The 60,818-nt window shown below is 35.6% G+C and overlaps 1 protein-coding gene across 2 annotated transcripts; it reads left to right on the top strand.

Annotated features, from left to right (window-relative positions):
• The first annotated feature begins 2,757 nt into the window (after nucleotides 1-2,757).
• On the top strand, nucleotides 2,758-60,310 carry Mnd1 (meiotic nuclear divisions 1). 2 transcript variants are annotated; one of them, XM_071614868.1, is made up of 8 exons: nucleotides 2,758-2,796; nucleotides 6,538-6,603; nucleotides 10,785-10,842; nucleotides 14,738-14,886; nucleotides 42,202-42,276; nucleotides 45,365-45,479; nucleotides 54,626-54,670; nucleotides 59,972-60,310. In XM_071614868.1, the coding sequence occupies exons 1-8, from the start codon at nucleotides 2,794-2,796 to the stop codon at nucleotides 60,076-60,078; spliced, it is 618 nt and encodes a 205-aa protein (XP_071470969.1). In that variant the 5' UTR covers nucleotides 2,758-2,793; the 3' UTR covers nucleotides 60,079-60,310. The 2 variants fall into 2 exon arrangements, with proteins under 2 accessions (XP_071470969.1, XP_027782596.1); XM_027926795.2 differs by lacking the exon at nucleotides 2,758-2,796 and adding an exon at nucleotides 3,940-3,957.
• Nucleotides 60,311-60,818: the final 508 nt, after the last annotated feature.

Here is a 60,818-nt window from a genome sequence, read left to right as displayed (position 1 = left end):
TCTGATTCATATTTACTGTGACAGAATGAACACTAAAATTCATCTAAGTTTGAGATTAAATTTAAGTATCCTTTGTGAACAATGAAGGATTTTTTGTTTTCTTGAGGGTTCAAAAACATTCAGAATTGATTGGAACTCTGAAAGAGGAAACCTAAGTTAGAAGGAGAGATGAAACAACAGAAATTAGAAAAAGATCCCACATGACACCATTGACTACTGACTGTGAATATTAATATTATTGAATCCTACTTCTATTCTTCACTTATTTTTTTCTTTACCTACGGAGGTACCCTTACCATTGTGCCCCCTTGGAGTCTTTTAGACTCAGCAGGAGTGGGGGGTTCAGCATATTTCAGATGGCCCATTTGGGACACATTTCACATAAAGCCAAATACATCTCTCTGACGAGAAGAGTTCATTTAAGCTACAGGTTGCTACTGCCCAAATTAGGAGACAGGCAGGGCAAATAGACATTCAGTCCTCTATTCATCCTACTGGTTTTGTTGTTGTTGTTGTTACCATGGTCGCTGAACAATTGTCTAAGCACTTATACACCAGATTTTCAGCTAAGTGTAAGGGATACAAAGATGAAAAATGAAGACTGTACCATCCAAAAGCTTACAGTCTGGTTGGTGAAACAGATCAGATACTTACAATACTATAATCTGCTTTTTAAATATTTATAAAATATTTTAGCAATATTTGCTAATATATATCATTAGCCAATATTTATTGAGCAGAGTATGTTCAATATTTCAGAGGAAATAGCAGTAAGTAAGAGTCCCTGCTGGTAACGTAGCTCAGGGGTAGAATATTTGTCTAGCATGCATGTGGCCCTAGGTCCAATTCCTAGAACTCTAAAGGAAAAAAAGAAGTCCCTGTTCTCATGGAGCCTTATTCTACTGAGTCAATAAATGAATGTAAATGGGGCCCACTACATAATTTGTGGGGCCTAATGTAAAACATAATCATGGGATCCATTGTTTAAAAAGCATGGAAAAGGCTTTTCCCTTTCTTCTGGTGTCTCTCTAACTGATCATGGTATTTTTCTTTTGCATTTTAATGTCACACTCCCTTGGCATGGGGACACTTGCTGTTTGAATGTAGTTTCACTGGCACTGGGTGCCACAACTTGCAACTCAGATGTGTCCCACACTCAAGCTCAATGAGTTGGAGAGAGGATGGGTTGTCCAGGGAAGAACAAATAGTTGAACATGGCAAGATCACAGAAAGCTCAAGAAGAGGCCAGGTGTGGTGGCACATGCCTGTAATCCTAGTGGCTCAGGGAGCTCAAGCAGTAGGATTTCAAGTTCAAAGCCAGCCTCAGCAACTTTGTGAAGCCCTAAGCAACTTAATGAGACTCTTCTCTAAATAAAATATGAAAAAAAGGGCTGGGGATGTGGTTGAGTGCCCCTGAGTTCAATCCCTGGTACCAAAAAACAAGAAGAAAGCTCAAGAAGAAATGATGAGCAATGAGGCAATTTTACCATCATTCATTCAATATATATATCACCAGTTACTTCATATCTTTCTTATATCTCCTTTATTTTTTTAACTATCACAGTACCTACTCTAACCATATCATGACCAATACATGAGAAAGATAGGATATGTTAATTACATTTTTTCTAGTACATATTAAAACATTTATTACTTGGATACCCATTTACTATTTTCAAATTATGTCCTGTATCATATAAGGCACTTTAAGAAAAACTGAATTAATGAAACTGCAGTTCAATGTACCCCTTCTCCTGCTTTCATAAGAAGCAACAAGGACTACAAATTCTTATTTTAGAGGTCATTAAGTCTTTAGTAAAATTGTTATGCTTTATAATAATTCAAAAATCCATATAGATTTAAAAATACTTGAACTTTTGGCAAACATATATATTTTTTTAGTGTTTTTCAGGAGAAAGGATCCAGGCATTTGCTCTGAATCTGCATCTACTACCATAAGGTACCATTATTTTTGATCCATTTTGATTTTAAATTCATTGGATTTTTTTAAATATCTTTATTTATTTTTTATGTGGTGCTGAGGATGGAACTCAGTGCCTCACACTTGCAAGGCAAGCGTTCTACCACTGAGCTACAGCCTCAGCCCCAAACTTATTGGGTTTTACTTTTTTAAAAACCTAAGGGAAAAACAAGAATACAAACTGGTTTTTAATTTTACTTTTAGTTTTTTGACAGCACAGGGGTACTCAACCACTGAGCTACTTCACCAGCTCTTTTTGTTTTGAGATAGTCTCCCTGTGTTGCTCAGGCTAGCCCCAAACTTGCCGTCCTCCTGCCTCAGCCTCCAGAGTAGCTGGAATTGTAGGTGTGTGCCAACGCACTCCAAAATCGCCTCTTTTTTTAAGCCAAATTAAGGTCGGACTGCCACTGCAGAAAAATGCAAGTAAAAACAACGACTCAAAACTTTCTCTCAAAAAAGAAGAAAAAAAGGCACACACAACACAGAAAAAAAAAAGGAGAAAACAACTCGGTGACTCCACTCCCGGGCCCCGCCCTCCTCCCGGGCCCCGCCCTCCTCCCGGGCCCCGCCCTCCTCCCGGGCCCCGCCCTCCTCCCGGGCCCCGCCCTCCTCCCGGGCCCCGCCCTCCTCCTAGTCGGCCGCGCGGTGGAGCCGCCAGGGGTCGCTGTGCGCCGTGCGGAAGAGGGTCAATCGCCTCCCGGAACTTTCCCCTTCGCTGCTCCGCCCCCTGTGCTTGTTGGCGCCAAAAACAAACCTGCCCTCCCCTGACGCGCCCCGCCCCTCAGCCCGCGTGCCGGCCCTGCTACCGCACCATGGTAAGAGCTGAGGCCACTGTTCCGGATCGCCTTTCTCCTCAGTGTCTGGGCTTCGGAGCCCGGGAAGACGCGGGATCCTCCTACCCAGACGGAGGCGCCCGTCAGGTTGACGCCGCGGCCCCCGCGCGCTCCCCGGCGGGCACCCGCCTGTGCCGGGGCGCGGCGGCCGGGTTGGGTAGAACGCTGGCGGCCTTGGCGAACGTGACCCGAGAATCCCGTCTACTCGGGGGTTTGTCCTACAGGCCGAGAGGCGCCACGGAATCGGTGGCCTGGACGCCTCCGGCTTCGGCCTGAACCGCGAAGGAAAGTGCGGGCGGGCGCGGTGGCGCCAGCGCCACGGGTCCCAAAGGCGCGCTCCCGCGTGCTCCCGAGGGCGCGGTGGCTGTGTGGCCCGGTGCCGCGCACACTCCCGATCTGCTTGAGATCCCAAAAGTACCCAGCGGGTCTTCCCTTCACCCCGGTTCACTCGTGAAAATCCCCCGGGTCTTAGCAAACGGCAGGGATCACGCTCTATGCGTGGCCGCTGCGGGCCCGGGCGGGTGTCGCCTGTCAGTGCGGATCCGCGCCCGGGTCGTTGGGTTTCCCCTGTGAGCCGGGAGGGTTACCCGCCAGGAAGGTTCCAAACCAGCTTTCCCTGTGAGCTTCGTGTCCTCATTTTCATAAACCTTCAAAGTTTCGTGCGATTTTTTTTTTTTTCTGCTTGTGTTGGCAGAGAATTAACGTCTAATCAGATGAATCTTAAGATTTTAATATCTTAATTTAGTTAAGTGGCCGTTATTTTGCCGCACCAATGATGGACAAGGATCGAGTTGTAGGGTATTTGAACATACTTGCCCAGCTGTAATTAAGTGATAACGGCTTCTTTGTGGTTTAACTAACAACCCAGGCACCTGGGCATAAAATGGACCCAGAAGCCACAGGAGCAGACTTAAAAGAAATCTGTGAACAGTGCTTTGTGTTATCACATTTCTCTTTGTAGAGTTGCTGGTCTAGTATAACCCACTACCGACCCCTGTGCAGCACAGACGCATCAACTTTGCCTTAATCTCTCTATCCATTATAAGTCACCTTCTAATATAAATAATTTAATGTGCTGTTAATTCTTTTCAGATGCTTACTTCTGATCATGGAAAACCATGAAACAGAACTTTTTATAAATAGGTACTTGCTATTTTTTTAAAAAATATATGATAAATAATTTGGTGTTATCTTGGTCAAAGATAAATTTTTGCCCTCTTTCCCCATTGTGAATTAATAACTCTTCCAATCTGGTTGAGTTTATTGAGTAAACAATTACAAGGCTGGGTACATTTTTTAAATTGGAGAAGTACAGCTCTGAGGAAAGCAGATAGCACCTATTTTTAAGTTGTTAAGAGATTTTTGCTAATTGATCAACAGGGTCCATTTCAGGAATTCTGTAAATCCTAATTTGAGAAGGCTACTGGGACACAGGTTTTTTTTAAGTGGTTTACAATATTTTGGTCAACTAGAAAGCAGCATAGTCCTCAGGCCAAGTTTTGAATCTCCTTCTTACTAATTTGAATGCATCTTTAAATTACACATCACTAGATTTTTTCCTAGTCCAAGTATTAAATGAGTCCTAATTGGAGGGAGAGGTTTCCTAACACAGGCATTAATATGGCATCCTTTTATAAAAGTCATTTTAATTCTGACCATGCTAACTCTCCTATTGCGTTAATAACAAAAATTATTTCGAGTCATAAAAGAGATTGATTCTGCCTGAAAACAATGGAAATGTATATACAGTTCATCCACTTTTCTTGAATAACTTATAGCTGTAGAGAACTTTTCTAAAACCATGTCCCAGGACATTCAGTTCTTACTGCCTGAGGGTGTGTGTGTGCCTGGGTTGTGTGTGTATATACACACACACAAGTGTACAAAGTGTACACACAGGTCCACAAGTGTACAAAGGCTTTCCAGGAGCTGTTTATAATGCCAAACTGCTAGGGACCCTTCCTATAACTTTGAGATCTGTTTTCTGCTCATGCACCCACAGACTAAAGTCCTAAAGAGATTTTTCTTGCTCCAACATAGCCTCTGATGTCCTTTAGATTCTGGGATAAGAAAAATAAGGTTCCCAAATCTGGGCACAGTTAAAATACCTAGAGAGAGCTTTTTAAATATGCATACCTGGGGCCCATCTCAAAGAGTGATTCAGTTCATACGGGATGTGCCTGTGCATCAGTATTTTTTTTGTGGTACTAGAGATTAAACCCAGGGCTTGGCATTTGGCTAGGCAAGTGCTACATCCCCAGCCCTGGGCATCAGTATTTTGAAAGCTGAGATGATCCCAATGTCTGGCAGTTTGAGACCCACTGGAAGGAACCAAGAAGTGAGCTGAAGAGCCTTCTAACTGGGTGTGAATTTCATGCTTGATTGATTCAGATACTGCAGGAAGCCAGTGTGAAGTGAGACATATAAAAAATCTTGGACTCCAGCTCCTCAGCCCTGCGTTTAGTGAACAGATTTATCTGGTTTCCTGGAGCTTGCCTACCTGAGATTTGTAGGATTTCTCTTTGCAAGCAAGATAATAGTTATCCCAGAATTCCTTATTAACTCACTCTGCATCATATGTTGGGAATATTGTGGGTGTTGTGAGGTTTGGAAGCCTATACAGCCTTAAATGTTAGAGTTGGGGGCTTTAGATATGTCGAAATTCAGTGCTGGTCCTTACCTCTGTTCTCTAACCTGGTTTACAAAACACTGGGAAAGTGAAAGCGGTTCATGCTTTGAAGTTTTTCAGTCTGCTGAGAGAGACAAGTAAACACATCTCTTCAGTGTGGTAAATGATTTGATGAAAGTGAGTCCTGGGAACACATGCTTGGCCTGTGAGCTCAGGGAAATTCTGGACAGAATTGGGAGACATTTTGGAGTTTTTGATTTGGCAAGAGGAAAGGTGTTTTAGGTAAAGGAATTTTTTTTTTCAAAGGCACAGAAACGAGAGCATGCTTGGAGTAGAGAATTATAAGTGACTTTGGTATTACAACCCAAACTGATTGTCTCTCCATGTTGTTACGGTAAAACTTTAGGTGGGGAGTGACTATGAAAGGGGTAGGTTGGGGTCTGGTGATAAAGACCTTATATATCATACTAGGGGTTCTAGGATCTCTCTGATAGCTAGGAGCCACTAAAAGATTTTAAGCAAGGGAAAGGCATAGTCGGATTTTCTTTTTCACAATGTAGAATGTGACCTTAGAGGGTGAGACAATGTAATTAGGTGGCTGGAGGTAGATAATGAAAGCCGGAACTGAGGTAGTGATGTTAGGTATGAAGCAGGCAGGACAGGTTAGAGAAATACTTAAATGCCAAAATTAGCAGAACTTGGCCATGGTTGGATGTGGGGTAAGAGATGATGGCCCCTAGGATAACTGCTAATCCACTGGCATGGGTAACAAAGTAGTCTCTAACTTAAACTAGAATAACAGGTTTGGGAGTAGGTATGGGAAAGGAAGAATTCAGCGTGTACCACCTGAGTTTAAAGTCTTTCTGGCAGGCAGGTAAGTACATAAGATTGATGTAAAGTTTTGAGGTCTCAGTATTCGTGGTAAAACCATGAAAGAGATAAGATCAAAGAAGAGGTGTGAAGAGCTGAGGGCATCAATAGCCCAACACTAGGGGACTGCAGTATTTGAGAGTAGATCAAGGAAAAAGATCAGATTATGTTTTACACTAAGTTTTTAAAAACTTAGTGTTTACTTTTTTACTTTTGTGCTTTAGTCAAAGAAGAAAGGATTGAGTGCAGAAGAAAAGAGAACCCGCATGATGGAAATATTTTTTGAGACAGTAAGTTGTTTTCATTAAAATTTGTAGTATTTTATGTAATTTTCACATTAAGTTTATTTTCACAGTATATTGTGTATTTTTACATTAATTAATTCACTGTTAGCCACTGCTGCTTTGTTAGAGATCCATACTGTCCAATTTCTTGAAAGATGGATAAAATTTTGCAAACATTTGTCTTCCCATGAACTACAGAGTATGGAAGAATCATGTCCCACTGTTGGTAGAGTCTCATTCACCAGAATTATCTTTCTGATACATATATTTGATTGTGTGTTCTTTCTGCCTGAAAGTAATTCATGTTTACTTAGTGATACTGAGGTGCCAATCACTGTTCCAAGCATTTATCAGAGATTATCTGATTTCTCCATATATCAACCCTATGAGGTATTGCTATCATCACTGTTTTACAGATGAGGACTTTTGAGATGCAGAGTGTCTATAAGAAGCCTATCCTGGATCCCAAAAATAGAAGTGACAATACCAGTATTCAAACAAAGGAGATCATCTGATTTTAGAAGGAGTGCCTCTTTGTATTTATTTATCAATCTATCATATGTATTATATGATGCATATATGATCGTTCACAGTCCTCCCTAATTTGCTCCAGATGTTTATGCTTGCCATTAACAGGAAATATGTTTAAAATTTCAACTTTTAAGTAGCAGAGACAGAATTCAAACCCAGCCACCTGGCTCTAGAGCCTGTTCTTATTCTCTTCACCATGTTGCTGTACAGTGGCCTTTCTTTGCCTCCAGGTTCAAGTCCAAATAGGCCTTTTACCTTAATCTACATTAACTTCATGTGGCTTGGCAGAAACTTTAACCTACTGACCCCAACTACTGGCTATTTTCATCATATACAGACATGAAGAAGATGGGGGAAAGTGTTCAAGCAGAATATTAAATTGATAAAATTCCTTTTCATTTTGATAATGTAGATTCTCAATAAAATGAGCAAAATATTCTGGGAATTTAAAAAGCATGTATTTCTTCTGTGAGTGTAACTTTTACTGTTTCTAAAAGTCATTTGCAATTCAGAATAGTATATCATATTAATAATGATGATATCATTAAGAAGATAAATTGATAAAGTTTGCATATGAAAATTATGACAATTATTTTGCTGAGATGAAATATTTTTCCTATAGTCTTAGAGCAAGAAAAATCGATTTAATTCCTACCAGACAGTGGAAAGCTGGGGAAAGTAGTCAGTGAAATTATTTTGTCCTTTGTAGTATTGTTAATTATCCCATATATAAAAATTGGCTATTTCTGATTGAGAAATGTTTAACTTTCCCCCTCAATAACATTAAGATACTAAAGACTGATACTAATGAATATTAGCAGCTTAAAGAAGTTTAGTTATCAGTGAGGTTTTGGGGAAAACTAGGAATTAATTCTGTTCATTGGTTTCATTTCATACATGCCTGTTCCTTTTCCACCTTACATCCTAGTTATTTGCTGCTCATTTATGTAGTTCATCAGTTTTTAACAGAATTAAAAAGTATAACAGACTTGAGAAAAGTAATGGAGACCATTTCATTTATTGTCTCATGAACAGGATATGATATATCCAGGATCCAGATTGATGTCAAATGTTGACAAATATTAGTTACAAACCCTTCATCAATTTGAAACAAAGCAACAATATGGTACACAGGGAAAAGCATGGATTCTAGAATTCAGATTCTGGAATCTTTATTCCAGTTCCATTGTTGGAATTGGCAAGTGAAAATTCCAACAAAATCAAATATGGCTGCACTAGCTTTAGTTACAGAATATGACTTTAGATGTGAATAGTAACCTCATTTTAGACTGATGTCAAGGAGAACTGCTCATGATGTAGAAAGTAAAAAAAAAAAAAGTATATAAAAATATTGCAATATGATCACAGATATTAACAGTGGTAAGATGATAGGTGGATTTTGTTTTAAGTCTCTTCTCATTTACTTATAGCGAACATATATCACCTTTTGAATAAAATTAGAAAACCAATCAACAAAGCACCACATACTTTGGTGCCTCTAATCATAAGTGGTTCATTTGCAAAGGTTTAGAAATCTTTTTAAAACACAGTCTTCAGTAATCCTGACAGTTCATGAAGGGATAAGAACCTTCTTATCCCTTCATGAACCATTTTGTATGTTGAGGTACAAATAGGCTTCCAATAAACTTTTGTTGAATTTTTCTTAAAATTATCTCAGCAAAGACTTAAATGAATAGCTCTCCATTGGCACACTTATACCCAGAGAATTTTACATAAATCTATAAATAGAATGAGACAGACATATCATATATATATATATACATACACACACACATATATATATGGATCTGTTGCATATTTGAAGCTTCCAATGTAATAAAAAAATTCTTTGCCTGTTGCACTTAGGAAGAACATGGGCACAGGATAGCTGTGATTTTGAACTTGAACTTGGAATCTGTTTTACTTAATATTGGTATAACATTAAGAAAGTTCCTTGACTTCTCTGTTTCTCAGGTTCTTCATCTGTTAAAGAGAACAGATGCACCAACCTCACAGTGTTGGTATGAGAATTAAATGAAATAATTTATGTAAAACATTACAAACTCTGAGTCATAAATAATTAATCTAGTGTTAAACCATATTTATTCCATGGAATCTTACATGTAGTTTTTTTGGAGGGAAGGGGAACTAACTAGATCTATTATGTTCATTTCCTTTATCATCTGTGCTTAATGCTAGGGAGACTAAGAACTAAGATTCACTTGAGATTATTTGTTCAGTCCATTTGGGTTGTGAGACTCTTTGTATAAGCCCGTTTATTTACCCAACAGTCTCATAAGGTTGGCCAGTGTGTCTGGGGCTCTCTGGTGACCACATATAAGCAGATCTCTCAATGAATTCATGTTCTTTTTCCAGGCACTATGAAGTATTTGCAAAGAGATCGAAAGGATTTGTCTAGTGCATTAGAAACCTATAACCAATAATTTATTATATGTTCTCTAAGATTCTAAATTGTCACCTTTAATTCCCAATTCTAAATTGTCACCTTTAATTCTCAATTGTGCAAAATGGATTGATCTTATACTCTAATGAGTTAGTATTCTCTTTTCACTAAATCTTAGGTGTAATGAGATGAAATTTTTTCAAACATTTTATTTAAAAAAGTTCAAACATATAACAAAAACAAAAGAATTTTACAGTGAATACACATATTTCTACTACTCAGATTCTACCATTAACATCTGACTTTACTCACTTTATCATGTATGTATTCATCTATCCACTTCTTTATTCATTCATCAATTTTTAAAATATACTTTAAAGGAATTCATATATAAATAGCCTGGGTACCAGGCCTTTACCAAATATGTGTTTTTTGAATATGTTCTTCTAGGTGGTATTTGTTTTTTCAATTTCTTAGCAGTGTCCATTGGGATGGGCAGAAGTTTTTAATTTTTTTTAAGTTTTGTTTCCATCCAATTAAAGTTGCCTTTTCAAGTTTATTTTGGAAGAAATGAATCCCAGATTTCCATAACAATAATAATAGTATTTCTGTTATAATTACTGAATACTTTAGTCTTTTGAGACAGTTTTGTTTTATTATCCAAGTTCTTTTTACCACTTAAACCAAAGCTTATTACAAGTAGAAAAAAGTAGTCAACATTTTTTATGACCATCAGATTAAATATCCTACATGCTTATTTTCCCTCTGTGTTTTACTTTGCATATGGTGGGCATGCAACGTGTATAGATGAATGATTGAGAGATGACTATGGATTGTATAATTTTCTATATTTAGGTGTAACTGCTTCATGAAACCTTAAATGTAAACAAATCTTGACAGTTGTCTGTTGTTTTGATTAGAACTGCTAAATCTGCAGAGTGTAATTTATGCTAAATAAGGCAATATTTTTTATTTGTTTTTCTAGTTCAGCAGGAAGTTGTTCTTTGTTTTGATCTCTACTTGTATTGTATGCTCAGAATTGTATGCTCAGGCTGAAGTCTATCTGTTTTAAGTTATATGGAGGGTATTGAAGGAGATAATCACAAAGTTTTTTATAGTTCTAAAATGCTTAATTCTATTGCACTCTTTGTTTTCATTCATACTTTTTAATACAATATTTTATGAATATAATTACATAAATGTATAGTAGAAAATAAATGTGTTTTTCATATTTTCTACTCCTTTTAAACAGAAAGATGTGTTTCAATTGAAAGACTTGGAGAAGATTGCTCCCAAAGAGAAAGGCATTAGTAAGTATTAAAGATATGCTGGGATACTTTGGGAAATATCAGTCATATTTTCTGCAATAATATTTCTTTTTATGAAAAACAAATTTCTAGAGATGAAGAATGTTTGTAAAAGTTCCTATGTAATGTCTGTTGGCCATCAGTTCTTGTGTTTGGATTATATGCTGTAGAAGAATTAAAATGGAATACATGTATATACTCACACATGCATATACATATACAATATACACCCTTATTTTTTAATGTAGTTAATTTCAAAAGAAATGAACATTGTTCTTATGTTCTAGTATTTGGTAAACGTGATTTTGTGTCTTTACATCATGTATTAGTTTCCTAGGGCTGCCCTAACAAATTCCTATACATATATTGGCTTAAAGCAGCAGTAATTTATTTTCTCACAGTTCTGGGGGCCAGAAGTTTGAAATTAATGGGTGGGCAGTTCTGGCTCCTTTGGGAGGCTCCAAAGGAGAATCCATTTCTTTCTTCTTTTCCTAGCTTCTAATGGTTGCTAACAGGATTCTAATCCCTGGCTCTGTCTTCACACAGCCTTATCCTTTGCATCTGTGTTTTTCTTTTCTTCTCTCTTTCATAAAAACATATGTCATATCTCCTTAACTTAATTTTTAATTACATCTACAAAGACCGTTTTCCCAAACAAGCTGATATTCACAGGTTCCAGGAGGTTAGGACTTTGAATGTATTTGGGGGCTAGGGGAACTACTACGTCCACTACACATGACATGTTTCTTTTTAAGCCTTTCTGATTATGTAAACTATGCGTATGTAAACTATGCATGTTAGTTTATTTTAACAAATTTGGAACTATAAAAACTATAAGGAAGAAGGTGAAATTTTTTCATAATCCTATTCTGAGGTCACCACTGTTAACATTTGGAAGTTTCTCTGTGTGTGTGTATATTTTTGTCCATCTCTCTGATAGGGAACCATGCTGTGTATGCAGTTTTGTGTTTGTGGGTTTTTTGGGGAGTTGGTATTTGAACCTCAGGCCTCATGCTTGCTAGGCAAGTGCTCTACCACTGAGCTAAACCCTCAGCTATGTATTTTTATATAACATTTTATCATCTACATTTACATCACTTGTTTTAAAAATGATTTTTGACAACTCCATCTCCTAAAATTTCATTTTGTGATCATCCACAATACCATAACTTGGCTTAGATGGTCACTTATTGAACATTTAAATTGTTTCCAAATATTGCTGCTAGAAATAATATGTCATTAACATACAATATGCTCTGGACTGAATTATTTTCCCCCATTTTTTGTTCGTCTGTTTGATACTGGGGATTAAACTCAGGGGCATTTGACCATTGAGCCAATTCCCCAGCCCTTTTTTTGTATTTTATTTAGAGACAGGGTCTCACTGAGTTGCTTGGCACATACAATAGAAAATAGATATCTGTGTCCTTTTTTAGCCTTTTTAATATGTAATCTCACACTGCCTTCAGGGAAGGTAATTTAGTCAAATTTTCCACTGCTGTGTCTAAAACACCTAATAAGAACAATTGGAGGAAGAGAAGTTTATTTGGGGGCTCATAGCATCAAAGGTCTTAGTTCATAGATGACTGACTCCTTTTCTCCAGGCCTGAGATGAAGCAGAACATCATTGTGAAAGTGTGTGGTAGAGGAAAGCAGCTGGGCACATGCACCAAGAAGCAGAGAGAGAGAGATCTCTGTTCAACCAGAACAAAATATATACCCAAAGGCACATCCCCAAGGACTCACGTCCTCTAGCCACACCCTACCTGCCTACAGTTACCACACAGTTAATCCCTGTCAGGGATTAATATGCACTGATTAGGTTAATGCTCTCATAATCCAATCATTTCACCTCTAAACTTTCTTGAATTGTCTCACACATGGGTGTGAGTTCTTTTTTATATATACATTTGTTTTATTTATTTTCATGTGGTGCTGAGGTTCTAATCCAGTGCCTCATACATTACTACAACTGAGCCACAATCCCAGCCCACACAAGAGCTTTTGAAGAATACCTAATATCTAAAGCATTACAGAAGCGTATATCAATTTATGTTCCCACTAATTTTTTTATTTTTTGCAATGCTGTACCCAGGGCCCTGTACCTGCTAAGCAAGCACTGTATACTGAACCTCACTCTCAACTCTCATTTCTTGAAACAGTTTTCATTTTTTGAATTCTTGGACATTTCAGTTTGTACTGCTTTAAAAATGGGGTTGAGGTTGCATGTTTTGTACATTTGGTATTGAGTTTATTTATTTATTAAATCTTTAAATTTGGGGTTTGTTTTTTAGGATCTCCCCCACTTTCTGTGCTGGTAGTAGTGATGGAACCCAGGGGTACTCTACCACTGAGCTACTTCCCCAGCACTTTTTATATTTTATTTTGAGACAGAGTCTGGCTAAGTTACTGAGACTGGCCACTAACATGTAATTTTTCTTCCTCAGCCTCACAAGTAGTTGGTATGCCACTGACCTAGCAAATCTTTAAATTTTTAAATAATTTTTATTATACTGGGGAATCTAAGAAAAATTAAAATGAGAACTAAAATATAGATAAATTTCTTGGTACAACAAAGTAAGAATTATTGCCTGGTGAGGTGACACACACCTGTAATCCTTGCTACTTGGGAGGCTAAGAAGAAGGGTAGCAAGTTTGCAAGTATAAGGATGGCCTAGGCAACTTCTTGAGACTCTGTCTCAAAAAAATAAAAAGGGCTAGGAATGTAGCTCAGAGGTAGAGTACTTGCCTGGCAATATGCAAGGCCCTGGGTTCAATCCCTACCACCTCAAAAAAACCAACACGTAAGGATTATTAATGGATTTCAGACACTTGTGATATTTGACTTTGTATCTTTACGTGGTATTTTTAAAACTTTTTCTGATCTTTAATCTTAACCTTAACTATAGCACCCAAATATCCTTTATTCCTTAATTTTTCATAATAGTTTTGTTTTAGTTTTCTTAGCAAAGGGTAACACATGTTAATTGTTGGAAGGGGGAAGAAATAAGCAAAAGTAAGGAACTAAAAATCATGTGTTACCTATTATCCAAAGATAATCACTGTCAGATTAGTGCTTACGGTCCTTTATTTTTCTATGAAGACATTTTGAAAATATATTCATATCATTAAATATTCTTAAATAGGCTTTTGTAACAAATGATTGCATAGTAATTTTTAAAAATTCAGCTCTTGGACTGTTTTTTAAAATTTTTGCTATTGAAAACAATGCTTCCATAAAGCTCCTTAAGCATACATCATTATTCTCTGTGGCTAATTTATAAAAAGCAAAATTTCTCCATAAAAGATATGCATAAAGCTGAAGTTTTAAATACATACTACCATATTTCTTCACCATGTTGAGAGTATCCGTTTCCTTAAATCCTTTATTTTTTGACATTTTTCATTTGTTAGTCAAGAAAGTATATATCAGTGCTTTATTTTGCATCTCTTCAAGTAGGGATGGGGTCAAGCCAGGAACAGTGGTGCACGCCTGTAATCCCAACAGCTGAGGAGGCTGAGGAGAAATATCACAAATTCAAAGCCAGCCTTAGCAACTTAGTGACGCTTTAAGCAATTTGGTGAGCCCTATCTCAAAATAAAAAGGGCTGGGGATGTGGCTCAGTGGTTAACTGTCCCTGAATTCAATCCCCAGTACCAATAAAAAAGAGAATGGGGTTGGATATTTTTTACATATGTTGGCCATGAATATTTTATATATTCCTATCAATATACTGTTTTTTGATCTTTGTGTTATTTTTAAGAGATTTTTATTAACTATTATCTTTATGTTTAATATTTTTCAGATTTTTTTATTTTTTCAGATTTTTCAGTTATTTGTTTTTAATTTTATTAATAGTATTTCTTAATATAGTCTTTGAAAAAATCTCTTTCTTAGCTGCTATGTCAGTAAAAGAAGTCCTTCAAAGCTTAGTTGATGATGGTATGGTTGACTGTGAGAGGATCGGAACTTCTAATTACTATTGGGCTTTTCCAAGTAAAGCTCTTCATGCAAGAAAACGTAAGTTGGAGATTCTGGAATCTCAGGTAAGCTGCCAGAATTAAAAATAATGGATTTGAAGCTAATTTTAACTCTGTGCCTATTATACGCAAGGCCTTGGGTTCAGTCTTCAGCAGTGAAAAATAAATAATAGATTTGCTTTGTAACACAGAGATTTGTCTTAATCCTTTTTCATTAAGTGGTTTCCTTTAAATTTTTAGAATCCATTGTTTGGCTTAATGTATAAAGATAATCAACTTCTCTATTTTACTCCTGAACCATAGGGCTGGTAACCAGGCCTGGTGGTGCTCACCTGTAATCCCAGCTACTTAGGAGGCTGAGGCAAAATGATCACAAGTTTGAAACCGGCCTTAGCAACTGAGCAAGACTCCGTCTCAAAAAATAAAAAAAAAACTGGTGATGTAGCATAGTGGTAGAGTACCCTGGGTCCAATCTCTGGTACCACAGAAAGTAAGCAAGCAAACAAAAAATCGCAATAAGGTCAGCAGTAGAGCACTTGCCTATCATATATGAGGTCCTGAGGTCCTCGATTCAGTCCCCAGGACTGAAAAACAAATAAAACACAATGCAATGACCTTAGAATGTTTTAACTTTCATTTTCCCACATCATGATATTATTTTCTATTATTTTAGTACACAAATAGTTTTTAATATGTTCATAGGTATATATACAATCACCACTACAGTGTTCATCACTTCAAAAAGAAATCCTGGGGCTGGGGTTTAGGCTCAGTGGTAGAGCGCTCACCTAGCATGCGCGAGGCCTTGGGTTTGATCCTCAGCACCACATAAAAATAAATGAAATAAAGGCATTGTGTCCAACTACAACTAAAAAATAAATATTAAAAAAAAAAAAAAAGAAAGAAATCCTGGACCTTTAGCTTCAGCCTACCTCTCGCACTCAACCATAAGCAACCATTAATCTACCTTCTGTCTGTGTAAATTCCTTTCTCTGGACATTTTATATAAATGGAATCATAATGTATAGTCATTCGTAACTGACTTCTTTCTCTAAGATTCATTCATGGTGTAATATGTATCAGTACTCCATTTTTGTTTGTTTGTTTTGTGGTGCTGGGGATTGAACCCAGGGCCTTGTGTATGCAAGGCAAGCACTCTACCAACTGAGCTATATCCCCAGTCCTCAGTACTCCATTTTTATGGCCAAATAGCACTTCATTATATGGAGATAACCACATTTTGCATTCAAGTCTATTGGTGGACATCTGGGTTGTTTCTACTTTTTGGCTATTCTTAATGATGATACAGCAGTAGCATTGCTAGATCATATGGTAACTCTGTTTAACTGCCAGACTGTTTTCTAAAGCAGCTGTACCATTTTATAGTCCCACCATCAGTGTATGAAGGTTCCAGTTTATCAGTATCCTCCCTTCCAAAATTTATTACCTGACTTTTTCATTCTGACTTCTATTGGGTATGAAGTAGTATCTCATTGTGGGTTTGTTTTTCATTTCCCTGATAATTAAGGATGTTGGACATCTTTTCATGTGCCTCTTGGCCATTTCTGTGTTCTCCTTGGAGAAATATTTGTTATTTATTCATATCCTTGGCTCATATTTTAACCTTTTTTTTTTGGTACTGGGATTGAACCCAGGGGCACTCAACCACTGAGCCACATCCCCAGCCCTATTTTGTATTTTATTTAGAGATAGGGTCTTAGTGAGTTGCTGAGTGCCTCAGCCTCTTGAGCTGCTGGGATTATAGCTGTGAGCCACTACACCCAGCTATCTTAACTCTTAAACATGATGAAATGTGATGTGGCACTTTTCTGTCCTACTAGGGAATAACATGCCTATTTATCAGTCAGCAATTTTTAAAAGTTATACAATTAGAAACTTTATACAGAGTATTAATCAGCTTCCATTACTGTATGACATATCTGAGGTAACTAACTTAGAAAAGGTTCGTTTTGGCTCATTGTTTAAGAGGTTCCAGTCAATGAGCAATTGGCCCATTGCTTTGGGCCTGTAGTAAAGAACACATCATGGCAAGAGCAGAGAGTGGAGTAAAACTTCTTATATCACAGGTAGGAGAGCAAAGAGAAAGAGAAGGACAGATCCCACAGTCCCCTTTGAGGGCATGCCTTCAGTGTCCTAACTTCTTTTCACTAGGCCCCACCTCTTAAAGGTTCTACCACCTCCTAATAAAGCCACCCTGGGGACCAAGCTTTTAACACAAGGGCTTTAGAGGACATTCAAAATCCAAACTATAACACAGGATAATTTACTTTTAAGTCTTTTCAAGTTCCCATAACTTACATGTTCTGTCCTTCTCTAAATCCAGCATATTGTTTAGGGCTGGCTCCCTGTTTTCATAAACATTGTTCTCTTCCTTACTAACAAAGCACCTTTTTGTTGTTGTTTTTTATTGTACTGGGGATTGAACTGAGGGGTACTCTACTACTGAGTTATATCCCCAGCCCTTGTTATTTTGAGACAGGATCTTACTGAGTTGCCCAAGTAGGGTGGAACTTGGTGATCCTCCTGCCTCAACTTGTATAGTAGCAGGGATTATAGTCATGCACCACAGCTCCCAGCTCAAAGCACTTGTTGAGGAAGCCGTGTCCAAAAGATGTTCATCTTCCTAGATTCCCTTGTAGCTAAGTTTTGATAAATGAAATTTAAGTGGAAGAATAGATTTGAATTTCCTGGGAAACTTTCCTTTATCCTTATAAAGGCCAAGCTTCTTCCTTTTTTTTCTGTGATATGGTCATATTACAACCCAGAGTAACAAGCATAAGGCTGAAGACAATTCCCAAGGAATGGTATAGCCTAGATGAAAAGATCTGGGTTCTCTGTGGCACTTTGAAATACTGTATTAGACTTGGACTGCCTTACCTCTGTACTTACTACTTGAGCAAATTAAGTCTTCGTTTAATACAGTCTTGGATAAGTATTCTCTTATTTGTGGCTGTATTCTAAATGAATAGTTGCTTTGTAGACTTTCTTATAAATATGATTTAGATATTATATTAGTTATCTGTTGCTGTGTAAAAAAAAAAAAAAAAGAAAGAAAAACTGCATACCCCAGAGTGACTTCAAGAAACAAACATTGATGTTGTACCTTTTCTGTATATCTGAAATCCTGGCAAGATTTAGCTGGGTACCTCTGGCTGAAGGTCTTGCCTGAGGCTGTACTGTTGGCTAGGACTGCATTCTCATCTGGGAGAGAATATACTTCTAAGTTAAGTCCTGCTGTTACTGCATTTAGTTCTTGCAGGCTTTTGGACTCAGAGTCTCAATTACAGATAGCTTTTGGCCAGAGCCCCCTCTCAGTTGCCTACCACGTTGGTTTTTCAGTAGGACAGCTAACAACATGGCAGCTGGCTTCCCTTAGAGCCAGTGCATGTGAGAGAGTCCAAGACAGAAGAAACAACAGATTTTTTTGTATTTTTTTTTTAATTGTAGATGGACACAATACCGTTATTTTACTTATTTATTTTTATATGGTGCTGAGAATCAAACCCAGTGCTGCTTCACATGTGCTAGGCAAGTGTTCTATTACTGGTTTTTTGTATCTTAATCTTGGAAGTGACATCCCATTGTTTTTACCTCATTGTATTCCTTAGAAATAAGTCATTAAATTTAGCTCCTACTTGAGAGATTATATATGGGCACAAATACCAGGAAGCAAGGATCATTTGGGTCATAGCATACTTACCACAGATTTTTAAATTCTTAATTTTTTACATGTATATGTCTCATCTTCTCAATTTTTTTTTATTTTAAAAAATGCTTTATTGAGGAATAACTGGCATATAAAAACTGTTCATATTTAACATAATTTGATAAGCTTTGACATACATGTAAGTACATAAAACCATCACAATCAAAAAAATTGAACATAATCATAACATCTGAAAGTTTTTCATTCCCTTTGTATCTTAATTTTTTTTTTTAGTTGTAGATGGACACAATACCTTTATTTTGTTTTATTTTTTAAAATATCTTTAAAAAAAAAAAAACATTTATTTTTTAGGTGTAGATGGACACAACACAATGCCTTTATTTTTATGTGGTGCTGAGGATCGAACCCGGATCCCACCCGTGCTAGGGGAGCACTCTAATGCTGAGCCACAATCCCAGCCCCCCTTTATTTTATTTGTTTATTTTTTTTGTGGTGCCAGGGATCAAACCCAGTGCCTCATACATGCTAGGCAAGCACTCTACCACTGAGCCACAGCCCCGGCCCTTTTCATGACTTTTAAGCAGTTGTCCCTTGGTGTTGACAGGAAATTGTTTTAGTAACACAAGGCTACAAAAATCTGCTGAGGGCTGGGGATGTGTGCTCGCCTGGCACGCATGGGGCGCTGGGTTAGATCCTCAGCACCACATAAAAATGAAATAAAGATGTTGTGTCCACTGAAAACTAAAAAGTAAATATTAAAAAAAAAATCTGATACTTAAGTCTCTTTTATAAAATGGTATAGTATCTTCATATGACTATACACATTCTTTTGTACACTTTGTCACGTCTAGGTTATTTACAATACCTAATGCAATGTAAATGTTGTTATACATAATGTTGGGACATAAATAGTTGTTATATTCTATTGTTTAGAGAACAGTGAGTAGGATTTTTAAATTCATACATGCCAGATGTTGTGGCACATACCTGTAATCCCGGCTGCTTGAGGCCTGAGACAAGAAGATCACAAATTTGAGACCAACCTGGGCAACGTAGCAAGATCCTATCTCAAAATTTAAAAAGGGTTTGGAATATAGCTGAGGGATAGAGTGCTTATCTAGCAAGTATGAGGCCCTGGATTCAACCCCTACTGCTGCAATCAAAAAAAAAAAAGTCTGTCATATTCAGTACTGGTGCACATTTTTTCCCTGAATTTTTCAATCCGTGGTTGACTGAATCAATGTTGGTAGAACCCACATGTACAACTGTATATGAACTCTTTCTTTTGATTAAGATTAATGTGTGGGCTGGGATTATGGCTCAGTGGCAGAGTGCTTGCCTCACACATATAAGACAGTTCAATCCTCAGCACCACATGAAAATAAATGATTAAAATAAAGATATTATGTTCATCTATACCTAAAAATTTTTTTTAAAAAAGATCAACATGGTGTATCTTTTTCTGTTTACTTTTAATCTTTTCTTGTGTTTTCTACTTAAAGAATGTTTTCTATAAGGAACATATAGTTGGGTCTTTGTTATAATCTGATAATTTCTGACTTTTAATTATAGTGTTCAGATCATTTATATTTAATGTGATTATCAATGTAGTAGTTATAGTAAGTCTGCCATCTTATTACAAGTCATTTTTAGGTTATTTGAGGACAAGGATTATATTTACTTTGAACAAATAGTGATTATTTGAGTACTTAACATTCCTGATAGTGATTATTTGTCCCTAAAATTAGGCATAATGAGTTCTTATTGTACTTTTCTTAGTTGACTTCAGTAAGCCAGAGAATTCTTTACCTTTGAGGGAAAAGGCCAAAGAAACCATTTTTATTTTTTCACTTCTGGGTTTACTATAATCTCTATTTAGAAAGTGGGGATACCTGGCAAATCTTAATAAAGCAAGATTATTGTTGTACTCTGAATTTAACTATTTAAAAATTGAACTTGAATGACTAGAGAATAGGGTGTTCTAATTTCTACTGCTCTGTGTTTCTGGGAACATGCTTGTGTAAGTAAGAGGTTGACAACCTAAGCCAAATTTGCAAAAGACATCATGTGAATTAGGAACTGTCAATATGCCACTTTCCCCACTGGCCCAAGAGTCAGCATCCAATGACACACCCCTCTTTCCACTCCCACTTACAAGCTAGAGGTCAAAGCTTAATCTGACACACCTATAATTCTTACTTCTGCTTGTAAGTCAGAAGTCAAGTCAGAATCTAACACATAGACAAAGATACTGTACCTCCTGTTCTAAGAGCTCAGAAGGAATCATAGTTTTGTTTCTCAACTAACTATAGAATCTTAGAAGTTTTTCTTAAGCTTTTTAAAGCCTCAGTTTCTCAATTTGCAAAAAAGAGGTTATACCTATTTCCAAGGGTTGTAATGAAGATTAAGTGATAAATATGTACCTTTTACATATGGTGGCCACAGATTGAAGCTGTATCAGTACTCATTGGGGAGTGTATACTGTAAACTTATTTATTCAATCAGAATAAATATTTGAGGGTCTAATATGTGCAAATCATTTTATCAGATACTGAAGGTGATTCAAAAAAGTATTTTAAAAAAAAAAGTGGGTGCAGTGGCGCACACCTATAATTCCAGCAGCTTGGGAGGCTAAGGTAGGAGGATTACGGGTTCAAAGCCAGCCTCAGCAACAGTAAGGTGCTGAGCAACTCAGTGAGACCCTGTCTCTAAATAAAATACAAAATAGGGCTGGGGGTGTGGCTCAGTGGTTGAGTGCCCCTGAGTTCAATCCCCAGTACCAAAAAAAAAAAAAAAAAAGTTAAAGTCCATGCTTATAAGAAATAAATGTGACCTGTGCTGGTGGATGGATGAATGGAGAGAGAGAATAAGATAGATAGGAAGGAAAGAGTAAAATGAATGAAAAGTAATATGTGACAAACTTCCTGATAGAAAAAGGCTGCAAGTGGCCGGGGGATTTATATAAAGATTCAAAGCATTTGGTTGATGTTGAATTGAACCAGATTCCACATTCAAGGTTGCAGTCAAGGATCAGCTTATTCTACATATGCCAAAGGATAATGTTAACTTCCTTTGAGTTTCTTGTTAATTACTTCCAGATTGGGATGGGGGAAGGAGGAATTCTTAATTTCCTTTCTTTCTTCTCCCATCATTCCTGAACTGTAATGGCTTTAGTTCTGCCAGTGATTCTAATTATGTGCAGGAATGTACTTGTCTCTTGAGAATGGACATTCTTATAGTAGATCTGAAAATTAAATCAGGAAACACATTTTTTTCTCCTTGCCTTTAGATTGTATGTGTTGATCATTATTAAAGACATTCTAAAAGCCTCATGGTTATAATTTATGTTAAACTTTTTCTAAGATAGCAAACAAACCAGCAGCTGTATGGATTGTGTTAACTTCTACAGATATTTACTGTGTGCCTGCTCTGTACATGCACTGTTGTTAAGTTTTGGGGGCAATATAAATAAAATAGAATATGTGGTTTTTGTTTAGAGAATTTATACTTTATTTGGTTAGGCTTGGTGAATACCTCACATAGTTAATTACCTTTTTGTAAAAAATTAATTATGTAATGGTTAATGCCAAATACTAATCTTTGCTGTCTGTCCTAATTGCTATACAAATTTAGATGATGGCAGGCTTTTTATATTTATATACTTAACTACAGGAAACTTCTTTCTTTCCTTTTTTTTCAGAGAGAGAGAGAATTTTTAACACTTATTTTTTAGTTTTCGGCGGACACAACATCTTTGTTTGTTTGTATGTGGTGCTGAGGATCAAACCCCGGGCCCACGCATTCCAGGAGAGCGCGTTACCGCTTGAGCCACATCCCCAGCCTCCCTTCTTTTTTTTCTTTTTTTTTTTTTTTTTGGTACTAGAGATTGAACCCAGGGATACCTTACAACTGAGCTATACCCCCCAGTTCTTTTAATTTTTATTTTGAGACAGGGTCTTGCTAAGTTACTGAAGCTGGCCTCAAATTTGAGATCCTTCTGCCACGGCCTCCCAAGTCATTGGGATTACAGGCATGCACAACAGCATCCAGCTAAAGATACTTGTTAGAAACTTTTGAGCTGAAAGTTGGGTAGATTTAGATGGATGGAGGAGATCTGTAAAGAGGAATAGAGGGAATATTTATTGAGCACTTAACCAGACACAGTTTTAAGAGCTTTTGCATATTTTACTTCCTTTGATTCATATACCTGCATGATATAGATAGTATTAGTTCCATTTTTCATGTGAAAAAATTGAGGCACCAAAAGGCACCAAAGAATAACTTTTTCAAGGTTACAGTATTAGTAAACAGCAAAGCAAAATTCAAATCAAGGCATTCTAACTCTGTGGTTCATGATCATCATAACCAGAGATAAACAAAACTGTAAAGCAAATTATAGTCACAGGGTAGTTGGTGAATATACAATTTTTTGTTGTATAGTAATAGAAAAATAAAATTGAAAATTAGATTGAGGCCTTGTTATTATGGGATGTGTTGGCACTTGGTTGAATTTTTTCTTGTCCACCAAGCAGGGGAGGCTAAACAGTTCTCTGTTAGAATATTTATGGGTGTTTTGCTGAACTAATAGCTTAAAACAATTATAAGCTTTGAAAATAGTGTTGTTACATTCTACTATTAAGTGAAACTTTCCCCCCCTTTTTTTTTTGTACTTTTTTTAGCTGTAGATGGACACAATACCTTTATATATTTGTTTATTTTTATGTATTACTGAGGATTAAATCCAATGTCTCACATGTGCCAGGCAAGCACTGTACCACTGAACCACAATTCCAGCCCCTCCCCCTTCTTTATTTATATGTAATTAATATTTTATTAAGTTTGCTGAAAATAATTTGAGATGTAGTGATTTATTTCTGCTGAGCTGAAGTAAGTATTTGGACTGAGTTAAAGAAATAGTTGTTAAACTAGCCTTTGTAGATAACTGTGACACAAATGCATTCCTAAAGCCTTTTCACATAAATTAATGATTTTAGTAATATATGGTTAACTTCAAGAAAAGCTTTATGTGGAGATGATAGAAGTGGAAATTTATGCTTTAATTTGCTAGTTCTGAAAATATAGATATGTTTTCTGAAATGTAAGTATGTTTTGGTATTTGAATGATGGCAGAAACAGCTGTTTTTGCTCAGTAGAAAGTAGAACTGACCTGATCCTTGTCTCTAATTTTTTTTTTTTTTAAAGGTACTAGATATTGAGCCCAGGGGTACTATAGCACTGAGCTACATCCCCAGCCATTTTTCTTTTTATTTTGAGATAGAGTCTTGCTAACTTGCCCATACTGGCCTTGAACTTGTGTTCTTCCTGCCTCAGCCTCTGAGTAGCTGGGATTAAAGATGTGCACCACTGTGCCCAGCTCTCATAAGTCGTTATTGCAGTTTTACTGTGGATTTATATGTAATTCAAACTCTGAAGTGAAGTGGCACTTCTCTTTCCTGAAGGATGCGTAGAAATTATTAAAAATCAAGAATGGAATTGAAGTTAATCTTAAAAATAACAATTCATTAATTTAGACAACTTCATTAGTGTGGCAGCAACTATATAGTAGTTTCTAATGCATTTTTGTTTTAAGTTAAAGGTCAGAATTTTGAAAATCAAACTTTATTTTTCCTGGTCTTCCATAGTTCTTCATCCAAGTTTTGATTTACAACCCATTTATCACTAGCAGAAGGTAGTTTAGAGGGTAGATTTTCTAGGAGTCAGGGTATTAATAAGCATTACACTGATCTGGATTTTGATATATTAGCTTTAGGAGACACTACATTTTTTGTGTGTGTGTGGTGCTGGGGATTGAACCCAGGGCCTTATGCATGCGAGGCAAGCACTCTACCAATTGAGCAATATCCCCAGCCCCCTAAAAGATATTCTTAGGAAAATTATGAACTGGGTTTTTTTTTTTTTTTTTTACCAATATTTGGAAATGAGTAAATGGAATTCTTTCAGCTAAAACTGAGTGTAAAAAGTGCAGGTCTACTTTTTTTTAATTAATTTTTTTGATTTATATATGACGGGGAATGCATTACAATTCTTATTACACATGTAGAGCACAATTTTCCATATCTCTGGTTGTATACAAAGTATATTCATACCAATTCATGTTTTCATATCTGTATTTTAGATAATAATGTCCATCACATTCCACCATCATTTCTAACCCCATGCCCCCTCCCTTCCCTTCCCACTCCTCTGCCCTATCTAGAGTTCATCTATTCCTCCCATGCTCCCTCTCCCTATTCCACTATGAATCAGCCTCCTTATATCAAAGAAAACATTCGGCCTTTGGTTTTTGGGGATTGGGACTTCACTTAGCTTTATCTTCTCTAACTCCATCCATTTACCTGCAGATGCCATGATTTTTATTCTCTTTTATTGCTGAGTAATATTCTATTGATAGATATGCCACATTTTTTAATCCATTCATCTGTTGAAGGGCATCTAGGTTGGTTCCACAGTTTAGCTATTTTGAATTGTGCTGCTTTAAGAAGCCACATTGATGTGGCTGTGTGCAGGTCTACTTTTGAGCTGTTAAAAAGATTAACTTTTTGTGTGTATGCTTCACAGAGGATTAAATCTAGGGCCTCAAGTGTGCTAGGCAGGTGCTCTGCCACTAAGCTACATTCCCAGTCCCTTTAAATTTTTTTTTTTTTTTTTTTGAAATAGATTCTTGCTAAGTTATCTAGGCTGGCCTCAGATTTATGATTTTTCTGCCTCAGCTTCCCAAGTAGCTGGGACTACAGGCATGCACCACCATACCCAGTGATAACTTGAAACATTTTTTAATAAAAATAGATGTTACCTCATTTAGTTCAGTCAATGTTTAGTGAATGCTTGCCATAACGGACACTGTGACTGGTAAGAGGAACACATAAATGAATTGGGTAGCGTCTCAAGTCTGAACAGTCTAGAAAAGAGATACACATATCAACAATTCACTGTGATGTGTGCAGTACTGAAGAATGATGGTTTTTACAAAGAAGGGTGAAAGTCAGTTCTGCTTGAGGGAAGACTTTGCAGAGACATTTTAAGTCATTTCTGCAATTCCCTATGAGAGTTCATAGGGAATTGAAGGTTGAAGGGCATTCTAAGTAAGAATCAGCATATTAAGGCTGTATAGCTTAGGATTTAAGAGAGTTGACTCTAGAGCCAGAGTCTCGATTGAAATTCAAGTTCTCCCATTTGCTAGAAACCTCTTGTGCCTCCGTTTTTTCTTCTGTGCTTCATAGGGTAGCAGTAACAAATAAATGTTATATTTTGGCTGCTTCTAACAATGATTAATATATGGTAAGTGACTTAGCTTTTATTATTGTGTGCAAGTGTGTATAGAACCACACGTAATGTGTGAAAGAATCTTCAGTTGTCTGATGGCTTAATCATGAGTGAGGGATGAATGAACTCTATATAGTTAGATTGGTAGACTCCATATATGCAAGTTGAAATTTTTTGGGTGTGAAAGACAAAGACTGATTTTAGAAAGATTATTCTATTGATAATATGGAGGGTTATTAGGAGCATGCACCATCATATTGTCCAGGTGGTTGGGGAAAATAAACTGGGGAGATATTTAGGATATAGAATCTATAGTAGTGGGTCGTGTACGGTTTTAGTGCATAAAGTTCAGATTTAAAAATAAGTAATTTTTATCCAGAGATTTCCCATCTTTGTGTGGGGGAGGGGGAACATATGGCATCTGTCTATGTACAGTCAGCTGTCCTTATTCCCAGCTTCCACAATCACAGATTCAACCAACTGTGACTCAGAAATATTTGAAGGGAAAAAAAAAAATCACATGTGTGCTGAAAATGTACAGACCTTTTTTGTTTTGTTTTTTGTGGGTTTTTTTTTTTTTTTAATGTGCTGGGGATGGATCCAGGGCCTTGTACATGCTAGACAAGTGCCATAGAACTGAGCTACATCCCGAGTTCCCAGACCTTTATTTTTACATGCCATTTTTTACTAAACAATGTAGTATAAGAACTATTTATTTTATAGCATTTATATTATATAAGGTATTATAAGTAATCTAGGGGTGAATTAAAGTACACAGGAGGATTGTACAAGTAACATGCAAATTCACCATTTTGCGTATGGAACTTGTACATCCATAGATTTTGATGTCATCAGGGAGTCCTAAAACAAGTACCCCAGAGATACCCGGGGATGATTATACTCTAAAAAATCAGGTTTAATGAAGCCTAGATGAGGACAATGTTAACTTTTTTTTGAGACAACACATATACACAAGCCTTACATAGCCAGTACAGTTTTTTCAGGCTACAAACTTATGTATGGAAAAATTAAAATTGGTGCCTCAATTTTAAATTTGAGCCCATTCTACCTGGTAGTTCAAAACGTGAGTGTGCCAATTTAGAGCAGATCAGTTACTTCAAAGATTGTTTCAATAAAGTGAGGTACACTCAACCAGTTTTAGAGTCTCCCCCTATCCCCACTTGCCTATCTTCTCTTCAGGATGAGTAAGTATTATGTAGGAATGGTTTTGGTAGAGATTAGTTCTGGCTGGCATCCACTGAGATTTACAACATCACACATTAGATCCATAGGTATCTCCAAGCTGGCATCAGCTAAAATGTTGGTGTCCCTGCTTGGTCCTCAGCCTTGCAACTGCACCTTCTCTCTAGGTCTGTGCACACTCCCTCATAGATAGGTGCTCTCCCCCTCCTTCAGCCTAGCCAGCTCTCCAGACCACTCTAGGTCTGTAGGAATGAGGTGGAGCTGTCTGTCACAGACCCATTGCTCAGGTATCACATGCAGGAGTGCTTCCGTATGCAACCTGTACTGTGTTGTTGTGGGTACTTCATGTGAGGCTGCTGCTTCCCAGAGCTCCAGACAAGAAGTGATGGTATTCTCTGTACCTGTATCTTGCAGATTTTCTAGGGTCTCTAGTTGCATTCCTCCTACTGTAATTGTAGGTTGGGCAGGGCCCTTATAAGAAACCATCCAGTGTCCATAGTTCTTACTTGTTCCTCAGAATCTCTCCCTCCTGTCCTAACTTCAAATGTCATCTGAAGAGAACAAAGCAGGACTGATTCAGGCTGTTCTTATATTTTTCTGACTTAAACCTAGACTTTGGCTTCTGAAACAATAAAAGGAAAAATAAATCTATTGTTCCTTTTCGGTTCTGTCATTGAAGTTTGTCTGTTCAGTCAGAAGAAAGATCACACTTGCCTTATTCACATATCTAAAGTGTGAATGTCTCAAACCAAGAACTGTATATTCTAAAGAAAATACAATATACTTTCTTCCCCTAGAATACAACACAAAGCTGGACAGAGTAGTCACTAAACTGTTTGAACAAATGAACACATGAGGTCACTGACTAACTTCTAAACCATGTTCTTATGAGCTTCAAAGTTCTATAATTTGTTTTTCTGCAGGTAATGGAATTTCTGATTAGCACTGGTGTAAACAAGTGGAAGTTTATTTTTCTCACATAAAGTTTGGAGATACATGTCTATTGGTGGTGGCTCAGTGATAATCAGTCATTACCTTTGTGATTCTCTCGGCCTTTCCATCATGATCACAGGATGACTGCCACAGTTCCTCTTGTTTTATCTGATGCACAAGGAGGAAGGAAAGTTGCCTGGGTGTCTGTTTCCCTGCCAGAGGACTTTTGCTTAACTCTTACTGACTGAAATTGTCATAATGCCCCTTGTAGAGGAAACTGGAAGTGGAAATTAGTGTGAGAAGAAGAGAATTGGAAATAGATTAAATGAGTCAGTCACCTAAAAGTGTTGATCAAGAGCATAATGATAAAAATAGGATATTATCATATGAGATTTGAGAATAACTATAGTACAATCAATCAGATAATAAAGTACCTGATGATTCATTCTCTGTAAATACATGGGGTTATATAGACAGTCCTCTTTATCTTTGGGTTCCTTGCTGTTTGGTTGTAAGACTGATAACACAGCTGTTATTTCATATGCATCAGATAATAATGTCTGTTTTGATTTTCCTTGAAATATGGAACTGTTTGACCAGTTGCCTATTTGTTACAGATAATCCTTTTTTGCTAGTTTTGCTGAACAAGTATATCTTCATTGTTTATACCTGCATAAATAGTGTCTACAGAGATTGTTCCACTTTTTTAATTGCCATAGTTTCTTATTTCAGAAATTTTGGCTTTGTCATTGAAAAAATTCTTCTTGATTAAATATACCATTTTATTATAATATGCTGTGTCAAAACAATAATCGTAGCTAAGTTTATGCTCTGTAGCTTAAAATATTTTTTTCTTGAAGATTCTTCATTCAAAATTCTTTTGAACATGTGTTTATTCATATTTTAAATATATACAAATGTAATGCATTAGTACATGCTTAAAGAGGCAGGGTTCTCATTGGAAAATACGCTTCAGTGTCCACATGACCTGGGTTCAACCAGCCCTATTGTCATTTATTAAATGTCCAATTACTTAGTCTCGTGGGATCTCATTGTCTTTATCTGTAAAATGGCAATAATAAAACCTGCAGTGAGACCATGCGTGCAGTGAATCCTCTACAGTGCTTGGCTTTCTGGAGGCTTTCCACCAGTGACAGCTGCTATCATAACAGCTAAGTGACTGTTTTTGTAGCAGAGAGAACAGATTGTGTGACTGACTACATTTCTAGTTGTTGCTGTTATCATTGTTTTTTAAAACTTGATGGAAGAAAAACAATGTATAAAGAAGAATGTGACTATAAAATTTTTTTTGAAATGTCATCACTTGCTTTTTTAGTTAGGATTGTCAAGGTGGATTCAGTTTGTAAATATGAATCTAGTTTTGTAAAAGATACTGCAGCTTTCTCAGTAAAACTTATAAAATCAAGCCAGTTTTTCTCAATGGAAATTCTTTCAGTATTTATTTGTTTTTTTATTGTGCTGGAGATTGAACCCAGAGCCTTGTGAATGAGAGGCAAGCACTCTACCAGCTGAGCTATACCCCCAGCCCTCGATTTTATAGGGCACAATCCTTTCAAATAGTTTGTTTTTTTTTTTTTTTTTTTTTAATTTTGGTACTGGGGATTTAGCCCAGAGGTGCTTTACCACTGAACAACATCCCAACCCTTTTTTCAATATTTTTTTTTTGAGACAGGGTCTCACTAAGTTGCTTAGGGCCTTGCTAAATTGCTGAGGCTGGTTTCTCAAACTTTCAATCCTCGTGTCTCAGCCTCCCAAGTTGCTGGGATTACAGGTGTGCACTACTGGACTCAGCTTAGTCTCCCCAATTATAAAGAAGGGTTAGTTCATTTGTTGCACTGGACTCTTCATTTTTTCTTCTAGGATTCATGAGATTTCAGCTGTCAACCAGTATAGTCTCAGGTTAAATAAATGTATTTTTTCTGTTAAAACGTTTTGAAAGCAGGAAGAATAACTCAGTTGTAGACACCATCCTTGACATACTAGGGGTCCACAGCCTGACCCCTTTTTGCTATGAACATTCTTCTCATCTCTATGGCTTCCGTTTATATACTCTTGGATTCCCCGCTCTTTACCTCCTGCCTATACCTCTGGGCTGAGTTCTACACCATGTTTCCGCTACCTACCATACAACTCTCCCTAGACAATTTGTTCAAAACTCAGTTCTTTACCCAAAAGTGTTCCTCTTTGTATTTTAGATTCTGAAGCCATTGTCTACTTAGTCATCCAAACCTGAAACCTGGTAGTTACCTTGGATTTTTCTCTTTCTTTTCACCATATCCATTTGGTACCAAGTATTTGTTGACTGAATCCTGATGACTCTCAAATCTCTCCCTTCCTCTCCATCCCTACTGCTACTGTCTTGGCTTAGACTCTCATTATCTCCAGCCCAGAATTTTGAATTAAGTGTTTTCACTAGTCTCTCTGCATCCTTCACTTTCTCCCATCTGCTATAATAGTTATCATTAATGCCTTGGATTGTTTCCCAATTTTAAATAATAAAGTCCAGATTCCTCAGACTGGCTTTAAGGCCCTCTGTAATCTAACTCCTGCCACTGGTCAGCCTGCGAACCCACTGTTGCCCCTTCTCTAACCCTGCACACCACTCATGCCAAGTTGTTTACAGCTTCCTGAATGCCATTCCCTTGATATCTTTGTGTCTTTATGTGCTGTGCCTTGCTTGTGCTTTTTACTTGTCTAACTAGCAAACTCCAACCTGTCCATTTAGCTGAAACATGTATCCATTATGAACCACCTCAAAAGTCTTCTCTTCTGGGAAGATTTTCATCCCTTTCTCCTGAGCAGAGTCTAATACTTCTTTATGCTATGACTATCTTACGTATATTTCTTTTATAGAGTGATATCTTCATGTGTCTTATATCTTGGCAGATGTTCTTAGAGGGCAGGGATTATATCTTAATCATTTTCATCCCCAGCATGGAATCCAGTACTAAAACACATTGGGAAATAGAGAGACATAATAAATGGTGAATGAATACATAAATCAATACACAATGGCCTGGTTTTAGTTCCAACTATTGTGTATTTATTCTAGGAGCCTTAGTCCCTGGCCAGTTTCTTTTCCTCACAATCCTCAGTGTACAATACTGAAGATAATTTTTAATAAGTATTCATAATTATAATAATATTAAACATTTTTTAGAACTCAGCCTCCAAAATACATACTACAGGAAAATTATGTATATGTTAAACTCCATCATTTCCTTTTCTACCACTTTACCCAAATTAATTTTGCTGGACCCTAGCTTAGCATTACCCAAAATCTGTGGCAAAATACATAATAGGTATTACTTAAAAGGAAGTTCTGTAATCAAAGGAATTTGGAGCACCCTAGGTTAACAAAAATAAACTAGTTTAAGTATTCTGTGGCTTTAACATGCTATTATGCATCGTGAATCTTATTTGACCCATGCTATGAGGGATTGATATTTCATAGAAAACACTGCCTGAGTTTATGTGTTTACTATAGCAAATAAGAGTACGTATTTACTGTCTTAGACTGCCTTCTTCTCCCCAGAGCGGGTATGTATTCTATGTTGATACCTAAATAGTCTCACCAGTTGGCAATCATTTCCCAAAATGTCAACTTTCCCTTTCCTGATTAAATACACCTATGTCAAATCTCTCAAAGAACCTAACCTATATTCCTTATTCCTAACAATTCCCTCCTTATCAGGCCCATAGGTGTAGTAGTCAGCTTTCTACTAGTGTATGTGTAGGGGCTGCTTTATAGATCAGACATTTATTTGTTCTCTTTATCCATTTAGCTTACTTCAGATTTGTATCTCTTACGTGAATTAGCAAGCAAGAACTTTTCAAGACATAAAAACTACATATTTTCCTAATATTTTAAAATATAGGCATTTGCATTTTTCTGTAATAAATTTGAAAGTTCACCATGGATCCAAAAAAAAAAAAAAAGTTTTGCCTACTAAAACTGCTATTTGTGTATGTGTGTGTGTGTGTTACTAGAGATTGAACCCGGGGCCTTGTGCATGTTAACCAAGCACTCTACCACTGAACTACATCCTAGCCCTTTTTTAAATTTTTTATTTTGAAGACTCAGACTTGGTAGCATCTGCTTGTAATCCCAGCGAATCAGGAGGCTGTGGCAGGAGCAATTTAGCGAAGCCCTAAGCAGCTTAATGAGACCCTGTCTCAAAATGAAAAATAAAAAAAAGGGCTGGTGTGGCCCAGTGGTTAAGTGCCCCTGAGTTTAATCCCTACTACCAATTTTCTTTTCTTTTTTTTTTTTTTTAATTCTGAGACAGGTTCTCCCTAACCTTCCCAGGCTGTCCTTACTTGTGATCCTTCTTCCTCAAACCTCCTGAGTAGCTAGGATTATAGGTGTTCACCACTGAGACCCAGCCTGGTGACATTTTTTTATATATATATATATATACATGAATCAGGATGCTTTTACAGCCCCCCCCCCACACACACACACACCCCACACACAAAGTATATCCTAATTGGCTTAAATAACAGGGAATTCATTATCTGATATAACAAGTTTGGAGGAAGGCTTTATCAAGATTGGTTAATCCCATATGTCTAGACTGACTTCTCTGATGTTTTTTTAGCTTTCCTTTTGTGGATACAAGTAGTTATTGCTGCTACTCTTTGACAGTGTCCAAAGCAGAAAAAAGACATTTTATACATCTCTCTCTTTATCCAGAAGGAAAATCCTAGAATGCCCTCTTTCCCAAGTAGGGAAGACTTCCCTTATGTCTCACTGGCCAGGTATGAGTTACATGCTTACACTGAAAGGATCTAAGCCAACAAAATTCATGCTCTGGGAAGCGACCCATTCTTTCAGAGCACATTGCCACTCTAATCTGAAAAAAAAAAAAATTGGAACTCTGTAAAGAAAGTCTTTGGAGGGGAAACTAATAGGATCTGCCAAATTATATCTATTTGCATTTTAAAATTAGACCTTTAAGTCCCAGGTACTTAGGAGGCTGAGAAAGGAAGGACACTTGAGACCGGCCCAGGCAACAAAGAGAGATTTTGTCCCCTTTACCACCACCATTCCAAAATGTCATGCCCTTTAAATTGAATGCTTTTATTACTTCTCTCGTGGTTGGAGTGACACAAAGATTGGAGTTAAGAGAGAAAAACATATAAACTATTTTTATTGGCAAGTAATTTTAAATAGCAAAAAGTTAAAGTAGTTAATGTTACAGCTTTTGACACTTTCATGAATTTTATGATAAGAACTTTAAGATGTCAGAAAATTTTTTGTAAATTTTTTTTTAGTTGTAGATGGACACAATATTTTATTTATTTATTTTTATGTGGTGCGGACGATCGAACCTAGCATGTATGAGGCAAGTGCCCTACCACTGAGCCACAACTCCAGCCCCAGAAATTTATTTTTTTATATTTGTTTTGTTCTTATAGAAGATAGCTTAGGCTAACTTTCCACTTAGAAATTATTCTTTGTTGGGGCTGGGGATGTGGCTCAAGCGGTAGCGCGCTCACCTGGCATGCGTGCGGCCCGGGTTCGATCCTCAGCACCACATACAAAGAAAGATGTTGTGTCCGCCGAGAACTAAAAAAATAAATAAATATTAAAAAAAAAAGAAATTATTCTTTGCTATTGGAGCTTTGTGGTGGGTAAGGTTGAAAAGGCTGACTCTAAACTAGCTATAGAATTCCCTCTCTCATCCCCAAAACATTCTTTTGAGGTGGCCATTCTTTAAAAAATATATATTCCACCTGCAAGTCAACCAACCTGCAAATATTTACTCCACAAAAAAACTAGACCTACAATTTTGATGCCATGCCACCAGGTGGTGGCAGAGTGTCAAAACAATGGATTTCTTTAATTTTCCTGAGATAACCTTAATTTCAATTTGTTTTATCCCAAAAATGCATTTCAATAGTTTATGCATTTTAAAATTTTTCTATTAATGACATCTCTCACTGCTGTATGTATTTAGAAGTTTCACAAAAATAACACTGTTAATTGGGTGCCCTTTTTTGTTTAAAGTGAGCTTCTATTTGACCCAAAGGCAGTGTTCAAACTTCTGAGCCTGCATTTTATCAGATTTAGATAAGGGACCTTGTTTAGGTTCCCCAGGATTTATACTTTTTATAACCATAACTTTCCCACATTATAACTCTAAAAAAATAACTTACTTTAGATTAAATACAAAGCAACCTCAATCTTAAAATTTTTTAATTCTTCTATTTGTTAAAGCTATATGCATTTACCATTTCAATAATTTCTAACACTTCAATTTTACCACAAATCCTTGGTTTGGTTGAGGACATTGCTTATCTCTTAGTAGCACCAAAAACAGTATTAAATCTGTTTAATTTGAGCTGAGGGTATAGCCAAATAGGAGAACATTTGCCTAGCATGTACAAGGTCCTGGGTTCAATTTCCAGCAGGGTCAAAGAAAAGATACATGGGGGCTGGGGATGTGGCTCCAGCGGTAGCGCGCTCGCCTGGCATGGGTGCGGCCCGGGTTCGATCCTCAGCACCACATACAAACAAAGATGTTGTGTCTGCCGAAAACTAAAATGTAAATTTAAAAAAAAAAAAAAAATACATGATCAACAGTTATATGAAAAGATGCTAAATCCAATAATCAGAGAAATGCAAATTAACACAATAACAAAATGTTTTTTAATCATCAGATTATCAATCTTTTACATTGTCATCAGTGTACACTTTAGGGAACTTGAAGGGAGGAAACCTGTTATAGACTGCTGGTAAAAGAAAAAATGATGAAATTAAATGTTCGATTCACCCCCATTGGGTATAGCTATTATTATAAAAAGAAAAAAGTGTTGATAATGGTGTGGAGAAATTGGGAGTCCTGTATGTTGCTGGTGCGAATATAAAATAGTAAAGACTCTAGAAAACAATATGGTGGTTCTTTAAAAAGTTAAATAAACATGGGCCAGGCATGGTAGTGCACACCTGTAATCTCAGCGGCTTAGGAGGCTGAAGCAATAGAAGTGCAAGTTCAAAGCCATCCTCAACAATTTAATGAGGCTCTGTCTCAAAATAAAAAATGGGCTGGGGGGCTGCAGTTGCGGCACTTGCCTAGCATGTATGAGGCACTGGGTTCAACCCTCAGAACCACATAAAAATAAATAAATAAATAAAATGTAATGGGAATTTCCATGTCAGCATAAGTAGGCAGATTTACTTAATTTTTTTTAAATTTCTTTTAGTTGCACACAATGCTTTTATTTTTATTTATTTATTTTTATGTGGTGCTGAGAATCAAACCCAGGGCCTTGCATGCACCAGGCGAACACTCTACTGCTGAGCCACAACCCCAGCCCCTCTACTTTATTTTTTTAAAACAAAACAAAACAAAAAACTTTTTATTTTTAGAGCAGAGAACAAAACAAATATAAAAATAAATTTCTGGGGCTGGAGTTGTGGCTCAGTGGTAGGGCACTTGCCTCACACACACTGGATTTGATCCTCTACAACCAAAAATTAAAAAAAAAAAAAAAAGGCTGGGAATGTTGCTCAGTGATTAAGCACTCCTGGGCTCAATCCCAGATACACCCCCCCAAAAAAAAAGTTAAACAAAATTATATGATCCAACAGTTCCACTTTGACATATTTATCCAAAACAATTGAAAGCAACAGACTCAAACAAGATCTTGTACATCAGTATTTATAATAGTGTTATTCACAATAGTGGAAAGGGAGGAAACAATCCAGTTGTCCATTAGCAAATGAATGCATAAACAAAATGCAGTATATGCATGCAGCGGAAGATTATTCTGCCTTTAAAAGGGATGGAATTCTGATGTATGCTACAAAAGGTGGAACCTTGAAACAAACTATGTGAAATAAGGGGCTCAGTGCTAGAGTGCTCGCCTAGCACGCATGAGGCACTGGGTTCGATCCTCAGCACCACATAAAAACAATAATGTGTCCACCTAAAACTAAAAAAATACATAAATAAATAATTTTTTTAAAAAACTGTGAAATAAGCCTGACACAAAAGGGCAAATATATATGATTCCACATAGATATATAGATTAAGTTGACAAAAAGACAAAGTAAAATAGTGGTTATCAGGGTCTGCAAGAAAATGAAATGTGGAGTTATTGGTAAATTCATAGAGTTTCTATTTGAAGTAAAGACAAACTTCTAAAAATGGACCGTGGTGATGGTTACATAAGACTGAATGCACTTATTATTACTGGATTATACATGTTAAAGTGATAAATTTTATGTATATTTTCTACAACAAAAAAGAAATCTTTAAAGAAGTTAATTGTTCTTCTGTGATCCAGCAGATCTACTTCTAATGCACCTTATAGATATACTGCTGCATGAGCCAGGCATGATGGCACATGCCTGTAATCCTAGCTGCTTGGGAGGTTGAGGCAAGAGAATCATAAGTTGAAAGCCAGCCTGAGCAACTTAGGAAGACCCTGTCTCAAAATAAATTGAAAAGGACGGGTTGGGGATATAACTCAGTATAGAGCATTTGTCTAGCAGGGCCTGGGTTTGATCCCCAGTGCGAAAGAAAGGGAAGCAAAGAAAAGAAAGAAATAGTGAAAAAAAAAAAAATACCTCTGCATGTGCACAGACATATGTCAAATGACAGGAGTATTGATGTTTTGTGGGGACTTAAATAAAACAGCTATTAAGAGAGGAATGGAAGAATAAAGTAATAGTAGGTAGACATTAAAAAAGAAAAAAGAATGGCCACTAACAAATACCAAATGCTGGGAGGACACAGAGCAAAGGAACTGTCCATTCTTTGCTCTTGGAAATGCAAAATTGTAGTCTCTTTGGAAGACAGTTTGCAGTTTCTTATAAAACTGAACATTCTCTTGCCATATGATCCAACAATTGTACCCTTTGGCATTTATCCAAGTGAGTTGAAAACTTAATGTCAATGCAAAATCTACACACAAATGTTCATAACAGATTTATTTAAAATTGCCAAAACTTGAAAGCAATCAAGATGTTCTTCGATAGTTCAATGAATAAACAAACAAAATAATATCCATATGATGGAATAGTAGTCAAGATAAAAAGAAAGTAACTATAAAGCTGTAAAAAGACATGAGAGAACCATGTAGAGTGAAAGATGCCAGTTTAAAAAAAACTGTTTATGATTGCAACTATGACATTCTGAAAAACAAGAGACAGTAAAAAAAAATCAATGGCTGCAGGGGCTAGAAGGAGGGAGAGATGACTGGATGGAGCACAGGAATTTTTAGGGCAGTGAAACTGTTCTATGATCCTATAATAGTACATCATAGAATGTACCACACCAAAAATGAAATGTAAACTGTGGACTTTGGATGATAATGTAGTCAGTATAGGTTCATAAATTGTAGTAGCTGTAGTAAATTATAGTATCGTTTGGCGCAGAATAATAGGGAAGACTGGATAGATAGGGTTGGGGACATATGGGAAGTTGGTCAAACCTTTAAAACTGCTCTAAAAATAACGAGGTTTTTGTTTTGTTGTGTTTTTGTTTTTGTTTTTTAAAGAATGACATAGATCTGCCTAGTTATGCTGACATGGAAATTCCCATTATATAAAGGATAATCCCATATATGTTTTGGTCTGTATCTGAATAGAAAGCAAAAGAATGACGAGGATGCACACTAGGTTTTTACAAGGGCTGTCTCTGGGGATGGGGTTGTAGAGTTTGCATAAAAGCAGGGAAGCAAAGGAATTTTGCTTAAATGCGCCTGCATTGTTTTAGTCTTTTACAGTAAGAATGTGCTCATGTTTTAATCTATTGATAATGCATTCATATATTACTTATAACAAGAAAATAATATTTAAAATAATAGTTCTATACTCATTACATAGAAAACTTAAAAAGCATGTTCCTCAGTACAGAGATAAGCATTATTTAAATTTTATACATTTTCTTGTGGGTTTTTTTATTGTTTTGTTTTTTGGTTATAGATAGACTTTAATTGAGTTGTAGTTTTGGTTCCATATTTTAAAACAGCTTTATTCTGTAAAAATTTTTCAGTGTCATTAAAAATTCTTTGAATAGCTGGGCCTAGTGACACATAACTGTAATTCCAACTGCTTGAAGGGCTGAGGCAGGAGGATCACAAGTTCAAGACCAGCATCAGCAACTCAGTGAGACCCTGTCTTAAAATAAAAGTAAAGGGCTGGGTTTGTGGCTCAGTGGTAAAGTGCCCCTGTGTTCAATTCCCAGTACAAAAAAAAAAAAAGTGTGTGTTTTCTTTGAACATATTTTCTTCAACTGTCTGATTGTGACACATCTGTACTATGAAATATTGATTTAACGTTTCTCTAATGTTGAGACCTCATTGCTCACATCTGTATGTGTAACTATATCTTGAGAGTATTCAATATTTCCTTATGATCAATTTCTAAATGAAATATCACCTTTATTAAAAGATAGATATAATTTTGAAGTTGTAAATACTCTTAACAAGATTTTAATTGTATTAAAACAAAGCAAATTATTTTAAAGCATAAGCAAAAACCATAGAACATATTTTTCCATAGTACATGAATTTTAATAAAGCAGTAGACTGATGGGGTTGCTCTTGTTATGATCTCTCTTCCCTCATTTTCTGTTGTTAGTCATTCTTTCCCACCTATGAAAGTTTGTATTCTTTCTTTAATGCTTTGAAATTTCTTCATTTCTTAAAAAGAGCAAATCAAGATTCCAATACAGCCAGCTTGAATCAATCTTTCTGTTTCTCTTATGAATAGACAGTTCCTCCAGGCAGTGAATTAGCCCTTTGGAAAACATGGGAATTGTGTTTCTCTACCCTGAGTATCTGAAATAGGTGGCCTGGAATGCATTCAAAGAGAAACATTGTGTCAGATCCTCAAATCTAAAGATGAAATCCTGTTTTTACTTATTATAGGTAGTTTTTATTGTTGTTGCAGCTGTTGCCATTTGTTCTGAGTTACTAAATTTTTTTTAAAATTATAATAAGTCCATTCCCAAATTTAATTTAGCATTAAATTATTAATGGATTAATATAGTTGATTCTGGTTTTTTATTATAGAAATGTACCAGAAAAGGTTGCTTTTAAGGGAATCCTGTGCCAAATACCTTTTTTAAATATAGGGTATTATCCCTCCCTTTTTTTTTAATAAATGTGTGTTGTCTAATATTTAATATTTCTAAATTCAGAAATATTTTTGTAGTTCAGTCTACAGTATTAGCAGTAATTTGTTTTTACTTATGAACTAGATAATATCCCCACAGGATTTTTTTTTTTTAAGAATTTTTTTTCACAACACCTTTATTCTATTTATTTGTTTTTATATGGTGCTGAGGATCAAACTCAGGGCCTCACACATGCTAGGCAAGCAGTCTAGCACTGAGCTACGGCTCCAGCCCAGTATCCACAGGATATTGATATCCCGTGTATTCTAACTGAGTTTATTACTGCAAGAAAACAGTAGTTCTCACAGTTGTGGTACCCACAGCCAGTTGCATCAGCATCATCTGGAAACGGGTTAGAAATGCATATTCTTGGGCCTACCCCCATCCTACTCAGGAGGTGGAACCCAGCAACCTGTGGTTTAACCATCCCTTTGGGTTATCCTGATATATGTCAAAATTTGGAACTGCTGGTTCACATACTATATATAAAGTAGGAAACAATTCCAACTCTTACTGCTTGAGGCCTGCTTTTGGTTTAATTCCAAGGTGCATATTAGGAACTATAGCAGTAGTGCTTCTAGTAGCTATGTAGATGAAAAACTGATAGCAAAGGCAGCCTAACAAGAGTTGCTTTCATTGTTTCCAGTGTTGAGATTTTAGAAATTAAGCAGTGAGCCAAGAATCCTTCACTATTGAGTCAAACTAAACTGTTTCAGTATTTAAGATAATTAGAAGAAGCTTCTTCTTTGAAAACATCATTTAGATTGTGCCTCCCTTTATTACCAAGATACTTAACGTGACAACCCATGAATGTAGGGTTTCACATTTAAAGTGCATAAAATTATTCTCAGAATTAAGGAATTCTTGAATGCACTCACTTTCAAAGCTTTTAAGTTTTAAATAATTGCAAATAGACATAAGTACCTTAAAGACATTTCATTTATATAATTAAGGTTTAAATCCCCTTATTGGCTTATTTTATGTAATCATTAACTTTTTGTATAATATCTACCTATTTGGTTATTTTTAAAACACTTAATGGGACAATATTGTGCTAATACCTGTGTGTTTTTTATTTGAGGACTCCTCTACTCCTGAATTTAAATGTTACATACATTTTTAAATTTTTTCAGATGGCTACTTTAGGATGGAATATTTACTTTTTAAACTTGGCTTTATTTTATAAATGGGGGAACCCTTTTATAAAGAACTAGATCTCCTTGCTAATTTGGGCCTTGAAGTTTATTTTGGCTCTTAAATGTATAGCAGATTTATTTTTTCTTTTAACTTAGGAAGATAATTGCTCTCAAGAAGAAGTGTAACTGGTTTGGTGATGTTGTATGTCTGGCATAGCTAATAGATCTTATTTGGGCTGTGTATTTGAATCAATGACTAGACAACTAGTAAAGAAAGCTTACAATACTCCCTTCATGCATACTGAGAAGTGAGAAATTTCCCAATGCCAGGACAAAGCTGCCAAACTTTTAAAGATAGTATTTCCTAATTTTAAATTTAAAAAAAAAAATTTAGATGTTATTTACCTTCTCTCTATAACTAGATTATATTGTGGAAGGTCAGTTTCTTATCAAACAATAGAAATTCATCCTGTCATTAATTATTTTCTAAATGTTTATAACTCAAGAGTGAGGGAGGTATGGAATATATTTTTGAATAGTCTTTCACCTAATCAAATGAGTCTGAAATTTCCAACTAGAGTAAAAGATGTGGACAATTTAATGTTGGAAATTTCCTGTGCTTATTTTATTAGTCATGGACCAGGTAAAATTAATAACATTGAGAAAGCAAAACAGTGTTCAGAAGTTTCTTATCCCTTTTGCTGTAGACCTAGTCACACACTGATGAATAATCTGTATCTAGTCTTTTATGCTGGTATTATTTAATCCATTTCCACATATAATTAATCTGCTTTCTCAGTTGAGTAAAATATCTGAATCAGTCACTCCTAAAATATGTGAAACAAGCCAGATATGGTGGTACACACATATAATCTCAGCTACTTAGGAGGCTGAGGCAGGAAAATTGAAAGTTCAGGGGCAGCCTGGGCAACTTAGTGAGACCTTGTCTCAAAGAACAAAAAGGGCTAGGGGTGCAGCATAGTGGTAGAGCACTTGCCAAAAACACCTGAGACTCTGGGTTCAATTTCCAGTATCATGAAAAGAAAAGAAAGAAAAAAGTATGTCATCCCTAAAATTGGCAGCAGACTAACAGAATTTTTCTTGTGTGAGAGTTTAGGATGTAAAGTATACAGTTCCTCATAAACTATTAAAGAATAAAAGGTGGGACTGGGGATGTGGCTCAAGCGGTAGCGTGCTCGCCTGGCATGCGTGCGGCCCGGGTTGGATCCTCAGCACCACATACAAACAAAGATGTTGTGTCCGCCAAAAAAACTAGAAAATAAATATTAAAAAATTCTCTCTCTCTCTCTCTCTCTCTCTCTCTCTCTCTCTCTCTCTAACTCTAACTCTCTCTACTCTCTTTAAAAAAAAAAAAGAATAAAAGGTGATACAATCATTATTAACTATTAATGAAACAGATCCTAAGACTACAAATCTACAAGAAACAATGTAGGGTATTTTGTAATGGCTTTAGTTAGAAGCAAAATGAAATTTGAAGAAAGAACTTGTATAAAACATAAATATTTTTTACTTTTCAAGTTTAATCTCTAATTAAATAACAGACCTCAGATTATTTGGGGCAGAGGTGGTGAATCAGATAAATGAAGATGTATAAAAGATTAAAGTCATATTGTTCATTTTTCCTCATCAAATAAGAGTATATTTAAAACAATTTTTTTCAGTCTAATGATTCATTATCCTTGGTTTTCCTCAAATGAGAGAATTAGTTTTATTGTTGTTTTTTATAATTTTTAGATGGACACATATCATTATTTATTTTTTATGTGGTGCTGAGGATCAAACCCGGTGCCTTACACTTGCAAAGCAACCGCTCTCCCACTGAGCCACAGGCCCAGCTCCAAGAGAATTAATTTTGGGGGTAGTCTTTTTTTACTTTTTTGTGTCACAGGCCTGAGCCAGAGATAAATTTCATTTGTTTTCAAAAGTTAATCTTAGCAAACCATTTTATGCTTTGATTCTCTAGTGGTCTGAGGGAAGCCAAAAGCAGGCAAACCTACAGAAGAGCATTGAGAAAGCTAAAATTGGCCGACATGAGACGGTAAGTTTGTGTCTATAGTTTCTTTAATAATGGTACTTTTATTTTTTTATTTATTTCTTACATACATGATCATTTATGACAATAGTGTAATGCATTACATTCAAAATTATTCATTCACATAATAATGATAATTTTAAAGAGAAGAAAAAGAGCTTCCTGTGAGGAGGGTTCCATTTTCACCAGAGAGAAGTAGCAGAGGATGTAGGAATTGAATCCAGGCATTATATAGATTGTACATGTTTGTGTGTGTGTGTGTGTGTGTGTTTTAGCATAACACAGAAACAAACTTGAGCAAGACTCTCTTATTAAATCCTCTGTTCTCCGTTTTCTCAGTTGTAAAATTGGGTATAATAAAATGTACTTCATTTGGTTATTGTTTGGAATAAACTAGTTTATATTTGCAGATATTCTGATACATAGTAAACCCTATTAAACATTTATGTATACTTTTAATATTTATTTTTTGGTATTTGTAGTTGGACACAATAACTTTATTTTATTTATTTATATGAGGATTGAACCCAGGGCCTTGAGGCAGCGAGGCAAGCACTTTTTTAAAAATTTTTGTATATAAACTAAAAATAATCAACAGAGTATCCTTGTGTCGCTATAAAATTTTGAAATTATTCAAATGAACATTGATCTATTTTTAAAAGTGCCATGTGCTCTAAAGTATTGTTAGAGTTTTTAAAAATCACCTCACTTTCTGGTTTCATCATTGTCTCAAGAATGATTTTTATGAAAATATTTTTTAAATATTGAAGATCAACTTAAACCACTAAGCAGTCCACCTAAGTCTCTATTTGTATCACTTAACTGTGAAAGAAAGTAACCTGAAAACTTGTTATATCACGAAAAGGAATGCATCTTAGGTTTACAGTGGCTTTATGCTTACAGAGTAGCTTCATGTTAGTAGTGAGCACAATCACAGGTAGCAAGCAGAGAATGATCATTTTTGTGGAACATTTAAAAGAAGGTAAATTCTGGGCTTAACTGAAGCTGTTATAATTACTTCTTCAGTTGACAATAGCAGTTATCAATTCTTTATTTTTTTAAATATTTATTTTTTAGTTATAGGTGGACACAATATCTTTATTTTTATGTGGTACTGAGGATCGAACCCAGTACCTCACGCATTGTTGGCGAGCGCTCTACCTCTGAGCCACAACCTCAGTCCTTCTTTATTTTATCCACTTTTTTCTTTAACACTGAGAGTAGCTTATAAAAACACCTTCAACTATTTGTAACATATATATGCACTGAAATTGTAAGCCAGTGTACCTAAATGTTATCAGTCTACTGCATCCAGTGCAGCTAACCTTGTTGGAACCTTCACCTACTATCAGTCTGGTGTAGTAATTCAGAAAGATGAAGTCTTACCCGCCAGAATATATTTGTTGAATTCCAGTGATCCAAAAAGGTAGCTACTATTATTATGTCTATTTTACATTTGAGAAACTAGAGGCACAAAGAATTTGAATAATTTGGCAAAAATCATAGTGCTGGTATCTAAGGTGACTTCAAGTCAGAGTGTCTGGAGAGCTGCCTTTGTATTCACATCGATGTTCTCCACTCTGTTTGTTGTTGTTTTATTAGCTTTTTCTCCTCTTGTTTTTCCTTTTAAAGCAGGTACAGTTTGGGTGTAGATGGCAAATAATGCCCATTTTCTTATATTCTACTTACTTTTAAATATTTCCTGAGCTGTGCTAAATGGTATATACTAACTATGCAGCCGTTTATATTAAAATTAGTTTCTCAGTCATAGTAGCCACATTTCATGTACTCAGTAGCCACATGTAGCTAGTGGCTCCTGTATTAGTACAGCCTAGAACATTTGTCATTGAAGACAGTTCTATTGGCCTGTCTTGCTTCAGATCATGTTGTTCTACATATTTATTCTGTACAAATGCCAGCAAAAGCAACTTACTGCATACTGAAACCAAAGGGAACAGCCAAAGGCAAAAGTAAAAAAAAGTACAAATATAAAAAATACAAGGTATCAAGGAATCTTTCACAAGTCCCATTTAGGCCATTTGAACTTTATTTGATTTTACTTCAGATTTATCTTGTAATTTTATACCATAATCTTTACCAGCATTTGGTTTTTGTTTGGACTTATTTTTTCAGGTTTCACAATATGAAGTGCATATCCATAGTACTATGGCTTCTTGTTAGAACTGCAGCTAGAAATTTTAAATGGGGTTTATTGGATCTTACTCTATTTAAAAGTTTTAATCTAATTACCTTTAAAGGAAAATGGTAGGAGCCCTCAAGCTACAATTCTGTTATTTCTGATATCTTTAAATATGTACAAAGGTTACATACCCATCCTTAAAGATTGAAAAATTGCTCAGGATACTTTGTAACTGATGATCATATAGTGATTGATGTTAACATAAACTGTTACTTACATATGTATATATGATCTTGTGAAATTACTCAAAAACCAGAATAATTATTTTCCCTAATATATGATAACATGGTCATCTTTGAGTTTATATAGGCATGATCAGTAATGTCTCAGCTATGCATATTTCATTCCATATGTTTATTTACATTTTTCAATATATACTAAGAATTCTTGATTTCAAACATAAAAATTGAGCTTGTTCTTACACTGTGCATATATGTATATACAGTCATCCCTCAGTGTTCACAAGGGATTGGTTGGTTCTAAGGCCTTCTGAGGTATCAAATATATGGATGCTCAGTTCTCATATCAAGTGGCATAGTGTTTGCATATAACCTACATACACACATCCTCTCACATACTTTACATCCTCTCTAAATTACTTATAATACTAATACAATCTAAATGCTATGCAAATAGTTGTTATACTATATTATTTGTGGAGTAATAGAAAGAAAAAATATGTAAATATTTGGTATAGAGAAATTCTGTGGGGGGGTATTTTCTATCCATCATTGTTTAAATCTGTGGATACAGAATCCATGGATATGAAGAGCCAACTGTATAAATATAATATCTATACATGTATGCACACAGATATGTATATATTTTTGTATTACCTTATAACATATGGAATTTTATTTGTCTTAATTGTATATGAAACTGTTTTGAATGCAGGAAGAGCGAACCATGCTAGTGAAAGAGCTTTCTACTCTTCGGAACCAAAGGGAACAGCTTAAGGCAGAAGTAGAAAAATACAAAGAATGTGACCCACAAGTTGTAGAAGAAATACGTAAGTTTGTGCTTGATAATGAAAGAGACTTTGAACTTCTCGTTGCCCAGGAACCATCCTCTAAGTATGTGATAAAATCAGCTAAAATAGTATTCTGATTTGAGTGCTCTAACTTTGTAGTATAAAAGGGAAGTAGACTTAGTGTTAAAGCATTGAATAGTGACACTTTGAAATTAATAAGTAGGGCTATAGAGCACTTGCCTAGCATGTGTGAGGCACTGGGTTTATCCTCAGCACCACAAAAAAATAAATAAATAAAATAAAGGTATTGTGTTTATCTACAACTAAAAAATTTTTTTAAAAAATTAAGTATCATTTAAGTAAGGTGAATGAGGTAGAAGCATAAAGACATAAAATATAAACTTAGGAAACTGGGAGGTCAGAGAAGCAATTTGGACCCAGGCACCTTGATTCTAGAAAGAAATCCACCATAATCTTCTAAGAAAAAGAATATTATAAATATAAGTTTGCAAGTTGCATAAAAGTACTGTAAATTGAATTGCCTTCCTGCTTTTAAATCAATTACCAGTTTTTTGTTTTGTTTTGTTTGTGGCATTGGGGTTTGAATCCAGGGCCTTGCACATGCCCAGCAAATGCTCTACCACTGAGCTACCCCACCCCGCAAAAGTAATTTTGAAAATTTTTGTTTATATGTAAAGATAGAAATTTGAAAAAATTAAAGAGTATGTTATAAAGGTAAAGGTACAGCATTTAATTGCTTAGAAAAACATGTATTGCTTTCTTCATATTTTTCTATATCAGCCTTTTAAGGAACCTTTACCAAGTGAAACCAGTTTTATAGAGTATAAGTGAAAGCTTTGAGAAATATTTGATACTTTAAAATTAACCTAAGTATTTTTATTACAATTAAGCTAACCTAATTCTTGGTAGTATTTTTTTAGAATTAAGAAAGTATAAAAAAATCAGTTAGCATAAATCTAAAGTTAAAATTTATTTGAAGGTAGGTGCCCACTTTGCTCAATTCCAGGAGGCACTGTTCACCTGGTTCAGCTAATTTCCCCGGGTATTCTCAAAGAGTGAGAGGGAGAAAGAAAGAAAAACAGGGACAGAGGAAGGATGGAGAGCTCTCTGAACCACTCATTCTTTGTAAATTAAGTGTTTGGGGAGACATGTTAGTTTTTTTCATGCTGCCCACACATGCTGCAAAATAAAACAATAACCAAATCTAGTGCTTCAAAATTAACCACTTTTGTCTGGGTGTGGTGGTGTAGGCCTATAATCCCAGCAGTCGGAAGGCTGAAGCAGGAGCATCACAGTTCAAAGTCAACCTCAACAACTTAGTGAGATTGCCTCAAAAAATAAAAAGGGTTGGGGATGTGGCTCAGTGATTTAGTGCCCCTGGGTTTAATCCTTGGCCTGGTACGAAAACAAAAATTAACCACTTTAATCTGATTGAAAGGTTTAACTACTATCAAATAAGCCTCAGTAAACACATGCAAATCCAATGTAATTGGGGACAAGGTAGGAACCTAGGCCTGCTCATGATTCCTCTTCAAAATCAAGCACACACTGCTTGGTCAAGAGGATATCAACTGTGTGCCTTATCTAGAGCATCTTGTGAAAGAGAGCTTTACAGGCAAGTTTCTTTCTTTCTTTCTTTGGTTGAACCCAGGAATGCTAATTTATCACTGAGCTGAATCCCCATCCCTTTTTTTTTCATTTTGAGACAGGTTCTTGCTCAGGGTGGCCTCGAAGGCTGCACAGGCTGTGATCCTCCTGCCTTATCCTCAAAGTAGCTAGGATTTGCAGGTGTGTGCCACTGCAATTGCCTAGGAACAGTTTTTCTTAGCCAAATTTAATACTCTCAATTGATTAATTTTCAGGATCAACATGGCTTTGCCATCTAATAGTTTATGAAATTCCAAGTTTTCACAGTAACTAAATCTGATCCTTCATGTATTACTCTTACTTGATTCTGCCTTCTTTCTTTATTACAGTTTTGTGTAGTTCTTATACTTTTTCCTTAGAGTAATGCCTCTTTGCCTACCTGTCTCATTCTCTTTTATGTTTAGGATTTACAACTATTAGGCACACTCAGTAAGGATTTAAGTTTTTCCACTCTGTGGTCCCTGTTGTACTGCCATGGGTGCTTCCCGTGGGCAGGTGAACCTGACTGATGTGTCCAGTTGTGACTTCCCATGTTTTACAGTTCTTTTCATGATCTTGATAACTTCTGTTCACTCAGGAATGACTAAAACTTTCATTTAAGTTCATCCAAGTACTTTGACTTAAAATGATAGTGATCTTAAGTTAATGGTTCTTCTTGAGTTTCAGGATATTAACAAGAATTGAAAATTGGGCATATGTTTTAAGATATTGGCACTGGATGTGGTAGCACATGCCTGTAATCCCAGCTACTCGGGATCCTAAGGCAAGTGGATCATAAGTTCAAGGCTAGCCTGGGCAATTTAGTGAGAATCTATTTCAAAATAAAATAAAAAGATAATCCCAGTTACTTAGAAGACTGGGATAGGTAGATTGCAAGTTCAAAACTAACTTCCACAACTTAACAAGATCCTGTATCAAAACAAATAAAAAGGGATGGGGATGTATCTCAGTGATGAGTCCCCCTGGGTTCAAGCTCCAATACTACAAAATTAATGAATGAACAATGAAAATGTAGTTCAGTAGTAGAGTATCAACAATCCCCAGTACCAAAAAAAAAAAAAAAAAAGCCCTCTAAATCTGAATCAAAATCATCAAGCAACAATTTTGGCAAGTGTGTCATGTTTGAGAAAGGCACTAAAACTTAAAGTAAGAAATGTCAGGATACACAAAGGATGATGAATTTTCTAAAGCATATGATAACACGGTTGAGTTGCAGCTGAAATTTTATACTGCTTCCCTACATTCTGGTATCCACCTTAACCTTTAAATTTAAAAGTCTGATGATTTATTTTCCAGCCCAAGGAAATCATACCAATGTAAATGAGCAGATTAAATTTTATAGAAGAAAGGATTAATATATTTAAAGACATAGCAATAGAAATAATCCAAAATGAAACAAAAAACAATTTTAAATATGAAAATGGCATCCTTGAGCCGTAGAACAACTTAACCTAATATATGTATAATTGGATCCAAAAAGGGGTCGGGGAGGCAGCGGGGAGAGGGAAGTTGGGCTAGAAAAATATCTGAAGAAATTAAAGCTAATTTGTTTCAAACTTGATGAAAACTACAAACTTACAGATCTGAATAATTTAAATATTTAATAGTCCAGAGGTGAGTTTCTTATCAATAAATTCAGAGAACTTTAAAAAGGCTCTAACCTCAACTCACCCCAAATTCCCTTTCCCCAATAAAATTATTGTTTTTAAAATATGCTTTTTGATAATGAGTGTTTTCATAGGATTTTAGCTATCATGTTAGTGCAAAAGAGATTATACTGGATTAAAAGGATTATGAGTTTTACAAATTGATTTTAATAGGATTTGATTCTGAATAGCTGCCTGTAGGACTCATATCACAGCACTTAGGCTTATCTAAGTCATGGTTTATTTTGGATAACACATTTTTCTGATAATAGCTGTTACCATGTTTATACAGGCATGGCTATATATTGTGTCTTAATTCTTGATCATGCCTGCAAGAAATATTTATATTTCACCATGCCAATTAAATTGTTGATATCATTAAGTAAGCATTTACAAAATTAATTGGAAATGCCCAAGAAGTGAGAAGTAAAAACAATAACTTTAATTTTAGCTGCTTTGAGTGTTATTTGAGTGAGGCCATGTAAAACAAGTAGTACAAATTAAATTCCCACAAAAATACTTGAAAGTAATTAATGTTAGGATTACTTATCAAGTTTCCTTAGAAATAAATGTCAGGATGACAGTGAAAAGGTGGAATAATCACCTTTGAAAATATGCCCTTCCATAAAAGCTTGCAGGAATTGTTAGAGTCAACTTTTTCAAAACTCTGAAAATATAATTAAAGACTTACAGGCTCCCATTCACAAAAAATGGATGAATCTCAGTAAAAATAGTGAGTTTTTGGTGTTTCGTCTTATTCTTTCTTATCTGTGCTCCAGCTCACCAGCATTGTGAACTTGACTTGATAAAAGGAATCTATGAACATCTACAGCCAACATTCTGCTGAATGGAGAAAGGCTGAAAGCTTTCCCCATGGATGTTCACTCTTACCACTTCCATCTAACCTTCTTCCAGAAGTTCTAGCTAGGCCAATTAGGCAAGAATAAGAAAGAAAAGGCATCCATTTCAAAAAGGAAGAAATAAATAACATGAAGAGAGATCCTACAGAATAGAAGAGAATCGTTACCACACACACCTGATAGAGCACCAATGTCCAGGTTATATAAAGAACTCAAAAAACTTAACACCAAAAAAACAAATAACCCAATCAATAAATGAACTAAGGAACTGAATTGATACTTCATAGAAGAAATACAATCAGTCAACAAACATATGAAAAAATGTTTATCATCTCTAGCAATTGGAGAAATGCAAATCAAAACTACTCTAAGATTTCATCTCACTCTAGTCAGAATGGCAAGTTATTAATAATCAAGGCAATAATAAGTGTTGGTAAGGTTGTGGGGTAAAAGATACACTCATACATTGCTGGTGGAACTGCAGATTGGTGTAACCAGTCTGAAAAACAGTATAGAGATTCCTCAGAAAACTTGGAGTGGAACCACCATTTGACCCAGCTATCCCACTCCTCAGTTTATGACAAAGAACGTAAAATCAGCATACTACAGGGACACAGCCACATCAGTGTTCATAGCAATTCAATTCACAATCGTTAAACTGTGGAAGCAACCTAGATGCCCTTCAATAGATGAAGGGATAAAGAAAATGTGTTCCATATATACAATGGAATATTACTCAGCCTTAAAGAAGAATGAAATTATGGCATTTGCAGATAAATGAATGGAACTAGAGAATATCATGCTAAGTGAAATATGCCAATCCCCCAAACCAAATGTTTTCTCTGATAAATGGATGCTGATCTATAGTTGGGGTGGGTGGGTAGAGAAGAATGAAGTAACTTTGGATTGTGCAGAAGAGAGGGGTGAGGCGGTGGGGATGGAAAGAATGACAGAATGAAACAAACATTATTACCCTGTGTACATGTATGATTACACTACTAATGTGACTCTGCACCATTTACAGCCAGAGGAATGAGAAGTTGTGCTCCATTTGTCAAAATGCATTCCTCTCTCCTGTATAACTAACTAGAATAAATTAAAAGTTAAAAATAGCTTTATTTCTTCCTTTTTTTAAAAAAAATTATCTCTTTTTAGATAATGTGATCTTATTCATATGTAGAAAGCCTTAAACAATTTACACACACAGATACACACCAAGAAAAACTATTACAACTAATATTTTTTCAGACTATAAAATCAGTATTTTTAAAAATTCCTATAAAAATGCAAGATACACAGAATTGCCAAAAGAATTTGGAAAAAGAAGAGTGAAGTTGGAAGACTCAGATTTCTTAATTTCAAAACTTACTATTCTACAGTAATCGATGCAATGTGGTATGAAAGCAGACATACAGATTAATGGAATGTAATTGAGAGTCCAGAAATAAAGCCGATTGATTCTCAACAAGGGTGCCAAGACCATTTAATTAGGAAAGAAATAGTGTTTTCATCTAATGGTATGAGCACAACTGAATATCCACCTCATATCATAAACAAAAATTAACTCAAGCGTTTCAAAGACAAAGAGTTTGAACTATAAAACCCTTAGAAGAAAACATAGGCACATATTTCTTTGTCCTTTTACTAGGCATCAGTTTCTTTGACATGAAAAGAATAAACAACCAAAGAAAAAATACATAACTTGAATTTCATCAAAATTTAAAATTTTTGTATACTATTAAGAAAGTGGAAAGAGTGTGCATGTATGAATATGTAACAACAAATCCTATCAATATGTACAACTATAATGCACCGATAAAAATAAGGAAAGAAAAAAAGGTGGAAAGAAAACTCAGAAAGGGGAAAAAATATTTGCGAATCTTATATCTGATTACTGACTAATATCCAAGAACTCTTACATTTCAATAAAAAATCTAATTCAGAAATGGACAAAAGATTTGAACATTTTTCCAAAGAAATTATACAAATGTCCAATAAGCACACATGAAGATGCTCAACATGAGCCGTTAGGGGAATGCAAATCAAAACCACAATGAGATGCCTCTTCATGCTCATTAGGATGGCTATGATTTTAAAAAGGGCCAGATGTGGTGGTGCAGGGCAGTAATCCCCACTACTTGGGAGGCCAAGACAGGAGAATGCAAGTTCGAAGTCAGCTTAGACTACTTAACCAGACCTTGTCTCAAAAAAAGAAGAAAAAAAGGCTATGGTTGTAGCTCAATAAAAGAACATTTGCATAGCATGTATAAAACCCTAGGTTCAGCCACTGCCGCCAGTCTGAGGCAGGTGCCCGACATGGCAAGTGCTGTGCTGCCGACCAGATCTCAGTATGCGGCGGCAGCGGGCAGCCTCCAGGGCTTCTGCTGTTGCTCCTCTCCGCGGCGGCTCTGATCCCCACAGCCCAATCCTGATGGGACTGGAAGACTGATGATTATCCAGTGAAACTGAGGAAGAAAGTGGTCTACCCATCAGTCTTCAGCTGGTTGCCGTTGCATAAAACTACTGTTTTATCTTTAACTGTCTTGGTTTGTAGATGAATTATAGCTGATTCTCTTTGCCTACTTTGAGGATAAATACCTTCCTGTTGCATCTTCCATTTTAATTAACACATACTTAATCTAAAATATACTTCCATGTAGATATTTCTTTTTCTTCTTGACAGGTACATACATGAGTGTATTTCTTTATGCTGAGTCAAAACATGTCAAAATAATGACCATGTTTTTAATGGAAATTTTAAATTTCAGAATGTTAAAAATATATAGGAGCTATTTGGTAGAACCTGTTTGAATGTGGGGATTTATTACAGCCTGAAAATGGTATAATTGACTTACTTAACAAATTAACAAGCTGGAAAAGAAAGATTTTCAGACAAAAAGGGAAGTTGTTCAGACATAGGAAGACTTTTTAAGGGTTAAAGTCAAAGTCAGAGGACCTCATATGGAGCTGCTGACTTGACATGAGATTAGCCCCTCTGCAAATGACCCAGGAGATGCCACCTAAAGTGGTGTATTGATGCTTATGTCTGGGATGTTGTAGGTACCGACAAAACATACCTGGAGATATGGCAGGCATTTATTAGCTAGTATTTGGCTTTGGGATCAGTATTGCCTAACTAAACAGTCACGCCAACATTGGGGCATGACTATGAGTTTGGTTGTATTTTGGTAGATAACAGAGAGTGATTTATCATTGACCTAAGAAACAAAAGAATGAGATGAGGCTGAGTGTGTTTGTGGTGGCACCTGCCTGTCATCCCAGCTATTCACGAGCCTGCTGTAAGAGGATCATGAATTTGAGGCCAGCCTCAGCAGCTTAGTGAGACCCTCTGTCATGATAATATAATGTGGGCTGGGGATGAAGCGCTCACCTAGCTTGTGCAAAGCCTGAACCTAATACCAAAGATGAAAAAAAGGTAAAATAAAAAGGAAACAAAAAGATGGAATCTTCATCTCTCAGTCTGACTGCTAAACTTGTTATTTTAAGGATTGTTTCAAAGCTTTTATTTGGTGTTCAATCCCCAGTGTCACAAAAGGAAAAAAAAAAAAACAAAAAACAGTGTTGGTGAGGATGTGAAGATATTGGAACTCTTTTTTTTTTTTAAGATATTGGAACTCTTAGATTGCTGATGAGATTATGGAATGGTGTTGCAAACAATTTATTCTTTAAAATGATATGATGTAGTTACCATCTGAATCATCAGTGCCATTCCTAGATACATACCCAAGAGAACTGAAAATATGTTCACATAAAAATTATTAAATAATTCATATTAGTGGAAATAACCTAAATGTCTATCGGCTAACGAATGATGAATGGATAAGCAAATTGTGAAATATGATTTAGCACACACAAATACATGGTACATCATAAATAAACTTTGAAAAACATTGTGCTATATGAGAAGCCAGACATAAAAGACCGCATATGTTTTACTCATATGAAGTATTCACAAAAGAGAAATCTATAGAGTAAGTAGATTAGTGGTTGCCAGGAGCTGGAGGGAGGAGGATTGTTGAGTGATGGCTAATGGATACAAGGCTTCCTTTTGGGTAATGAAAATGCCCTGGAATTAGGTGGTGGTGCTGTTTGAACAACCATGTGAGTGTAATAAAAGCCACTAAATTATTTTAATACAGTGAATGACCTTTCAACCACAAAATAAATGTCATCATTATAAGTGATATTTATGCCCAGTTGATCATGGCTTTGTTATGTGCTATATTGATTAACTTGAAAGACATGGATTAACTTGAAAGCCATATATACAGATACATGTAATAGTAATATGTATATTTAAATGTAAAGTAAATAAATATTTTCTCCTATAGAGCTTCTTTATTACCTCTAAAATTTTTTGAGATCAGATTTTGTGGCTTAACAATCTATATTCAGTTAAATTCTTAACATTAAATTATTTCATCATATTTTGATATGGTGAGAAACATCTCATTTAAACTTATTTTTTCTTTAAACAACAAAGTCATCAATGATGATTATGTAGAAAAAGCCATTTAGAAATTGTTCACTTTTTTTTTTTTTTGATACTGGGATGAACCCAGAGGGAATTTACCACTGAGCCACCATATCTCCAGTCCTTTTTATTTTGAGATAATAGAAAAGTTGCTGAGGCTGACCTTGAACCTGGGATCCTCCTGCCTCAGCCTCCCAAGTTACTGGGATTACGCCACTACCCCTTGCTTCATTTATTTCTATTCATGGCTAATATATAACTACAACTATTTAAAATTTCCTTGGGATTTGAGCAGCTCTGTAAGACAGAATTTGATACCACCATTTGGGGTTTTTTCATAGCTGTTTTATAAAGATATCTATATTTTATAAAATGCACTACTTTATAAATTTTATAAAAATCTTATTAAATTTTATAGAAAATTTGCTCATATGAAAAGATAAATTTGTAGATAGTTGAAAGTAATTTTATACATGTAAATAATTGTATATAATTTTTATATATGATATTTTTCAGGTCAAGCAAATAAAATTGCCAAAGAAGCTGCTAACAGATGGACTGGTAGGTTAGAGTGAATCTGAAACTATAGTTAAACTTTTATACTTACATTGATGTGAAATTCAGATGCCTTTGTACTAGCTTTGTTCAAGAAAGGGATTTCTGGAAATGTATGCATTGCTCAAGTTATTGTATATTAAATCTTTTCAGTTAAGATAAGTTTATGTTTTAAAATCTTATAATTCACTTTGCAAAAGTATATTTTTGTAAAACCAATGACACTTCCAGTTGAACTTTATGTAACTTTTCCCAAGATAAATCATTTGGATTAATTGCTTAGCTTTCATATGTATTAATAAAATATATAGTTGAATTTTCACATATATTTATTGTAAAATACACCTTTTAAGAGTTTCAAAGAATCCTAAAGATTTATCTCCTTGCAAATAATAATAGCTAATGTTTGTTGAGGCTGTTTTCCAATTTTGTAATGCTTATCTGTGGTATCTCCTCAATTATTTTATGAGGTAGATTTGATTATTATCTTTCATATTGAAGATGGGGATAAGGCCCTCAGGAATCCAAGGCCACACGTTCACTAGGCTGTGAAACAGGAATAGAATTCTGGTTGTCTGATTCCATAGTTCAAGCTCTTACCTACCATGTAATACTGTCTTCTGTGTAAGCCTGCTTTCAGAGAATCCATTTGCAATGGGTACACCCTCTGATCCACACTAGAAATAATATAAGAAGTGAGAATTAAGGCATATGTATGTGTCTTAATATTTAGGGAGAAGATTAATAAATAGTGATTGCTGTGATTTATAAACAAGTATAATTAAGATTCTTAAAACCTGCCAGAAAATGAAACTGATATTTTTATATTATAAAATAGTGGCAATTGAATTTTTCCATCCTATTGAGAGTCTATAATGTCTTCCTTTGTATTAGTCATCCTCATTATGTTTCTGTGGGAGAATATGGATGAGATTGAAGCAGAGATGTGAAAAGCTTAAAGTGACTATGTTTAGTCAAAGTGGATTAGTCACTGGAAGAACAGAGATTTTTGCCAGCTTTTCCTGTCACCCTGTCCAGGCTTGTGTTTCTCTCACACACACACACACACACACACACACACACACACAAAAAGAAGAATCATTTTTTCCTAGTCTATTTTAGAATCAAGTAGATTTGGTGACATCAGTAAAATTGGTCTTTTGTTCCTTTATTACAAAGTTATTCCCTACATGATATAGTGCTTTAGTGATAAGAACAAAATCAGATAAAAAGAACAAGCTAATATTGAAGAAAAGAGAATTGTGTCTGATGAAATATCAATAAATAATAAATGCAATGATATTGTATGGGTTTGACAAATGCCAAATTCTGAGTGTGACATAAGAAGCAAGCTGACTTTTAGGTTAGAGATAAGAGTCACCAGGCGATTTGGCCCAGGAGTTCTCAACAAAGCATCACAGCAAGCAGTAGGAACAGGCATCATGTGTGTACAGTGCGAGGAACTTGACTTTGAAAAGTGTCCAAGCCGAGCTCCTTATTAGCTAAGTGACCCCTTGAACTTCTCTGAACCTGCTTCCTCATGTGTGCAGTGTGGATATCCACGTCACATTTTGAGAGGCCTAAATAAGACAGTCTGTAAACTCTTCAACACAATATTAGACACATCAGTAAATTCCCTCTTCCTTTTCCCATTCTTCATCATAAATTTCAGTTAAATAAACAATTATAAATTGTCTTCCAATTCATCATAAACTTCCTAGATTATAATTAGAAAAAAAAAAAACTGGCATTTTTAAAAGTGTGTGGAAGAAAGATATTTTTAGAATAACAGAAACAGCTGTTAAGAAACATTTCCATGTGAGGTTACAGCTTATTTTTTCTAGCATAAACATGTATTATGAAAAGGCGGAGATAAGTAATAAAGCAAATCACACCTCAGAAAATCTCCCTCTCATGAAAACAAACAGAAAATATCAGTATTACTTATAACTAAAAATTATTAATTAGCTATCAATTAAGGTTTGGTTTCTTTCTACATAACAAAGTCTTTAAAATGTATCTATAATTGAGAGTATTTTCTGTTTAATAATATAGAATGAAATTACTTAGTATAAATATAGAAAAATCACATTTTATTGTTTTGCAACATTAAATACACTTTAAATGTAATTAACAAATTATATCACCTAAAACCTTACTTATTAATAATTAAAACAGTAGTTTTTGTTGTTTTGCTGTGCTAGACATTGAACCCAGGGCTAAGCTACATTCCAGCCTGAGATAGGGGAGTTTTTGTAAACACATACAAGAAGCATCTTAATGTGTGAGGTCCTAAGAGGTTTATAGCAAGTGATATTACCCATCCTATTCCTATATGTATCTTGGGTATGCAACCAGGTAGATTAACAAGAATTTACTAGACTTAAGGTTGTTTTTAAACAAAATTATTCTTTATCCATTTACAAAAATTTTTATATAATAGGAAAATCATAAGATAGGGAATGACTTATCAAGATATGGATATGTTATCTTGAAGACAGATAGCTTATGGCCCAAGGAAGTATTTAATTCTATTAGCATTATTGTAAAGAAGCTTTTATTTGTTACTTCTTTTGTGTTAATATTCGAGTAAATATTCAGATTAAAATGTTTTCTTGTCCTGTGTGAACCAGAAACTCCTTCCTGCAGAGACTGTTGAATAACCTCACTTTGGTGCCTCATTTTCATCTCTCCTGACCCATGTTCAAAGTCTGTTCACTGCAAGCTTCTTCCAGTATTATTTATGTTCTCCCATGTCCTAGAAATCCTTCTGTACTCATGAAGCCTATCTTGAAAGCTATGCACATAATACTTGGTCTTTTCTCTCTAACACACATATCACTTTGGAATTGTTCTGTAATAAATTAATGATATTTCTCTCTCATGTCAGCTTGAAGGCATAGGTTCTTTACATTCTGTAGTATCTTTAATACACTTAATACCTATATTCTGTAGCAGTGGGCCCTTACAAATACTTGACTATGATTGGCAAGAATGTTTTGATTGTTAAGTACTAAAAGATCATCCTGGAATACCTCATGCTATTGTTTTAATATTCTCACTTCTTATGAAAAGTAAAGATTCATCCAGTAGCAGTGGGGCACACCTGTAATCCCAGTGACTCAGGAGGCTGAGGCAGAAGGATTGCAAGTTTGAGACCAGCCTCAGCAAATTATCAAGGCCCTAAACTCTTTAGCAAGACCCTGTCTCTCAAAAAATAAAAAGGAGGCCAAGGATATAGCTCAGTTGGTGGAGTGCTTGGCTCTCATGCACAAGGCCCTGGGTTCAATCCCCAGTGCCACACACACAAAAAAATAATCATCAACATAAATTTAAAAAATAAAAAGGGCTAACGATATGGCTTAAGCACCCTTGGGTACAGTTTCCCCCACCTGCCAAATAAAGAGTGAAGGTTCATTTTTATACTGTTGAAATAGCACAATACTTTATTTTTTATTAATTAATCTATTTAAATTAGGTATATGACAGCAGAATGCATTTTGATTCATTGTACACAATTGCAACATAACTTTTCATTTCTCTGGTTGTACACGATATATAATGTCTATATAATGTCGCATCATATGTGCAGTCATACATGTGCCTAGGGTGATGATGTTTATCTCATTCCACCATCTTTCCTGCCACCATGCACCCTCCTCACTCCTCCCTCCCCTTTGCCCAAAGTTTCTCCATTTTTCCCATCCCCCCAACACTTTAAATCAAAGAAATGATATTTTTGTTAGACTGCCTATTCTATGTGAAGCAGCAGTATTCACCTTAGAAATAAAAATTCCAGGAATTTTTTTATCATCATTTGATACTTGGAATTAAACTTCCACTGAAACTATATTAAAGAGTGATAAAGCTTCATATATATATTAATTGACAACCTGCAATCCTTTTGCCTCAGCCTCCTGAGTCACTGGGATTCCAGGTGTGCCCCACTGCTCCTGGATGAATCTTTACTTTTCATAACAGGTGAGAATATTAAAACAATAGTATGAGGTATTCCAGGATGATGCCAGAAGATAATACCAGAGTGGTTTATGCAGCAGAAATTTATTTTTTGACCATTCCCAAGGCTTCAAATCCAAAATCCAGGTGTTAGCAAGGTCCCATTCTGAAGCCTCTCCTTGGTTTGCACATGACTGTCCCCCTCCCCCATCCTGGGTCCTCCCATGGTCTAGGCAAAGCTAATGTCTCTCAATGTGCCCAAATATTCTTTTATTATAAAATTGAATTAGAGCCCAGCTTAACCACCTCATTTTTAACTTAATCACCTTCTTAAAGATCCTGTCACCAGTACAGTCACATTATGAGATAAGGGGGATTAGGACTTCAAATATGAGTAAGGGGAGGAGAAGTAGTAGCATGATTAGCCCATAACACTCCAGAAGAACCCATTTGAGCCCTTTGCTTCATTATCACTACTAATACAGTGCTTAACATATTCTGACAAACCAGAAAACCTTACATCATTGTTTTTCTATGTGTAGAATAATTTTCATTATAAAAGTTGTATGTGTATATAAAAGAAATGTGTGAAATTAAGGTGGGGAAACTCACCCTCATTCCCATTCCCCAATCGCAGTCACTGTTAGCATGTTAGACATTTGCATTGCTTTTTTTGTTCGCTCTCGATTGTGCGCTCGCTGGCTCACGCTCTCTCTCTCTCTCTTGCTCTCTCTCTCTCTCCTTTAACTGGGATGAATGAAAATCCTTGACCAAAAGAAATCTTTGCACATACTTTATTTTCTTTCGTTGGGATATATTCTTTTAAGTAGAAATAACACATTTTTAATTGATAAAAGGCATTTATACCCCCCACCCCACCCCAGGGGATACCAAAGACACATCTGTTCCTATCTTTGTCTTAAGAGACAGAAACCCTTTCCCTTTCCCTCATTCCTTCTCCCTCACACTGGCCTGATTGTTTGAAAGCCATTTCTCTCTGAGGGCGAGAAAGAAGTATCTGGAAAGCATGTGTTCCTATTGGAACAACTGATTCCTGAGGCAACAGTCAGACCTCTGTGGTGAAAATGCAGAAGAGATACCATTAACCAGTCCCTGTCTGTGTTGTTTAACAGCACATAACTTACTGAATTTTTTAATATGAGATATGTTTACTTGTCCAAAATATCTTTTATTTATGGTTATTGCTGTTAATCTTGAAAATAAAGACTACTTAATACAGCAGAAAGCAATAAGAGGAAATAAAGGAGCAATGAAGATAATTGCATTTGAAATATTTTATGATTGTGTTTTTAATTCTTAAAACTATTTCTCGCTCTCTTTTTCTTTTAGATAATATATTTGCACTAAAATCCTGGGCCAAAAGAAAATTTGCATTTGAAGAAAATAAAATTGATAAAACTTTTGGAATTCCAGAAGACTTTGATTACATAGACTAAAATGTTCAATGGTTGTAGAGGATCTATGAGCTTGTAAATATGTAAATTTTAGAATATTTTTCAACTAACTGTACTGAATTTTCATTTATTGTAACTATCATTTTATTATTTTTAAATAAAATGTGAAATGCAGGGGCTAGGGCTGGGGCTCAGCGGTAGTCTGGCATGTGTGAGGCTCTGGGTTTGATTCTCAGCACCACATATAAATAAATTAAATAAATGTCTACCGATAATTAAAATAATATTTTTTAAAAGTATGAAATGCAGATAATCTTCACCTTTTTTGATAGATTGAAAGCAGGCTGATAACTATATACCTCAGTGCTCATTCAAAGTTAAGATATACAAAGTAAAGTCATCCATCTCAGTCAAATCAAATTTATAGATGTTTTTTCAAAGGTCAAAAGCATGACTTTTTTGTTTTCATTTAAATATTAAATACTAAGGGTGCATTTGAAGACTCTGTTATACAAATACATAGTACATGTTGATGTTTAGAAATAATCTTTAAAACCCTGATGGTTGTATTATTGTTTCTCAATATTGGTGGAAAATGTGTGATTGATACTCAGTATACTGAATCATCTTTGCAAATCTCCCACAGGGGAAAAAATATAGAAAATTGGTGTTTCTCAATTTTGAGTTAAGTAGTAGTTTAACATAGACATGCAGACCACCACCTTCTTTTTGATACTTTTTTCTGCTGGAAGTAAGCATACAGTTCTTTGTCCTGATTTATG

The sequence above is a fragment of the Marmota flaviventris genome, chromosome 7 (assembly GCF_047511675.1).
Source record: "Marmota flaviventris isolate mMarFla1 chromosome 7, mMarFla1.hap1, whole genome shotgun sequence".
Classification (NCBI taxonomy): Eukaryota; Metazoa; Chordata; class Mammalia; order Rodentia; family Sciuridae; genus Marmota; species Marmota flaviventris.
The sequence above is the reverse complement of the archived record's forward strand: the minus strand, read 5'-3'. Positions and strand labels throughout refer to the sequence as shown.

Excerpts from the sequence above, each read along its gene's own strand:
- Mnd1 (XM_071614868.1), top strand. Across the intron at positions 14,887-42,201 it reads TGGAGATTCTGGAATCTCAG|TGGTCTGAGGGAAGCCAAAA; the intron begins GTAAGCTGCCAG and ends TTGATTCTCTAG. Across the intron at positions 45,480-54,625 it reads ACAAGTTGTAGAAGAAATAC|GTCAAGCAAATAAAATTGCC; the intron begins GTAAGTTTGTGC and ends GATATTTTTCAG.